The 53248-nt window shown below is 32.0% G+C and overlaps 1 protein-coding gene across 1 annotated transcript; it reads left to right on the forward strand.

The window, feature by feature from the left end:
- The first annotated feature begins 2707 nt into the window (after positions 1 to 2707).
- Positions 2708 to 47599, forward strand: LOC127701525 (apolipophorins-like). Its single transcript, XM_052205424.1, has 37 exons — positions 2708 to 2894; positions 4415 to 4465; positions 7432 to 7592; positions 8533 to 8781; positions 9578 to 9730; positions 10418 to 10616; positions 11111 to 11366; positions 12207 to 12372; positions 12683 to 12859; positions 13823 to 13972; positions 15374 to 15517; positions 15869 to 16300; positions 16873 to 17210; positions 18033 to 18215; positions 19006 to 19267; positions 19588 to 19735; positions 21277 to 21534; positions 21900 to 22163; positions 22829 to 23075; positions 24662 to 24893; positions 25804 to 31305; positions 32690 to 33025; positions 33622 to 33787; positions 34290 to 34474; positions 34765 to 35048; positions 35636 to 35780; positions 36525 to 36657; positions 37051 to 37343; positions 37826 to 38201; positions 38518 to 38729; positions 39844 to 40248; positions 41498 to 41633; positions 42153 to 42347; positions 43653 to 44039; positions 44478 to 44773; positions 45853 to 45924; positions 46736 to 47599. The coding sequence occupies exons 1-37, from the start codon at positions 2843 to 2845 to the stop codon at positions 46775 to 46777; spliced, it is 13287 nt and encodes a 4428-aa protein (XP_052061384.1). The 5' UTR covers positions 2708 to 2842; the 3' UTR covers positions 46778 to 47599.
- Positions 47600 to 53248: the final 5649 nt, after the last annotated feature.

The following is a 53248-nucleotide window of genomic DNA, read 5'->3' on the forward strand; positions in this document are numbered from 1 at the left end:
AATGTTTATTTTGCTCTCTTAAATTTTTGGGAAACTGTTAAATAAAACAAAAACATTTTAAACAAAATTGTAAATTATGGCCAATATCTTTTATTGTTATTTTGAGTGAGATTATATATATAGCAGTATAATTTATTTTCTGTCAATATGTCTTTTGAAACTGAAATAACTCCAACTATGAAAGTGTAACAAACGCTTAATCGGTCACTGACCCGTTTAATTGTTTAATACTTCTGGCCTTCAATATTACGTACATGCACTTCAATATCATATGCACCTAGGACAGATATGCGTGATTTGTAGTTTCTGGGCCTATTTATAAACATCTAGGCATAGAAACATGCAACACTGCATACCGTATACACAACTTGGTCTTTGTTTATCTACCCAGGTCACGGGCTATCCATTTGAACAAAGATCAAGGGGCTTAGTAGATTTTGTATTTATGGAAATTAATTATGTGACGCAAGTATTTTGCTACCGAGGAATAATTTTATGACAAAACCCCGATGAAAAAAAAAGAATGTCCGTTTTTGGTGTAATATTTCCCCTATCGGTAGAAACAAATAATTCATCTGTAAGGTCACGAAATGTTTGCCTCGCTTCGTTCGGTATCAAGCTTTAGTGATATCAATTATTTAACATATACAAATTTCAGATTATAATGTATATGTAAGATTATAATGTGCGATATTGTAGCCTTGAAATTGCATGCGCTTGTTAAATAAGTAGAGTTTCTTTGTTAAAACTATGATTTATACATAATACATGTAGCCAGGGATCCATCCCGGTCCAAACATTGTTCTGTGTCGATGTTACTGAATAGTAAGACAAGACATAAAATGACCGGTCATGCGCTGACTCATGCACAACCTGCATATCCTCTTACCTCTTCTTTAACGATTCAGTGAAACCTTTCCATGTGCGATTAAATGTTCATTACATATTTTGTAATGTGTGGAAATATGAACCATAAGAAATAAATGAGTTAAGCAACCCTAATTCAAAACATCTTCACAAATGCGTTGATTTCAAAGAAAATTTGACTCATTTCTTCAAATAAATGTCATGGTATAAGTAGTAAATGTTCTGTTGATAGGGTATAGATAAAAAAAATATGAAGATGTATGGTTGCCAATAAGACATTTCTCCACCAGGGACCAAATGACAGAAGTTAACAATTATAGGTCACCGTACGGCCTTCAATAATGAGCAAAACTTATACCGGCCGCATAATAAGCGCTTTAGAAGACCCCGAAATAACAAATGTAAAGCAATTCAAACAAGAGAGAACACTAACGGCCTGATTCATGTACAAAACAATAAATGAAAAAAATAATGTGATATACAGCAGCAAACGAAAACCACTGAATTACAGGGTCCTGACCAGGGACATGCACATACAGAATGTGGTTTGGTTTATATTAACATTCCAAATCCGCGACTCCTCCCGGCAGTTATTTTTGAATGGGTTCCTCACTGTACATGATGAAAAAATATGATATAAGGAACATGGTCACAATAGAAACAAATATTAGTATCCAATTTTAAACCTTCCCTTTTCTGAGATTTAAATATGTGCCTCTTAAGATTATTGCAGTTTGTTTGTATATTGTTCAATATAAAGGAAGGTCGGTAGCTCTTAGCATTCATCTAGCCTTTATCTGCCTGTCAGCTTAAAATAATTTTATTAGTTTGACAAAGGGGTAGTAAAGCAAGAAATATACCTGTAACGGTTTCGTTTATAATTTTTGACTAAAAAAAAAACAACAAATAATGAACAATTATTTCGGAACGGAACGAATACCAAACAATCCAAGTACAAATTACTGTGTAATTCCGTGAAAATAAAATTATAAGAAACGTAACGCCCATACTCGATTTGAAACTCCCCATTTTATACTTATGAACTAAATAGCAGTTCAATATAAACCGATACCGAAAAAGGGGAGAATATACCAATTGGGCAGTCGAAAATTATACGTCAAGAAAAACAGTGTCTAATAGATCAGAGAGGCGAAAGATACCAAAGGGACATTCAAACTCATAAGTCGGAAATAAACTGTCAACGCCATGGCAAAAAAAGAAAACGGATAAAAAAAAACAACAGACGAACGAACAGACTAGAAATTGACCACAAAACACTAAACAGAATGACTTACATGTAATTGAGCAAAATGAACCCCGCCTATAACCGGGAGGAACTAACGTGCTTGGAAGGGGTCGTCAGTTTCTAAGTCAACAAAAGGAATTTCACTACTAGACCGAATGATTGCCAATGAGACAACTATCCACAGAGTTCAATTGAAGTGGTGTCAGCAATTATAGGCCATGCACCGTATGGCTCTGGAATGGTGGTGTGCGATCCGTATTACAAAACATTATATTTTGTAGTCTTGTTTGTTTACACGTCTTTCTTGTCTGTCTTGTGGTTATGCTGGTCTTACAGTATGGTCTTTTGATATTCATTTTGTACATATAATGTCTGTCATAGTCAATTTATAGTTTACAGTAGAAGTCTTTTTTTTATCCAGTGTCACGAATTTCGTCAACGAAATCATTTTAAAAATTGTTCATGACAGCGTATTTTTTTTATATCTATTTTCACAAAATGTGTTTATCTATAACCAAGATAGTAGAGGATGATCTTGGAAGCAATTCAACATTTTTTAATTGGCCTTAATTACAATCATCGTGTGTCATACAACATCAATGGATTAACATGTATTTGGACTTAGTACTATGACCCTTTGTATATAAATATGAAACTGCGCAAACAACTTTAGAGTTAGTAAAAATTTATCAGCGCAACTGTCCACATTGTTGGACCTGGACAATAATCATGGAATTACGTTTAGCCGTGATTAGTGTCTTAGTGGCCAGTGCTTTATCAGGTAAGACCATCTGTGTGTTTTTTTCTTTGACATTTATCATATAATGAACGACAAGCTAAATCTCAGTAAAGAGAAAAAAATGTGTGCGTTGCGATTGTTCTGCATCACGAAGTGAATATCTCGATTTTCAATACTATTAATTTACGCAGATGTGGGGTATACTTAGAGTTCTCGAAATAGTTTTTCCACTGGTGGTCCTTGAAGAAAATCTGCTGGTCCTCACTGTTATCTATTGCAAAATACCAAAACTGTGTCGGTCCTTTTCAAAATTTTGGTGGTCAATACCTTCGGACAACACTTTTCGAGATCTCTGATAGTAAACCTCAATCATACGGCAAACTGATGACATACTCGAAGAAGGGCATACCGACTAGTTTGTAAAAATGTCCGACACAAAATTTTTTTTTTCAACAAAACATTTAAATGATGGTGTTATTTGAAAACAAAGAAATCATAGAGACAAATTATCCGTAATAGTAATTTTATGAAAACTGAAAATTTGGCATCTTCAGTATAATCGAAAATGAAAGTTTAAAAACAAAGGCATGTTTGTGTTTTCAAATGTCATCTGATATAAATGTCGTGATATGTCAAATTGTTGCTGTTGTCAACGGAGACGAGCCAACTTGCATTGTTTATAATTATATACGTAGTGCATTATAGTTCATTTTGCATGTATGTAAACAAGTATTTCCATAATATATTGACGAAAGTGAACGAAATCTACATTTATACCGTCTTATAAGTTGCATTTATTGAATGTTGTTATGTCAGATCTGTTTATATAGCTTTAAACGTTGTTCACTGAAATAGATTTTTGGTAAGCTTTATCGGGGTTAAAATGTTGCCCATAATACAAAACTAGTCGCATTTTCAAATAGTAGTATATCTAGGAGAGTTTCAGGGATTAAATCATTTCGTGACTCTGATTTTATTCGAGAAAAAATGTGACAGATATATAATGAAAATATATGAAGGATGAAATGATAACCATAAGTCCAAGAAGCACAAACAATACTATGAAAGAACAATAAACAAACTTAAAGTCAAACAAGACCACAAAACCTGACTGCAAAGATTTCGAACCGGGGCGAATCGTACCAAAACCGGGGGAAAACTTAAACTCTTGAACAACTTCAACTGTATCTAGAAATCATGCATTGTATGAATCTCGCTAGCTATGTTGCTTTGTTATAATGTCTAAAAGCAATCGTTAATTTAGACTGAGACATATTGTATTATATGTCTCTGATTTAGGTGAAACGGCCACGCAATCTTGTTGAATGTTGAATATATAATATCTTTATAATTTTCTAATTGTGGTTAATTAACGCACTATATCATGTGGACTTTGTACCATACATGTACTTTACTTTACGTCGTGTTCTAACTTAACCTAGAAAATAACTTAACTTGAGTCTTGTTTATATCGGAAATGAAAAGTACCATCAAGTACACAATTAGGTATCATATGATTCAATTCAATGGTAATAACCTATTTGATTGTCATCTTGTTTCAGGACCTGTAAAGAATCTCAATTCAAACACACAATGTGCCGCTCAATGTACAAGTAAGTATAGTGGTTAGAATTACCTGGCGAACATAGCTGCAAAATAATCTTTAACTGTATTGCAAGCAAGTTGCCAACCACTCATTTTGAAGAGGAGCGGTCTTGGACTCTGCCCTATGACTGGCAAATAATGTCATTTTCCCCTTTCATATTATAGCTAGGTGTTTTCGATAAAAAAAACATGAAAGAAAAAAATGGGAGATATCACGCTTTCATAAACTGATAGTTCGGTTAAAGATGTCATAATTATATAATATGCAATAAAATTATATAGTAAAACAATATGCAACGGAAGTATGGTTAAATTGCACCAATAAGTGTTCAACTTGAAATTATTAAGTGCACTTATTAACATTGGTAAAATACTGTGTTCTATTTTCATTTAAAGAGATGAATTACGCAAGTCAAATTGTATGGGGACTTTGATATATAAATATGATTAATATCACACAACAAGCTGATAGTTGGTATAAAGTCCTTTCTTTGATGTTTATCCTTCGACGAAAGAACTAACAATTTTGATCAATCATGATGATAACCGAGATTTTATAGTAATCTCAGATTTTAATATGCTTCAGATTTTCGGCTTAAGAATTATCCTATATTTTGTATATATCTTTACATTTTATAACCTTTAAATGCAATACGGCAAATAAACATCTTTTATTGGTTTGATAAAAAAAAAACTAGTAAGAAGGCAACGTATTTTAAATCTTGTCATCAAGTGCCTGTGATCTTTTCCCAAAAACAAGAACATGTTAAAATAAATTTCTGTGGAAATCATAGTGTCCCTGCTAAAATAGTTTTATGGAGTATAACCGTTGATTGGGATGCCACAAGCTAGTCCCATTGTTTTATGTCCCAAAAAGAGAATATAATCGCGCATTGAGGACTATATTGCTTTTTGTGGACGCCGTTAACAATGTACCTGTCCCTTTTCCTCTAAGTCTCCATGAATGGGAGAGGAGCGAATCTTACAACGTCTTCATGGAGCGAATCTGTTTCGCTGACTTTTTGCGTACTACCAGTACCTCTATAATAACAAGTACAGAAGAATAAATACAGAAAGAAGTACTTGTTTAATAGTATGTAAATGAAAAAAGCACATAAAACAACTTCATACACACAGGCACTTGTTTCTGTCAATGGGGGTTTATTATCCACACTATCACTTTCGTACAAGTGTGGATATAGTAAACCCCCCATTGACAGAGACAAATGCATATACATGAAAATAGTACCATATATAAAGTCTCTGGATTATCCAACACTGTTTTCAGCACAAACAACTTTTTACATGTATACATGGTACATGTCTGTCACAATAGTAAAAAACGTATTCTAACATGACGTTCTTCAAACGCTTTGAGTACACACCTGTGGTAAAATATGAATATATTGTTTGGGCTGTTCCAATCGTACTCCGCGTCATATGTTTTTTTATGAATGAGCTACCCGACGTCATAGAACGATGACGTAAGAATATAAGCATTTCACGGGAAAATACACGCTTGTGAAACCGAAAATCATCACAACAAGGAAACATAAATAAACGATGCAAAAATGTGTTACATAAGCCATTTTGTTATACATATAAGACATATAAGTACAATTATCATTTAGATTCATCCAAACCTATCTAAATATGTTATTGTAATTTTCACCCTCTCACACACATCTCTGGTACCCAGACCAGAGTTAAAACTAGAATGGGTACTTTGGGGGCCTCGGTTGGTCAAAGTTGTCTGCTACTTTGACCTGGAGATCAATCTTCTGATATCTCCCTGGTTTGTCTGTTTCTGCCAAGTGGCCCAGTGGTTCTTTCCGAGTACTTCTGCTTCCTCCACCATAATAACAGACTTCCCGGTGTCCTAGCACTCCCTTTGAGTTGGGTGGGGATTGATCGTCCTTGTAAAAATAATTGTCGTATAATATGTTAGTGACACATCTCCATTAATCCCGATAGGGAGTGTACATGGATGCCACTGTACCCTCGCAGCTTTCGAGGGGTTCTTCGGATAACGGAGGCATTTACCAGTACATACATTGTACATACATGTGATGTCAAATTTTATGGGAACAAGTGTAAATACGTCTATATAATCTATAATCTCAGTGTCGGAACCAAGGAGGTGGGTGCTCAGATCAGCAGTCTATATTTAGTTTTCTGGAATTACACACCCCCCTCTAAAAAATCGTGGATGTGCCCTGGAAACCATGATTATATTTTTTAAAACAAGATAAATTAGAGGTGAAACAGCATTATATAAAACTGCTTCCAATGTAAGACTGTGGTGCAGTGACCAAGAACAGATTACTAAACAGAAATAAAAGAGAAATATGAAAACATTTGTATAAATACAGAAAATAATGAAGGAGGGATGCTCTAACTTTTTTTGATGTAGAACAACAACAAAACTTGAGTTACTCTGGCCAGAGACATATATGTATATATGTCTCTGCTCTGGCTAATAATTGAAGGAAAGAAAAAATCCTAATATTCAAGTATTATTTCTGTTGAAAACTTTTCATTTAATCAGTTGAAAATATGAAATCTTTATGGATATTATTCGTGTAATTAACAATACATTTTATTTAAATTTTCATTTGACACAAGAATTTCGTCAGTTCATTTTTGCTTGGCTTGTTTTCAGGCAAGGTGATCCTTTATCCAAGAGTAGACTATTGATATTGCATGAGCTTTTGGTTGTAATTGGTATTTTGTTTAGGGAATAGGGATATATAAGTTCTTCACTTGAACTAGTGCAATACCCCTTAATTTTATTGTACAGTAAAACTTTTAAATTAAAAACAAGAATACTATCTTTAACTAGTTTTAATTTTCCAGTGATAATGCACTAGTAATATAAGGGAAAATTACATACTTGCTTTTGTATATATTTAAAGGGAATTTTGGATCAGAATACAATTGTAATATAATATATTTATTTTTATGTTTTTTTTAGGTAAAAACAAATTTGGTTACCGTGTTGGTACTATATATGAATACTCATATGAAGCAGAAACAAAAACTGGTATACAAGGTTCCACAGAGGAACAGGGTGGCATTAAAATTACTGCTACAGCTGAAATAGAAATTTTATCAAAATGTGAATTTCTTCTTACAGTAAGTGTTGACTTTGATGCAAGAAATCTTCCTTTAATTATACAATAATAATAATGGGCTATTTAAAAATCAAAATGAATTGAATTGAGTAGAAATAAGAAAAGTAGATAATAATATCACTAAAATTAAAAACACTGTGAAAAATATTTCTTAGATAACATGTGCTCATCACTGGAGGAAGGTGGATTTAATGACCTTGGTTTTGAACAAAAAAGTAAAATTCCTTTTCCATTTGAAAAAATTTGGCTTTTTTCATACACAATTTTCATGCTGTTTCCAATTTTCTTCAAAACTATATTCTTGTCTCCATGTATTTTCGAGAAAAAAATAAATATTTTTTTATTCTTTTTTAATATTAAAATTACACAAAATATATGAGTGATAAAGCTGGAAAATAGCTATGTTTATTTTACAGTGTTTATCAGGTTCAAAGATTAAGGTGAAGGCAAGTTATCAGCTGATCAAGTTTATTAATAAAAGTCAACGCAATGATCAGCCATGAAAAATATCAGTAATGAATGTTGAAGGTTGTACGGTGACCTGCAGTTGTTTATATCCTTGTTTGGTTTTTTGATGGGTTGTTGTCTCATTGGCAGTCATACCACATCTGCATATTTTTGTGAAGAACATACAACTGTATTCCATCCATACAGTCTATTGTCTGAGTAGAGATTCCATCCATTTTATAGATAAACAATCTACACAAAGTGATTTCAACAAAGTATTCCAATACGAATTAATGCTTATTCTAGCTGGAACCAAGACACCCTGGCACTGATCCAAAAATTCTAACCACATATTTTGCATTCTTTTAATGTTATAATTCACATTTTTTACATTATTAGTGTCTCCTGGTTAAAGTGCTGACAAATTTTATCTGCACAAACTTAGTTTTTTTCAATGCTCTTATAAGTAACAGGAACATTTAAAAAAAATTCAGGTAAAAAATTCCAACGTTCTTGGATCTGACCCTGACTACCCACGTCAATTCAAACAACATCCTCAAAGAAGTGAATTCCAGACAGAATTAGAAGGTAATTCCTTGCGATTTTCATTCCAAGATGGAATTGTTGAGGAACTGTGTCCAGAGGATGGTGATTCTGATTGGAGTCTTAACTTCAAACGAGGTATACTGTCTGCTTTCCAGAACAGTATGGACTCTCTGGACATGGATACAGAGGTTACAGAGGTAATTAATAATTGATTTCTTTTTTTTCTGTTTATTTGAAATATGCGATATATTCTAAAGAGGTTCCATTCAGCAAACATTTACAGTTCTTTAGCCTTATATATATTGAACCTATATAAATGTTTTTGAATCTTGTTTTGTGTAACCAGTAAAAATACTGTTACTCAATTCATTTCAACACAAAAGAGGTAAAAATTTTGATACACCCAAAAAAAAGGGTGCAAGTGAAATACTTAAAATTGGCAAAGTTGAAGTGATGCTACATGTATATATATTGAAATTTGTTGATAATTTCTTATTTACGACTAAACATTAAGGGGAAGTCATTCTGTTAATGGTGTTAATATTATTATGTGCTATTTGTTCTAGAAAAATTGCTTTAGTGTAAAACATGTAAAAAAGTCAGAAATCCAAAGAACATGTAACTCTAGCAGACATCATGTACATTTGGTGAAATTTGCATAGGATGATATTTGATTGTTTAATATTTCTATTAATTATTTATATACGTGTATAATATATGATGTCAACTACTTTTTCAGTAAAATTGAATTTGCAAATTTTTTATAAACATAAGCTGTTTTCCACAAATACATAAACACTGTGTAAAAATTATGAAAATTTATTAGATGGACAGAGCAAATAGGTAGTTATATTCTTAGGTTGGTTATACATAAATTTGAAACATATAAAGGAAATAGGTGATTAGTCTTGCAGCCAATTAAAGATCTGTATCTGTATGAATTGCGCATATACCAAGTATTATATGGATAAATGCTTTATACTATTTATTCAGACTGATGTATCTGGAAAGTGCCCAACAACATACAGAGTTAAACAAGAAGGTTGGCGAACAGTGAAGGTGAAGAAAACAAAAGATCTTGTTAGCTGCTCAAATAGACATGGTTTCCAGACATCTGCACAGGCCACAATTTACAGTATTCCGTCAGTAAGTCTACACCTTTATAGTTTTAAGTCAATATAATCAAATCTGAACCTTGAATATCGTCTGCTTCGCTATGGCAATCAAGTCAAGGTTAAGTTTTTATCAGTTTGTCAGAACAGTTAATTCTTAGTTATGAATGGAAGGATATTTTAAGTAATTTTCAGATAGCACCCAACAACACAAATAGGCAAAAAACATCTTAAAGGTCTGCAAAAAATAGACTGGTATCTTTACAGTCTTTCTTAGCCCTACATATAGAATAATTGATAGAAAGTGTGTTATAGATTCCTATCGAAATAGGAACTTTTTCTTGGAGAAAATATTTTTGTTTTCTCTTTAATATTCTATTCCAATATATTCCAGTTATATTTTTTTCATTTTTGAAACATTTGTTTCTTAAAAGACATGTTAATAGACCACATTCAATGTTCTTTCAATTAATATATTTTAGGGTTAAAATGTCAAATATTTCACACCTCCCAAATTGTTTTCTTTGAAATGACAAGTAGTAAAATTAAAAAAACTAGTAGTTTGTCACCTACAGATGTAGTTGTCTCCCTTATCTTACAGATGCAGTTATCTCCCTTAATCATTAATAATTTTGACATTTACCTTGTGTTTTCAGTTTGATTTGATTTCATTACTTTTGACATTTGCCTTTCACTGACAGTTTTATTCACTTTATTGTAGAGTGTCCAGTCATTACCATTGCTAAAGAGCTCACAAGAATGTGACCAAGATATCAGTACCGAAGGTCGTATAGAAAGTACAGTCTGTCATGAAATACATTTCTTCCGTCCATTTTCTAAAGGAAATAATGGAGCCATGACTGAAGTTATTCAACACCTAAAATTTGTAACCCAGAAACGTGGAGGACAACTTATTACAGGTATCTGTAACTTATCAGAACAGAGAAAGTTATGCACCTCCTACCGCTGACAGTTACCAAACATTCTCCCATTTTTACATACATATATTGAAAAACATTGTCATTTAAAGATCCTTTACTAATTGCTTAATATGATGCATTTCAAATTAAAATTTGATTAGGATAGTTGCTTTTTTTTTTTAAATTACTGTCCTTTATAACTTAGACTTAGAGAAACCCTTGAGATTTGTGTTTTTTTGTTAATTAAAATACTTACTTGTGAACGTTTGTGATGCATATGATTATGAAATATTTGATAATTTCCTCTATTAAAAGAAATTCTGTCACAGATTCATAAATTTAACGATATCCAATCAAACTCATTTATAAATCTGTGGAAATTGTACACAATGACATTAAACTGCAAAAGTAATAAAAAAGAAATCAAGTGCATATAAATTGCTGCAATATGTCAACAGAGTGTTTTCAACATGATTTGCTCTTTTATCTTTTAGATTCAGTAACTAAACGTGAAAGTATGTTGTACCATCACTACAATACCGAAATTAAAACTTCAAACAAGAAAGACGTAGCCATAAAAAAATTAACAGAACTATGTACATCTACTAAGGATGGCATTACAGCAGAAACACCAAAACTTTTCTCAGAACTTGTATATGCCTTGAAGGAACTGAACAGTAATGATCTCACTGAGGTATATGAACAGTCACAAATAGATTCCTTCTGTATTGACAATAGTGAGAGAGTCAAGTAAGTATTCATCTATCTCAGATATACTGAAAAGCAAGAAATGTTTATAAATGAAAATTTTAAGAAGCACATACTTTATTGAAATATAATCTAATTTTGGATGTAACACGTCTTCTGATTGGCTGAAATTTTTTTGTCTATCAGCTCATAGACATAATTTTGTCATGTGAACATGACCTCATAATTAAATTATAAGGAATGACTGTAATATATTTATCTGTCTATTCAAAATAAAAAATGTGGTGCACACTTTTAAATAACCTGTATGCGGGTTAATCAGTGTGCACAACATTTTTGATGTTATTTTTCATAGACAGAAAAAATATTACAGTCATTCCTTAATTATACAATATGTTGGCCAGAAATTATGTTGATTTTTTTTTACTTCCAGTGAACTGTAGCAATGTGCTTAGTAAACATTAAAAAAAATACTAGGCCTACCTTTAGTAGAATACAGTTTAATTTACGGGATGCTAGAAATTATTTTATTCTAATTAGAAAAATATGAACACATTGATGTGGTTTGTTGATATGTGCTGGAGTTGGTTTATTGAGTATTTTGACATCGAGCATTCTATGAAGTAGATATATTAGAATATCGAGTGTATATGAAAAACTATAACCCAAACCTTATTGTATATCACATGATACACTAATGGAAACATTCTCAATGTTGGCACTAATCTTTTCACTTTTTCTGATGTGCCATTTCTTTAAAGAAGATGCCTGCACAGAAAACCTCATTTCTCCTGTAAAATATATTAGATAATGCATATCTATTGATAAAAGTGGAAGCAGAAGATAATTAAATTTAAAATTTACCAAACAAATATTTTCCAGGAAATTCTACAGTGATGCTGTGCCTATGATTGGAACAACAGCTGCAGTAAAACAAATTGCCAAATTGATCCTAAACAATGATATTACTGGAAGAATGGCCGAGATATGGTTGTCATCTTTGTCTCTTATTCAAAATCCTTCTAAAGAAATGCTAACAGAAATATCTGTAAGTTTAATTTAAAATTGGTTTAACAATACTCAGCAGTTAATATCATGATATATATAAGATGGCATTAATTGTAGTTACTGTTAATAGAAATTTCAAGAAATTCAAGAGGTCTTATTTGCTTTGTTTTTATTTTTTAGCAAAAAATTAGATGGTAAGAGACATTGTAATGTTAATTTGAATTTTAGAATGTTGATTTTCCTTTCAAAAATGATTGTGAGTGCATTGTAACTGAATTTCATTGTAGAAAAGGGAGATAAATGTCTACCAGATTATTTTTTGGCATGGCTTTTATGTTTTGTCTTTTTAGAAATTAATGGATTTACCAGAAGGAACAAGAGTTTATCTACCAGCTTCTGTCATGGTTAATACTTATTGTAAGGAGAACAAGAATTGTGAAAGTATTCCAGAAATTGAAGCAATAATCAACAAACTACAACAAGCTGTTGGAAGTAGCTGTATTGTTACAGAAAACAACTATTTGGAGGTATAGTAGTAAGAAGCAAGCATCCTCAGATGATAAAATGAGTAAGAGTAGAGTGACCTTTTACAGCAAAAATTGTATAAAGAAAAAGTTTTACATTGCTTTTTGTACCATTTGTATTAAAAGCCATGTCATTTATAAGGGTGACATATTGATCTGTTTAGGTTTTGGTCACTTGATCTTTTAGGTATAACTGGTAGTGATAAAATTTGATTTACAATAATATACCTGTGTATTATACTACAAGTAATGTGGATTTTTTCATTTTCACCTGTCCACTATGGACAGCCTAGCCCTGCCCACTCAATTGAAAAAAATGTAATAACAAAAACACCGAACTCGAAAAAGGAAGTCCATAAAAACTGTAAAAACCTCGGATTTTGTAGATGTTATCATTTTTCAAAAAAAATAATGTTTCATTTCTTTTCTGGTAATTGACTTTGCAATTAAACAAATTCACGAGTTGAATCTGTTAACCTTGACCATTGGTTATATTATTCTGTGTCAACGAAGCTCACTCATTGGCAATACATTTAACCTGGTAGCTGTATAAGAGGTCACCTCATTATTTACATGATTAACTATATCTCTACATATATTTAATACAACTGTCAAATGATGAGTTTTTATAAGAAATGAAGTATCCCTAATAAAAAAGCAGATATGAGTTTATGTCATTATTGAAAATATGCTAGTAAAACGATTTTTATGTTGGATCCAGGATTTCAGGCTAGAGGTGGCACCAAAACATATCTCACCTGTATGATACAATAAAAAAAAACATATCTCACCTGAGCTTACCAAGCCATGAAAAGTTTTTGTAATAGAAAAATACATTTTTATACATTTTTGACAACCTTCACTGTAAGCATGCTGGATGGAACTGCTTTTAAATCAATTCTGCTATAAGACTGTACCACTGAATTAAGATCAATTGATGAATTTGAATTTCAAAATCTATTTTAGGTGATAACCAGCTTGAGAGCAATTGGTAACATAGAATATGCTGACAGATTGGTTTCCACAGTAAATGCATGTATTCAGAAGAAAACCAATGAGATGGAAATCCGTGTTGCAGCTGTAGAAGCATATAGAAGAATGTCTTGTGGTGCTGATGTAAGACACAATACTTGTCAATTAATATACCAACACCTCTTTATAATGAATCGCTATGGTGGTCTCATGGTACATATGTATCTTGCTCACCTTCAGAGTGGGAGGTATTTAAGGTTTAATCCCCAGTCAAGTTAAACCATAGATTTGAAAGTTTATAGATTTGCTTTCCCTTCTTTAAGCACTGGGCATTAAGGAGTAAGAATAGAGACTTGTCTACTCTGAGTTCATTAATACGTCTTGTTAGGATGACTTTTATTCGTATGGGCTTAAATTGTGAACTAAAATGTTAAAAATCTAGCTCAATGTGTCAGTTTAGTAAAAAGCAGGGTTCAAACTATATCAGATTAGTGTGTTCACGTCCTGAAATGTATGTCACCATTGGATGTTAATCACAAATCCATCCATCCATACTAAAAAAATATGAAAAATAAAAAGAAGGCTTTACACTGTACTTACTTACTTAGTCCTCTTTGTGCATACTTGCACATGAGGCCATCACCAAAATCCTCCACTGCTGCCTATCTTGTGCCTTTCTTGCTGCCTCTCCCCATGTCATGACTTCTCAGTTGACTGTCTATTTTGCGTCGCCATGTTTCTTTTGGTCTTCCTCTCTTTCTTTTCCCATCTGGTGTCCGATTGGAGGCTATCTTTACTAAATCATTTTTGTTTTTGCGTAAAATGTGGCCAAATCCATTTCCAACGCCTTTCTTTAATTTCTGCTCTTATTTCTCTTTGTAATGTTAACATATATAGGTCTTTATTGCTGATGGTTTTTTGGCCAAAAGAACTTGCAGATTTTATGAAAACGTGTGTTACGGAATGTTGATAGTTTGTTGAAGTAAGATTTTATCACCCTCCAGACTCGGTTCCATATAGCAATGTCTTTATCTTGAAATGATGTTAGTTAGTAGAAGCATGACAACTTAATATTCCTTCGTCTGATAACTTATTTGAAACAAATTTATGATGTTTCTGTTGAAGTAAAACTGAAATCTTTGTTACTTGAAAAGATAAAACTATGCAGCCGTAAAGAGCTACCATAATTTGACCTCTTTATAGAATAATTTTCAATGGAATAGTTTTTATTACTGTAAATTCAGAAATTATTGCAAGGTTTTTATTATTGCGAATAATGCGACAGGGTTAGTATTGCAATAATAAGAACTCTCATTCTGGTATCTGATGCATATATCTGTATGCATCTTTTGCTGAACTCGCAATAATTAATCTTGCATCTATGTCCTTTCTTCAAAAATCGCAATAATAAATGCACACAATAATTTCTGAATTTACAGTATACAATGTATATAATTTTTTATTTTCTTAGATAAACAATTTAATTTTTCTGTAAAGAGGGGATTTGAAAGAATCAGATTTTAGGATTTTGTTATGTTGTTTCAGAGAAATAATTTGATGATACTGTACAGAGATGATTCAGAAGATTCAGAACTAAGGATTACAGCCTACATACAGATGATGAAGTGCCCAACAGACAACATCTTATCCCAGATCAAGGAAACTCTTGCGAATGAAGAAGTTAACCAGGTATTATATACTGTCTAGATTTCTAGTTCATATTTTTATTCAATTTTTATTTTTTATTTTCCTTGGTAAATAATTTTAAAATAAGATTTAGGATTAACGTCAATCAGACAGCTACCTACCAGCCAAATAAGGGCAAAAAAGAGAAACATTGAGATGTCAACATAAAATCATCTTTGGTGAACTAGTGTTTATACCATGTATCAAGTTCTGAATTGCCCACATTCTAATGAATCAAATATCTCATAACAATACAAGTTTTCTTCAATTTGTTTTTTTTAGTTAAAAAAATATATATGAGAAGTAATGAGTTTTGATTGGTTACTTGTCTCACAAAAACATTTCTGTCTATAGGTTGGGAGCTTTGTATGGACACATCTAACCAATCTGATGGAAACCTCATTAGTTCACAAACAAAATATTCAAAGGATTCTGGAGGATGAGGTTCTAAAGAAAGAATTTGACCTTGACAAGAGGAAGTTCTCCAGGAATTATGAATGGTCTTATTTCTCCGAAAGAATGAATGCTGGTGCTGGATTGGAAAGTAACCTTGTATGGTCACAAAAATCTTTTGTCCCTAGATCTGCTATGGTTAACTTAACAGTTGACTTATTTGGACATTCTGTTAACTTGTTTGAGCTTGGAGGACGTGTAGAAGGGCTTGAGAAAATCCTTATAGAAAATTTTGGACCAAAAGGATCCTTTGGGGCTAAACAGGACCTGGCACCAGAACAGAAGTTGAGCAGAGATGTTGATTTCAACAAAGTTGGAAGAATAAGTGAAAAAGTAAGTCGAGAGACAATTTCTAAATGTCAACAACCTTTGAAAGTTTGTTCTGTTTACATATAAAAAAAGTGGAAATGCAACCAAATTTTTATTCTTAAGGCAGGTATCAATTGGGCAATATTTCAGATCTTATAAATTTTTTTATGCATTTTGAACTCTTTGGCCTTCATCTGAATATTAAAGAAAGATATATGTAGTATTTATAATTTCAGAAATACCATAATTTAAATATACTAAATAACATCTATAAATGTATACTATAGAATACACATAAAAAGTGCTGTTAATGTGCATTTTTTTCACATTAAATTTTTATTTCCCAAAATCTGTTGTAAGAATTTTGTTTAAAAATGAATTACGTTATTGCTATGAACATTTCTGTTTTATTGATAAAAATTAAAATATATAACAGATTCATTTTTACACTAAAAATCAGTTAAGTTTCAACATGCAGTGCAATAAAGGGTCAACTTAATGAGGTTTTATACCATGTAGATTAATTTCTAAAACATAATGTGCATCTGGTGAAATAAAGTTTGTACTGTTTAATGTTATTGTGACATTTGTTTTAGCTGGACAAGACAGAAGATGAGCTAAAAGGATCAGTATTTATGAGAATGTTTGGAAACGAGATCAGTTACTACAACACAAAACAATCCTCAGATAACAACATTGAAAGCAAACCATTTAATTTCCTGGATTTGTTCATGAACTTAGCCAATGAACAAGAATTTTCACAGAAAATGTCAAAGATGTTACTAGATAGCTCCATCATAGTACCAACTGTTACTGGACTGCCACTTAACTTGAAGGTTATTGCCACATCAACTATTGATCTCAATGCTAAAGGAAAAATGGATTTTAGAAGTCCATCAAAAAGTATTGTCTTGGAAGGATCCATATCACCAAGGTTTGTTATATCTGTCATATAGATGTGTATTTCTTCTCTCCAGGCACTCCGGCTTTCTCCATCAATAAAAACTGACAGCCAGGAAATAGCACAATAGTGCCGAAAGTGGTGTATAAACACAAATCAGTCAATCAATAGTTGTTTATTTCAACTTGTCAGAAAGGACATGGCTTCTTTGTAGGATAATGCACATTTGGGACTCATTTCACAACCACTCTTACAATGAAAATTAGTAAGTTATACTGATTTGTTATGAACTTTACAATTTTTAATTTGACATAAGATTTTTGGTGAAAAGGGCTACAGCAGTTTAGATTTCACAGTCAAAATTTTTTCAAAGACTTTAAAAGAACATTTAATTCAAGTTAACATCAATGAGATGGCAACCTTACAGCTTAAGTACACCAGATATAGAGTCATCAATGGTGAATAAGTGTCCACAACAGGGCTCCACAATAAGGCTTGTCTTGTATCAGAAAAAAATTTGGTCAGACAACAAGTAAACAAGTGAAATATATATATATATTACTGACCAATGCTATGATAATGCAAATATATTAATAAAAACAACGAAAACTTGAATTATGATTCTTTTATTAAAACATCATTACTTTGTCAAACATTCAGAGAATTTATGAAGCTTAAGCAGCAGATTTTTTTTTTAGTTAAAAGATAATGTCTGAAGTAAAATTTAGACCACTCTTCCATTATGATGCAATATCCCTGGGGCTAGAAATAACAAAAAGAAATGATTTTATTCTTTGTAGATTAGAAAAAAGCAAAAAGCTAAAATCTTTAAAATTCTAATTGTTTTTATTATAGTGGGGCTGTTGAAGTATCATCTACAATGAGTATTGATGCATTTGTTACAAAGAGTGGATTAAAGATGGTATCCAACTTCCATACAAGTACTGCTGTCACAGCCAAGTTTGAATTAGACAAGAACCAAGAGTTGACAATGCTGCTTGATATTCCAAAGGAAAAGTCAGAAATCTTGCAAGTCAAGTATGTTTTATCCACTGTTATGCCTCCGCCCTCTCCGTATGGGGCATGAGGTGTTACCCTTGTCCGTCCGTCTATCTGTACATACGTCCCAAGGTTGGTTTTGGTTCTCTAACTTTAGTTTGCCTCAACCAAATTATGAAACTTATACACAACGCTTATTACCAAAACACAAATCAAGTTCGAATTTAGGTGGCGTCACTTTCACCGTTCTCCAGTCATGCCTCTTTATAACGTTATATGCAAGTGGGGGCATCATCTGTGTCTCAATTTATTTTTTTCAGTTTACCAAATGTACCATAGCTTTAAAATAAATTTCCATGCTAATTTTTATATATTAGAATTTGTATCTTTTAAAAACTGGAAGAAAATACAATGGTTATAATTCAGAAATAGTGTCATATTATAGGAATATTGCTGTTTAGTATGCTCTGTTAGTCCAGTCATATTTACAACAATGAGGTCACAGAGCAGCATAATTTACAAGGATATAAGATGAATTTCTAGATAAGTCCATTTACAGTCCACCTTGCTTGTTGCCTGGGGACAGATCTTATAAAATATAATACTGCCTGGAATACAAACATATCCAGTATCTACAAAGAAACTATGCAATAAAGTACTTTTTTTTCTTCTTTTAAAGTAGAGTAATCTTTTGATCTATGATTCCATACTGAAAGATGTCAAGACCAAGTTCTCAGCAACATCTACTCATTTTTATATTGATTAATATGAAAAAGGAATATTCATAATGAAATAGTTGTTTACATAAGTGTGTGCTTATTGAATACAGGTCACAGTTCTTTATTGTTCATGCTGGAACAGAGAAGGAACAACAGATGATTGCCAAGGACAGATTAACAAAGAGATCGTGTTCTGGAGCAACCATTGCCAGAGTGACTGGTGTAGAATTCTGTATTGATATGTCATTACCAGGAGATGTACAGAAAACTGATGCTCCACACTTCCCATTAACAGGACCAGCAAGATTTGGACTAGATGTATTCAAAAGGGACACACATACCAGTTACAAATTTGAGTTCAAAAATATCATGGTAATTAATTCATTTTAAAAAGCTTATGTTAGTGTTTATCGATCAGCAAAACTACCAGCAAGACAAGATCTACAAATAAGTCAAATTTTAATGAGATTGTTAGTAGACTCTTTATAGGAGTGATTGGCCTTAAATGACAATTTTGTGTTTTGGGCAAAAACTAAAGAAGATGGAGAGAAACTGTAAACAGAATTCTAGTCTACAATGTTGGGGAGTGTCCATTGTTAAAGATGCACATAGACCTAAGTGAGCCACACAGGCTCTTTAGAGCCTCTTATTTTTTGTTGCACAGGTCATTGATAATCTTATAAATATTTCAGAACAAGAAAAAGGCTCAAGTTATGATGTTGTATGATACACCAGGATCACAGGTTATGAGGAAGACAGGTTTCAATTTTGAAATGGATCATGAAAATCAAAAGATGGAAATGAGTATGGTTTCACCTTGGAAAACTGCACAATTTGAAGGTCAATATCAAACTTTTCGGTTAGGTCAGAATAGGCTTAATCTTCTAAAAGTTTTATTTTAAGTTTAATGTTACACATCAGTGCAGGAATATAATAGCTACCCAAACTGGTAAATTACATTGTTAGAATCTATACATTTAAAACCAAAAGTTGTTTGATAGATATCATATTTTTACTAAATATTATTTTATTATATATTAAGATAAAAGAATTTGAAAAATGAAATCTGAACCATTTTTGTTCCTTCATGAAGCTTATTTTCATTTTTCTGAATGATTTAGTACAGTCAAACCTGGGTAAACCAGACCCTGAATAAACCGGTTTCCTGTCCATTCTGCCGAAAATTGAAGTCCCATTTTTTCCACTTCAAAGTCTTTGTAAAAATACCCTCTGTAAATTGGACCCTGTGTATTCCGAATTCCAGTCTAATTATGTAGTCCAAATACTCTTAATTACATTAATTTTTACCGGTCAAAACCGGTTTGTTTAACTAATCTAACATGATAACAATATGTATCGATATGCAGTCAAAGCATAATTGTTGATACAAGATGGTTTTTCAGGATAATCAATTAGCAAGGTGTTAAACCGTGAACTTACCGTAGTGAGCTTTTAGTTTTATTGAAACACTATTAAGTTTTAATTAGAATAAATTAAAAGAAACCCTGAATATATCTCGGATAGAACTTACGTCGTAACGTTGATAAACTATTCAAATTGCGGATTAAGAAATTTACACCATGTTTTCCAAATGCTGGGTTCCCTGTTGTGAACCTCATAATTGATGACCCTGATAATGAAGAAGATCCAGATGATGACATTCCATTGTGGAGTTTATGGGTATCCTACATTGTATGACAATATTTCAATCATGTTGAAATTTTGTTTGATAAAATTCTTGCTTTTTATTCAGCTATACCAATGTAGGAAATGAACGATGGAAGTTAAACGAAAATCTGGTTGAACAATTCAAACAACGCGAGGATTCTGATGCAAATGAATACAATGAATTCAAAGTGAACGTGAAACTGACGAGTCAGAGACTGGTGCTACCGAGGCTGATTTGGCATACGATGATATGTAAAATAAACATTAAAAAATTTTTTTTTTTTAATTTGGGGAACAACCAATATCTGAAATTTCTAGAGCCAATGAATAGAATGACTCAAAACAACGATTGTGCGTAGTTAAATGGTGAAAAGGCAGGAAACACTTGTAATGTTCATGTCACAATATTTTCACACAAATCATGACATAACTTTTAATAAATAGATTATTACAGTATTTGTTTTTATTAGTTTACAATTTACAATTAGACAGAACTTTTACAACTTTCATAATATCTGACGTCACAAGTCAATTACTTCCTGTCAACACGGAAACCTAAATAAACTGACCCACTGTCCAAACCGGCCCTTTTTTTATAGTCCCATAACGGGCTGGTTTATACAGGTTTTACTGTAGTTTCCTTATTCAAAATAATATCACATTGAGAAAATTAATGTTCTAAAAAAGTGAGAAAAAATTAAAACTTTTCACAGGTGATCTTCAAAATAAAGCAAAGAGGAAAAGGGTGCTTGCAACTGTATCAGTTGATTCTAAGAAGTTATATCAAGCAGAAGCATTTGTAGCCATAATTGCATCAAAATCAGCCACAACTTATAAACCAAAGATAGAAATCATTAGACCAGATCTAGATCCTATTGTTCTTGGTGGAGATATAGTCTACAGACCAGGAAAGGTCATGACCTCTAAGCTTGTCCTCACTGGAGCAATGGAAAAACCTGTATCTTTAGACTGTAAGTCATGCTTTCTGTAAAATTGAATGAGGGCTTATAAGCCATTTTTCAGGGGCAGATCCAGAAAGTATATAAAAATGTGTATGTGTGTATTGAAGGGGGGGGGGGGGGGGGAGCATTGATTTTTACATGATTTAAAATGAATTCCAAAACAGGGGGTTTCAACTTCCAAAAAGCCCTGCTGGGTTTTATTTTGTTGTTCAATTTTTTTAAACTACCTTGGTTAAATGTACTAGCAAAATATGGAATAATTAATTATGTTGACTGTCATGAATTCCTCTTATTTATTTGTATACATAGTTGAACTAAATTATTTTTAATATGATCAATTTGTTATTCTGACTGCTGGTATTTTATTTTTGTAGTGAGTGTTAGATTTACAAAAACCCAGTATGGAATGACTGCAACTATCCTACATAGCAAAGATCAGAAATACACTGCAGATATAAACCTCGAGATGAATGAAAAACCAAAAAGAAAGCTTTATAAACCAAAAATCATATTGGCTGTTCCAGGAAAAGAGTTCATCAATTTTTATGGTACCATTGACTTCAATGAAAAGAAGGGAAAAGTTATGCGTTATGATATTATACTTGACAAAGTACTCAAACAGCCTATTAAACTTAAAGGTAGGACATTTATATCAGACACAAATTGTAATTTAGCAAATTTTCTTTTAATGGTTGAGTTCAATTGAAATTGCATAAATGGTATAAAAACTTATTAGATATTGATATTAAAACTGTAAATTCGGAAATTATTGCGATGTTTTTATTATTGTAAAAAATGCGACGGTTGTAATGGCAATAATTTAAACTCGAATTTTTTTATATGAATTACGCAGAATTTTTCTCAGTATTGCAAAAATAATAATCGCATTTTGGTCTTAAATGACAAAATCGCAATAATTTCTGAATTAACAGTATTGCCGATGTGGAAATAGCTTGAAACATGTGACATAGCTAAGTCTTTCATGATAAATATGGATTGAACTCATGAAATATTTTAAATAGCTGTTGTTAGAATTGAATAAAATGACATTTTGCAAGAAAAATGTTTCACATATAATAGTTTCCTGCATACCTGCTATAGATACAACATTATATATTACCTGGTACAATTTTTGTCCACATGTTATGTATTTATAAATTCTACAACTATGTATATATATGGTTTTAAAGTAAATAAAAGAAAATTGTTTTGTAACTCCATTATTTTGAGCTGTTTGGACATAAATTTGAATAAAATAATTGAAATAATTTATCTAAATATTTCACTCTTACTTTGTTCACAGGTGAATCCAGTATTATTGTAAAAGGTAGAAGAAATATTTATAAAGGAAAAGTATACTTTGTTGGCCCTCAGAAAATTACAACCAGAGTGCGTTACCTGTATGATAAAAAACTTAGAGCAACCACAACTTCTGTAAAATTGGACTACAATTTCCAGAAAATGTTCAAAGGATTAAAGGACAGTCTGCAGTTCAACTCTAAACTTTTAAAGAAAACTCAAAAGAGTTTACAGAGAATTGGTTTTGATTCGTAAGTTTATAGCTTTACATTTAATGGTTTGTATTTATGTTTACTCTTTAATGGTCTTAATTTGATATACACGTAATGCATGTAATAATGTACATTTTTCAGACAGGAATTCCATATTGTGTGGAAGTGCATCATTTTAGTCTTGCCTGCGACAAAAGTCCTTTTATTTGTATTTTTCATTTTTTTTAATTCATATATGGTGCTTAACAGTTGTTGTTGTTAACTACTTGAAAAAGGCTCAGTTTTTGTCTTGCCTTGAGATTACCGTGGAGATTATTTGGACCCAACCCACTCAGTCATGGTCTAATGACTTTGAAACTTTGCTTTGTTTACATGTATTAGTTTGTGGTTAGGTCAGTTTATGGGGAATCACTAGTGGTAGGTCAATGATATTTGGTATGCAGTTGTATAAGCATTGGAATATCTCATTTCCATGGAGATTATTCGGCCCTACCCCCTCAGTCATGGTCTATTGACTTTGAAACTTTTGCTTAGTTTACATGTATTAGTTTGTGATTAGGTCAGTTTAAAAGGAACTGTTAGTAGTAGGTCAATGATAATTGGTATGCAGTTGTATAAGCATTAGCACATCTCATTCCCATGGAGAACATTTGGTCCTTACCCCTCAGTCATGGTCTATTGACTTTGAATCTTTTGCTTAGATTATTAGATTACATGTATTAGTTTGTGATTAGGTCAGTTTAAGATGAACCACTAATGTTAAATCAATGATATTTGGTATGCAAATGTATTGGCATTTGCAATTTTCATTTCCATGGAGATTATATAGCCCCATCCCCTCATCATGGTTCATTGACTTTTACATAGTTTACAAGTTAATGTTTGTGTTTAGGTTTGTTTAAAGGGAAAAGTCAATGGTATTTGGTATGCAGTTGTATTAGCATTGGCATATCTCATTTCCATGGAGATTGTTTAGCCCTGTACCTTCAGTCATTGTTCATTCACTTTGAATATTTGCATAACTTACATGTTAAAGTATTGCTATTTTAATTTCACCATTTGCATTATCAAAATAACAAATAGGCGAGACATATCTCTGTGTTAACACTTTATTTTTAAAGGTAGACAAAGTAGAATGTTTATATGTTATAATTTGATGGCTTATGGTCTGAAACTTATGTCTGGCAAAAGTTACATGTCCTTGATTCCATTTTCATGGCTTATTTAAGTCAATGTTAAGTTTTTGTGCAGAGGTCACATTCTCAATTGGTCAAACATATTAAGCAACACAAATAGCTGACCACTTCTTCCCATACATAGTAGTTCACAAAACTAGAATAGTTTAACTGTAACCTTGAAATTAATCCACATTTTAGACGAAATTTTGTTTTAATACTACAATGGGCATTTCATCCAAAAAAGTCAATAATCAGCAATAATCAAAAGTCTGAGATGTATCAATTTCAAATTCTTCATTAAAAAAAAAAATGATTAAGAAACTGATCAAAGTCATTTTTATTGTTTTCAGTTAAAAGATGAATGCAAATCTCATTTTATTCATATGGAAAGGAGATATACATAGGTATTTTTCAAGTTGAAGTTAAATATAATTTTTATTTGTTTAGGAACTTGAAGTCAGCCAGATTTGCTGATTATAACAACCAACTTAAACTGAAAATTGACCATCGTCCAAACTCTAAAGTAGATGCAGATCTTACTGTGGATTATGGGAAAACCTACATGTCCAAAGTTAATAAACACAGACTGTCAATCTTAACTGCAACAAAATACAACATTAATGAGAAGAAAGGAGCTGGAATTATCAACTATAATGTCACCTTTCAACTACCAGCTGAGGTCAATATCATTTTTTTATTTTTTTGGTCAAAAATCTCAGATGAATATAATTCCTTCCGTTGTTTGTGTTAAATTTTTTTAGATCTTAGCATTCTTTATGATTGTTAATGTGAGAAAGGTCTTTAAGAAAGGTAAACTCTGGGTGTTTAATTTTAAAGACCTTGAATAAAGGGGGAGGTATGATTTTGGACCAAATTTGCCCATACATCAATGTATTTTAAGCTATTTCTGATTTGAATATTAAAATTTTGAATCATTGTACTTTTTCAAAACACTGCAGCTTTGGTTAAAAATAACTCTATGGGTTTTACAGTCATAAAATGACACTAAATTCAATAAGATTGCAAAAGTATGCAAAATCTTGACTTGACTTGCACATGCTTACAAATAATGTAAAAAACAACAGTCACTTGAAATTTGCTTAAAAAACAGACAATAATAGAAAATTATAGATTCAAGTATGATTCTAACTACAAACGATAATTAGTGTTTATTTGTTATCAACTGCTTAATAGGTAGACAGTATAAATGGACGTATTTGTTTTTGATATACCTAAAAGTTTGGTCAATTTTTATTCCTTATTTTTCAATTATAAACTGTACATTTAGCTATTAATTTGATTTTTAAAACATATGAATCAGAAATTATTTCCTGCATTTATTATTGTAATTGTTGAACAAAGGACTCAAATGAGATATAATTATTGAGATATCAGAAACTGCTGCATACAAATAATTCTATCAAAATGTAAAATGCTATTTTTGTTTGCAACATCTATTATTTCATTGCAATTTTTGCAATGACAAAAACATCGAAAAAATTTCTGAGCACAGTAAATGTCTAGGTTTTTCTTTGTCAACTGTTGCAGGAAATTTTGTAATGATTTTTTGTTTACATTTTATTTTATAGAAACTGGATTCATACATCAGTGGAACACATAAATACTCCAAAACTGAAGTAAAATCAAACCTTCATCTTCGATATGACAACAAAAAGTCAGCTGATGTTTCCCTTAGTTTGATGGATCAGAGTAAAAAATTATTCAAATATAGTGGTGATGTGGCTCTCAAATTCACTGGACGTCATATCCAGTTGTCAGGGTCAGCAGTTGAAAAGGAGAAAGAATACAATACCAAAATGAGCATACAGCACCAAGAAGGTCATACATCATCATTTAGTGCAGCATACTCTTTTCCTGATAATGAGAAACGTGAAATTGCTTCATCGCTGAACATTGACCAGCAACCTCCAGTAACACTGTCCGGGTCTGCTGTAATGAACATAAGAAAACCTGAAGGCACAGTGAAGGTGAAAGTTGACAAGGACTTTTATGTAGTATCAGGACAGGGTACCTTTGATGGGGACAGCTATGTGACAGCACAAGGAAAGGTAGCATATCCATCTCGTCAAATTACAATTGATACTGAAGGGGGTTTGAAAAAAGATGAATATTCTGGAAAAATTGATGTTAACTGGGATGCAAGGAATAAACGGGACCTTAATAGAGTAGTTGTAGAAGGATCCTTACGTAATAATACTGTTGAGGATTTCACAGTTTCATCAAGAATCATGTATCCAGGTCGCGACTTATCTGCCAGAATTGACCATAACTCAAAGGATAAATTAGACACATCAGTATCAGTAGGGTGGAACAAAGATGATGCTGTATCAGCTGCTGTCAAATTTGATAAAGATATCAGAAAATATCGCCGTCACATTGAGGGATCAGTATCATTAACAACACCATGGAAACAAATGCAGGAATTTAAAATTGGTGGTAACCATGCAGAAAATAATAAAAAAATGGCATACGGGGCAACTCTTACATGGAACAAAGGCAAAACTATTGCATTCCAATATGAATCAAAACTTCCAATTGATAAACTAGATATTGACATGAAACTTAGCTTGAAAACACCACTGCCACGTATCGGTAATCCTACATTAAAACTCCAGAGTACCATATCAGATAATTTGATACAACAACAGGGAAATATAAAAGTCACTTGGGGAACTGATCAGTTCTTTGAATTAGAAACCAATGGTGATTCCAATCATGGAGATATTACAAGAAAACTGAACAGAAATATTGGTGTTTTGACCTCCTTTGATGGTTATAAGGTAATAACTCTAAACTGGACTCATTCTGATAATTTAGAGAAATTCTTGTCTAAGGCAATATATATAATTGATGGTACCAAATATGAGTATGTACTGAACATGAATCATGTTATGGATGGGTGGAGCATAGAGAACAAAGGAACTTTTGACATTATTTCACCATTTGATAGCCTTAAAATAAATTGGTCTCATCTAAATAAAGATAAAGATTTGGAAACAATAATTGATACAAAATGGAGTAAAGGACAAGAATTCCATGCCAAAGCTACAGCAAATATAGAAGAGTTTCCAAACCGAAAATATACTGCAAACTTAGAAATGAGAATTCCTTCAGCTGAATTGAGCCATTTGATTGTTGGACTTGAACATGAGGATAAAATAGGTTATATAAAATCAAAAGGAAAAATAATTGCAAATCGTGAAAACATAGGGACTGTTACTCTGAACTTTGCCAAGCAGCTTGGAAGTACTGATTTTGATTTTAGAATGAGTAGCAAATACATGAGAGATTTTATCATTGATGGTAAAACAAGACATGCTCATCTGCCAATGACAGGATTGTTGAAAATACAGTGGGAACCCTTGAAGCGTATAGTTTTGGATGGTTCAATTCATTATAATAATATTGGTACCCTCGACAGTAAATTGGAAGTAACAACACCTTTCCAACAAGCTCAACGAATTATCTTAACAGCAACACACAAAATGGATCGTCTGGACTGGGTTGCTGAAGCTGAATTGGAGTTTGCACCTATGAGAAAAGTCAGTGCTGCAGTCCGTTACAATACCGGACTTGAAAAACTTGTCAGACTAGAAATTACTACACCATTCCCTCAATTCCAAAAGTTGAGCACAGGTGCTTATTTCAAGTTTATAACACAGCCTAGCCATTGGGAGAACAAAGTTGATTTTGAAATTGTACCTGTTGTTGGTCAAATAATGGCTGTAACAACCTGGCAGTATAATACTAAGACAAGAGGAACATTCAGATTAGATACACCATTCCAGCAAATACCGTTCATGTCTGCTGAGGTGGATAGTGAGATAGTTTTGGGAAGAACAAACTCCAAATTACTTTTAGAATATTTACCAACTCAAAAAATAGAACTTACATCAACATATAAATGGGAGAAGTCAATTACAGACATTGATGACTTTGATGGCTTCATTTCTATAAAAACACCATTTAATGATGATATCATTGCAAAGTATCGTCAGAAAGAATATGTAAAAGATAAATTAGAAGGTTTCCATAGACGTGTCCAACTCAAATACAAACGTACTCAAAACATTGTCATTGAAACAACATTAGGAACAAGACCAAAAATATTTGGAATCATAGAGGTCAAAATGCCAGTCAGAGGATATGAAACAGTCAAACTTTCAGTTGGGCACAAAGGAACCACCTTGAAAGATTTCCATACAACCTTAGATTATGAAACCAATGGAAAGAAAGTAGAACTTGAAGCACTGTTTGATATTGTGGGTGACATCCAAGGTAAATTAATGCTAACTTCTCCATTTGAAACTGTGAAGATTGCTAAAGTTGAGTATAGCCATGTAGGAACTAGTACAAACTTTAAAACTCACGGTGAGACAGTTTTCAATGATAATAAAGTTGATTCAGATGTAGTTTTTACACACAATAATCAACAGACAACTGGCAGCTTTACATTTAGAGGTCCAGTGAATGGAGCAGATGATGTGATACTGTCATTTAACAAAGATGGAACATGGAAGAAGTTTTCTTTCAATGGAGAAGCGGGTTATGAAAGTGGCAGTAAATATGTTGTTGTCTTAAAACATAGCTTGGAAGGTAAGGATGCTGCAACTGATCTTGTTATTCAGAATCCCTTGACTGAGGACATTATTATGAAGGTATCATATGACGATCGAAGAAAAGGATTTACCACAATAATAGAGGGATCTGTTGGTACTGAAAATTCAGTTAAAATGGTAACAACATACAAGCTGAAAAACTTTGACCTTGACCTTGATATATCTTTGAAGACAGTTATTGCTGGTGAAACACAGGAATCAAACTTAGTGATTGAACATAAAGGACAGCTAACAGATTTCACATTTATGGGTAAAGTTAAAACCTCCTATGCCAATATAGATGATAAAATCAAGATTGCATTCAAAGGATCTAATAAGATTGATGATATTGATGCAAAATTCGAAATTCAAGACACCTGGAAACCAATATCAATTGTTACTAGATTGAAATCATTCAGAAGAAAAGATGGTAAAATCATTACAGAGTCACAATATAATGACAATATCCTGAAATCTGAGGTTAGTGCTGCTGATGTTAGAGGTAAATACACAGGCAAAATCACAGTTGTAACAAAAATTAAAGATTACGAATATTTTGAGTTCGAAGTTGATCACGTCAATTATGAGCGTACCGCTAAGAACACAATTACAATGAAACCTTTCACCTACAAACCATTGGTCATAGAATCAGACATTAAGTTCATGGGAATCACAATGTTTGGAGCAGATGTTAAACTAACCAGTGGTTTTAAAGGCCTAGAGAACATTGAAGCTAATCTGGTGCATAAAGGCAACTATGAAGATTTTGAAAGCAGCCTTACAATTAAAAAAGCAAACATGGTTCCTATCAAATTGGAAGCGAGGTTAAATGCTGTAATTTTGTCTAACATTGATGGGTCAATTAAATTTACAAGTGGAATAGAAGGAGCGGAAATGGTTGAAGGGACCTTAAAACACACTGGAAGCATAGATGACTTTGCATGTGAAGTTGTTGTAAAAATACCAAATAGAGTACCTGTTCAGTTCAATGTTCAACTATCCAAGAATATTCCAGGTGAACTGATAGGAAAGGTAACTTTCACTAGTGACATTGTTGGTGCTAAGAATGTTGAATTTTCAATAGAACAGCTGTATAAAAATACCGAATTTAAGCAAAGAATTGTAATAAGTCCTCCTAACATAAAGCCTATAACTAATTATATCAGACTTTACAAAAAAGGAAATGAAATAGAAGCAGAATATCACTTTACTAGTGATTTTGAGACCATTAAAGATGTTGATTTTGAGATGATTAAAGACTTTAAGATTACAATGGCTCATAATGGTGACCCAATGAACTTTGTCAATACTCTGACTTTCTCTCATCCAAAAAGTGGGGAACTGAAACTGATATCTAAATTGAACATCAATGATGACTACACAGACATTACTGGTGATGTTAAGATTGAGAGTACTTTGAAAGGAGCAGAGAGACTTCATCTCACTCTTACACATGCTGGTGCCCCACAGAATTTCCGTAACAAAATCACCATGCGTCCACCATTTAATGATGAAATGGAATTGAGCACATCTGCAACTTTCAAAAATAGAGAAGCATTGGACATAAGCATAGACTTTAGCAGTAAGATACCAAATGCCGAAAATGTAGGATTTTCCACAAGCAACAAGATAATTGATGGAATAAAGGGAGAATCACTTACAGAAATAAAACTTGATAGTCTTAGAAAGATCACCATCGATTTTGATGGTAAATTCCAATTAGATACTGATAATGCTGAACTGGGATGTAAATTTGACATGATAACTCCTTTTGAAAAAGTTAAAACTATCAATGCAGAATATTCAGCATCCATGAAAACTAAACGTAATCTTGATGAAGCAGTTAGTACCGGAAGAAAAGCACTTCTCTTTAGTCATAATGGGGTAAAGTATTTTGACACACAGGGAACATTTGAAACGATTGATGGAAAATCATTCATTTATGATTTTAACATGGAAGAGCCCAGACCAATAGAATTCAACTACAATGTTCAGATTGGAGAACCATATTCTGTCAATGTGTATACAAACTGGGACAAGATGGACATCAACAGCAATATCAAAATTGAAAGTAAATTTGAAAACATGAATGACTTTAAAATCAAGGCAACTCACCCAACTCGTACTGTCAGTCTAGAGGGAGCTTTTAAAGGTGAACTTGAGAAAACTGCCAAACTTATCATTAACTGGGATGAAGATAAAAACCAGGCTGCTGGTATTGAAACAAAATGGCAGGACCAGAGACCAGGTCTGGACATGATTGAGGGTTCAGCCAGAGTAATTACACCTTTTAGGTCAGTTGAGGCTTCTGGGTCTGTCAATAAAGTGCTGGCAACACAGTCTATTGATGGTACAGTTCTATGGGATGCCGATAGTGATAGAACTAAGAAAGTTACAGTTAATACAGAGATGACACCAGACAGTAATGGATACAGTGGAAAAGTACAGCTGTTCTTACCAGTATTTGGAAAGGTATGTCCAAGATTACATTTTATTATGACACTTTTTTTAAAACTTTTGATTAGCTCTAACCTGAATAATTCAGTTGCTCCCTGTAGTAGATCTCTCCTTCTTGTTAGGGCCTGAAGTCTTAACATCAAAAACTCTTCACTAATCCTGGATTTAAATTGGTGCCCTGTGGAAGAGGTGATCAATCAGTAGTCAGCTCCATTTCATTAAGATAGGTTTATCCAGAGCTAATTCTGAATGATTGATTGACAATTTTTCATTGTCTATATATGCATTTAGGCGTTAATGTAGACATTGTAGAAAATAGAATATAACGACTGAATTATTCAGGTTAGATTAGCTCCTGTATAAAATTCTAAGATTTTGAAGATCAGAATCAAATAAGATAAATTAATCATGGATCTTAATTCAAAGGATAATTGTTGTTCAAAGTAAAGATGTGAATACTGTGGATTCAAAATTATTCGACGGATATCAATACTCTTGGATTTCATTGGTACAGGTAAACTACAAAGGAGTAGGTTCAATAAGATCCTAAAATGGCGCCTATTTCTGGCTTAAATTTGAAATTAGGATTTATTGTCCAATACCAAAATGAATCATAGCTAATACAATGACAATATCGAAAATATAATTTTTTTTTGAAAATTTACATAATTGCGCTCTGTTCATGACGTCACAAATAGCACTCATTTTGATTTTCCATGAAAATTCAATGAAAATGGATAAATTTCCATTGATTTTTTGGATAGGAAACATAGAGCGCAGGCGTCGACAAAAAAGATCTTTTAGCATAATTTTTGTTATGGCATTTTACATATCTGACACAAATATTTAGTTTGTCGACGCCTGCGCTCTATGTTTCCTAGGCATTAATTTGGTTGAAATCAGTACAATTTTGTCAAATTTTGCAAAAATCTCTGTCTTTGACCTATTTGGGATGTAAAAATCAACACTTCAGAATAAAACTTTGACAAAAATACTTCTATTTAACTTCCTCACATGTCTTTTCATCAACTTAACACATTTTTATCCTGAAACATTGAACTTAATAATCGGGGCCAAATATGGCCCTTACCGAACCTACTCCTTTAAATGTTCTTGGAAGTACATATTTTCTAAAGGCTTGTAAACAGACAGTAGCAAATCAACGAAAAATTAAATATTCATGAAATATCCAGGAAGATTGGTATCTGCAAAAAATAAATGAATCTACAGTATTACTCTTCAAAAGGACAACAATCTTTGAAAAAAAAAATTACATTGTCACTCTTACCAATTAAATATAATGTTAACATTAATGTTTATAGTGGTAATGTTGTTTATAGTAACCAAAAGTATACATACTTTCCTCAGAAAATTTAAACAAATGTGAATGTTTTTTCAGGAACTTACATTCAGGAGACAACTAACTGAAAATGAAGGAAACATTATACATGATGCTAAAACAGAATTTTCATACAGCAGTGACCCATCAAAAACCATTATTTTTACCAGCAAACTTGAAGATATATCTGAAGGTGGATCAACCAACCACAGTTATACATTTGGTGTTGCGCAAGCATTCACCAAAGTTGACACATCCATTACAACACATCTAGGAAGATCAGATGACAAAGACTCAGTTGGTATGTTGATAAAGTATCAAACTGCTGAACTTCAGAAAAAGAATCTTCTTTTGATGGCTGAGATTGACAAACTGAACAAGAAACTGATCTTACTGGTAAGTATATATACAGTTACAAGGGATCAAAAGGAATGAAAAAAAAGCTTATTACATTATGCATGTAGCTGAAATTATAAAAACAGACATATTTCTCTTTGTAGGTGACTTTATCAGTTTAGATTGACATTTTTAGATCATTTTAAAAATCCTGGATCTGTTACTAACTATGAAAAATCAAGATTTTTTTTTTTTAATTATGTACTATCTATTGTTTTAGTAAATGAAAACTCATAATTCCATGTCAACCCTGATTGAAATGCCTAGAACAAAAATTTACAATAGGAAGTATGATAAAAACACTGAAAGATTTTATTTTACTTTGCCAATACACAGTTAACATTGTGCTATTTCCAAACTCCAACAAAAAGTATATGTTGTTTTAAATAAAATGTGTTTTGTTTGTTTTAAACAAAATGAGTAAGGATTAACATTAATCAGGCAAAACAAAGTGATGTTATTAGAAAGAAAATGATAGAATTATGAAATATAATTTGATAAAAAAGAAAGTTATGAAATAACTTTATAAGAAAAAAGGAAATATGCAGCCATTTTACCTTTTCTTAGTTGCAGTTTAACCTAATTGTCAATTTTAGACTGTTGGTCCAAGGAAAACAATTGGAATTGTTGGACAAATTAAGGGAGACAATACAGTAACTGTCAATATCAGAGGTTTACATGCTCTGGAAGATATTGTAGAAGCTGATATTATCATTGATTCAAACAAAAAGGCCATGGAGTTGCAGATGAAATATGATAGAGGTAAACAAAAACTATATGTGAAGGACCTTTTCGGGAAATATGTTGATTGATAGTTCGAAACATCAAGAAAACAAGGTGTTTATTGAAAAGAAGGAGATGAAGGGTACAAGTAAATGATACAGTAACCTTACAAAACAAATAAGGAAAATACTTCTCTTTTGAGACCATACAGTGACCTATGGTTGTTTATATCCAATGTCATTTGGTCTCTGGTGGATAATTTTCTCATAGGCAATCATACCACATCTCCTGTTTTTAGATTGTTAAAAATAGGATAAATTTTTCAAGTTTCATTTAAATCTATTTTTATTGTGTAACACTTCTCATTTATTTCAGTTTGCCAAAAAAATTGTACCGAGTTAAATATAAAGTTTCTTTCAAGTGTCCATGTTCTTATCATTTAAGCTTGTAAACTACAAAGTTCAGTAAAATACAACAGCCATTTTTTTTTTTTTTTTTTTACCTAAGATAACTGTATTTCACAGAAACTGTTATTTTACAGCAAACCCCAACAACATGCTCCATGTTGCTGCCAAGTATCCAAGTAAAACCAACTTTGAGGCCCAGATTTACAGAACTGGTGATAAACCACAGATAACAGATAGTGTCATCAAAGTTAATTTGAGAACAACAAGAATTCTTCACTCTAAACTTACATGGAGACCAAGTCTTTTCAAAGACCTGATGGTGAGTTTTTTTTTAAAAAAAAATATTGAAACAGATGTAAAGTTGTAAAGTATGGTTTCTATATATATACTGAAATACCACTAAAATAAACTTTTTGAATGTGTTTTACCAAATATTTTTAAATGCCTCTTCTGTGTAATATTTAAGTATCTCTTATCTTTACAATTGTCTTATTTAAAAAAATCACTTAATATTTTGTCCTGATTACAGCTACTTTTTAAATTGCATTGTCTATGAAAAAAAGACAAATCCAATTCCCGATTACATGTAATTTATTTTTTCTTTAAAAGCAATTTGGTGTTGATACAATTGAACATTATGGAAAATCAGCCAATACAGAGTTTATTGCAACTGCCAATGATATGGAAAAGGAGGTTTCTGCCAAATTTGATGCAATCTCTGCTGAACTGGAAAAAGAACTTACACCATATATCAACAGCATGACAAGATCACTACGTGTTGTCCAGAAACAACTGAAAAAGGCCAAAGATCAAATGGACAAGATGTACAAAGCCAATGATATGTATGTTAAGGATGTTACTGATGGTATTAGACAGAAAACATCATCTATGATGTAAGTATGCTAGATATTGACCACTGTTGTTTTTACTTTATTTAAACTCATGCAAATGTATCTTCAAAAGACATATGTAATCATTATTAGTATTTATTACTTTAGTCAATGTAAAGAAAATTTTTCTTCATTCTGTAAGGCACTAGCATCTGAACTCCAAATTTTTACATCAATAGTCAAGGTCTCAGTTTAACCTCAGCACGTATTTATGTGTCTGCTGTAAGTCAGCAACCCATGTTTTATGTCATATCTTTATGTTTTTGTGATTTGGGAAACTTGGTGTTGATGGCAGGTCATTGATAGTTTCTTTTAAGTTTATTCAAATCTTTTTTTAGATTTTTATACATTATACACATTTTTTTGGATGAATTAGCATGACTGGAGTCATGATGTTTTGTTGTCTGGGAACAATAAACAAATTGAACACAGAACTCAGTTTTGGTAAGAGCTATTTATAATTTACAATTGAATAATAGCATGAAATAATTACTAGAATGTCAAATTCTACTTTTTTAGTAATCCAGATTCACTATTCAGATTTTAGGTGAAACAATTATGGTTAAAGCAATTCATAAAAAATTTTGCAGGGAACTTTATAGAAAGACAGTGACAGAAATGAAGGATGCAGTGAATAATTTGAGAAAGAAATTGGAAGAATTTAAAGATTTGAAGACTTATCCATTTGATGCTAAATATAAAGAATTTGTTAACAATGTAGCTTCCGGAATGCAGGTAAATGTATATTAATAATGGATATCTGATGTGTAAGAGTATTGAGTAATATGTTTCCACAAAAGAACATTTTGACTCATTTTTACATAGTTGATAATGATATTGTAGTAACTTAATAATTTGTGTTTTAAAGATAGTTTATAGTTGATAATGATATTGTAGTAACTTAATAATTTGTGTTTTAAAGATAGTTTAATAAGATAGTTGTTTATGTTAATGTGAATAAAAGGAGATGTAGGTTAATGTCAGTGAGATAGCAATCTTAAGAACAAAAGATAGCAGATGACCTTGTAGAGGTCAGTACAGTCTTAGCTAAAAGATAAGGTTACACAACATATCAAGCTCAACTAGCCTGGATTCTGAATAAGTTTTGAATAAATTAAACAGGGCTTTAAAACATCTTGATTTAACACCTTTTTTTTCAAAATTAAAAAAAGCATGCAACCTTTTGATAGATGTATTCAATGTTTTCTGAAGATCACAAAAGTAATCAAAAACCAAAATTTCTGATGGTTTTTCAATGTAGGGTGTTTGTATTGCAACCTTAAGGTTAGTTCTGTACATACCTTTTATTTATTTCCTGCAACTCGGAGAGTGCAGAAGAAATTTCTGTAATTTTTGTCTTATTTGATAATTGCAGAATTTTGGTGCTGAAAGTAGGTCTTATATTTCATTGTCTGTTGTTGAACCTGTCATTATACCTAAAATCTATCTTATATTCATCTCCACAATCCTTTTGTTTAGTCATTCAAGCAAGAAATGGTTGACTTCTTAAAGACAGAAATGGATACTGTGACACAGAAAATGAAATCAACTGTAGAAACATTCAGAAAAGACGTAAAGACACTGACTGATAAAATCACAAAGGAAGTGGCTGGTATGATTTGAAAGATTACTTAAGAAAAGTGAAAGAATGAAATAAAAAAACTAAACTAATAAAAGAGCATCAATGACAAACTGTGTGAACTACTGCAGTATTTGATGATAGTTACTCTTAAGTTCTTGCTTTTTTATTTCCTTGGTTAAATGCAATAAAGATGACAAAGAACTTTGGTTTCTATATCTAACGTATCAGACAACAGCTTTGTAAAAAGGAATATTACTAAGGAACATTTCTCACATTAGTTTCCTTTATATTTTATCATTAGATTAATTATAAAATGCCTGTCTCACTCAAGCCTCATCAGAGACTGGAAGCCTTGTAAATGAGTGTCTGAGATTTATTGGTCTTGTACTCTTTTAGTTTTAAACTCTTAATATTTTCCTCTAGGTGTTCTTGACAATGTCTTGGAGAAAGCTGAAATTAAAGAATTGATGTCATATGTTGACGATATCTTGAAGAACCTGCCAGACTCTACTAACCTACCTGAGATAGACTGGCAGTACTACATCAACAAGATCAATAAGGCAATCAAATACAAACTGTCCAAGTTAGACCTTTCCAAAGCTTATAATGAAGTAGTAGAGACAACAAAGAATGCTGTGATGAACCAACTTGAACCAATCATGCAAGACGAAAAAGTCAAGGAAATGAAAGAATTGGCTGATCAGTTGCAGAAAAAGGTAGAGACTTATTTTTACATTTTAGCTTGCTAAAGACTGTTTTAATGTACTTCTTTGTTTATAAATCAATTCCCTTGCTGCATAAAGTTCTCTTTTAATTTTTTTTCTGTGAATTTATGCTTGAACAGCTATTGCTATGTGTTCAGAGTAAGAAGAACTTTTAAAGTAATGCTTCATTCAAAGTTGTGCAGTAAAAGAATATTGCTATTTTTGCAGTATCAACAACTTAGAACAACATCATTACCCTTAAAAACTGTTTTCGTAGTAGAATGAAGATCATAAGGTAATTAAACTGCTGAAATACATCAATGTGAATAGGATGTCATCATTTTATGATATTACTGATATTTGCATTTGTACACTGAATAGAGCATTTTTTGGATGCAATTATCTAGTTCATGTTTTTTTTTTCGTTTTGAAGGATATCTGTCTCTGCATATGCACAACATCTCCTTTTAGTCATATCTATAAATTAATTTCAGATAACATGGGCCTACAAACAATGGAACATTGAGAGAACTATAAAGGGTTACCTGATTGAACTGTACAATGAATTCCAGACATACATCAAAGAGGATATTGCTAATCTCAAATTCCTTCACTGGGATAAGAACAGAATCATTGCATTTGATCCTGAGAATGGAAATGTTGAATTTGAAATATATCTGCCAACTCCAGCTGACACTTTAGAAAGTCTACCTAGGTTCAACTTTCACAAATATGTTGGTAGATTTGATAGGGCCATTAAGAAGATAGACAACTTAGATTTGCCAAAAATGTTTGACTTTAGTTTCTGGGACTTCTACTACAAATATAAACCTTCATGGAATCCAAGAGACTGGGTGCCTCCTTTTGACAGTAAGATTAATAGTTTTTACTATGTTTAATAAAAAAATGTTTAGGTTAAATTTAAAAAAGTGGTTTGCCTGTTGAATCATATAGCATCAGTTGTATAAAATACTGATAACTAAAACAAATGAAAGTTTACTTGGATGTACAGTTAAATTTAGATAAAATTAGTATAGTAGTTGAATATGATTTTTTTAGAACATGCAATTTTCACTGAATTGATTTGTCTAAATTTCTTGTTTATTTTTTTTGTTGCTATGAAATACATCCATCTAGAACAATTTAAACTGTCTTAGTCTAAATTATGGATCATTTTATATTTTAGCCTTTGCCTTGGTAGCAGGAGACCAACATTTCATTACTTTTGACCAGAGACAGATTGACTTTGGTGGACGCTGTAGTTACATTCTGGCCAAAGACATGGTAGACAACCAGTTCACAGTGATAATGAACTATAATGGTAAAAGAAGACCAGGAATGAAGTCTTTATTAGTATTGGCTGAAGGAAAGTCTGTAGAAATTGCTCCAGATTTCTCTGTAAGTCAGCATAACTTGTAAATTGAAAACAGTTGTAAGATATTCATTTTTATATTATCACTTTATGAAATTGAGGAATATTATGGTAATTTAGTATTTTGATGGTATTGACCATTATCGAGTAAAATTAACTATTCAGTTTTTAAAAAAAAATCCCTTGTGTTTGTAATACTTTCATGATGTTATGAATATTTGATAAAACAATTAAATAGACCATCCTCTAACAATAAGAACTGGGAACAGCTTGTCATTATCATTTGTTTGCACTCTGCTGTGTATAGATGGTTTTTCATTGATATTATTATACCCCTGCTATAAAAAAGTGGGGTATACTGTTTTACCTCTGTCTGTCCGTCTGTCCATCCGTCCATATGTCCGTCCATCGGTCCTTCCATTGTCCATCCGTCAGTCCATCCATCCGTCCCATGAATATTTTTCGTCCCATCTTTCTCAGGAACTACAACATAAGGATTTCTGAAATTTGGTTTCAGGGTTTATATAAGTCAGCTATACCGTATGATACGTTTTCAGATTCATCACTCAACAACTTCCTGTTTACCGAACACTTACATATTTTTACGCTATTAAAATTATCCAGTTGTGGCGGGGGTATCATCAGTGAGCAGTAGCTTGCAGCTTCACTTGTTTGAGCTATTTTCCTTTGCTGCCATTCTTAAGGGGATATGTACAATTTCCTTCATAAATCAACGGAAATCCTCTTTTAATAGTTATCCCTCAAATATTGTTTCTTGACAGATCTCATTTGTTCATTTCCTCTCTACTATCTAGTAGGGATGGTTTATCAGACTGGCTTGAACCAAATGTTTCAATTTGGTTTGGCAAATGAGAAAACCAGTCAGTTTGCACTCCAATATGGCAGCCAAAGGTAATAACTCAAAGTAGATCAATGGAAGACTTTTATTGTATAAGGTTTTTCTTAAAATTTGAGTGTAACTGAAAAAAGATAAATTCTCAAATAAATAATTATTCCAAAGATTACCGGTATACCTTTAATACATATGATTAGAATGTGTTAAATACTCATTTGCAATGTAAAAATGGACACAATAATCATGCATTCATTGTTGTCATTTTTTCAAACCTTTCTTTGCAGGTTAAACTTGACAACAGACCAACAGAACTACCCATAAAATATCAAAAATTGAGTGTAATAAGAGATGGAAATCTTATACAAGTTAACACTGGACGAGGACTAGTCATCAGTGGGAACCTTGCCAACCAGCACATTGCTTTTGTGCTAAGTGGATGGTATTTTGGAAAAGTGGGTGGAATGCTAGGTAGCTATGACAACGAACAATATGATGACATGATTGACAGAGATGGACAGGTTTCAAATGATGTTAATGTTATGGCTCAAACATGGGAAGTTGGAAACAGATGTAGGAATCCAGCCAATATTATATCAGAAGTCAGAATTGAAGAAGGACAAAAGGGTTTTATGAAATGCTCAAAGTTGTTTGTAAATTCTGATTCCACTCTCAGACCTTGTTTCAGAGTTGTAAGTATACCTTTTAAAATGGTGTTTATGAATCACAAAAAATGCTTAGTTTGTATTCTGATATGACACTCTTCTTTTGCTTTATACGCAAGGCCATGTCCTTATTCTAAAAAAAACATTTGATGCAGGTTCATGATGTCAGAATTAAAATGGCAGAGTCAATTGTATTTTGAATGGTGCTGGAGATCCGCATGGACATATCTATGAGAGTTGCATGCTATGAAATTCAATAAAAACCTTCAATAATAAGACTATATGTATTTGTGTTTTTTAAATTGTGTACAACAAGTTTTTGCCTCATCAAATAAGATAGACTGCCTTTTTAATGTGTCATATAGGTCTGCTTTGAAAGAAAGTAGTTCTGAGTTTTTCTATTAAAATCATAATAATTATATAATGTCTATCTTTATAATAGAAAAACAAAGGATATGAGGTATCCATCCATGACACAAAATCAGTTCATGCACAGCAAAAAAACACACAAATTAACAGTGCTTTATGCTCTTTTTAAATATGGGTAGGCTTTATATTTGTCAATGCTTTTCACCTTTGTGAATGGATGGTAGTTAACAATCGACTAATATATATACATGTATAATATATATATAGAATAATGGCATTTTTGTTTTTGATACCGACTATAACAACAAGAATATCAAGCGAGCCTTCTTAGTCTAGCTGATATTCGAACTGATGAAGTCAGTATCAAAAATTGAAATGCTTTTATTATGATGGACCTAAACATGTGATGTTGCTGCAATATATTGCTTTCGGACAGGGCCAATACGGAAAAAAGCTTTGAGTCTCGAGTCCAATACAGCTTACCTCGAATCTATAACAGGGCCAGTACAGAAACAGCCAATTAATAAGACTATACTAATATATGACGTCATTACCTTTATTTGCCTAATATTTTCGAGTATAAGGTCCTGTCCATAATCTTAAAAAAATATCAGGCAATAGGATCAAAGGTAAAATACACAAATTGCCAATAAAATATCTACCTATGTTAGAATGAGCATAAAGTAATGCACTGAAGAATTTATTGTCAAACAAAATTGTTAGTTTTTCAGTAATTTTAACAAATGTACTTGTTACAAAAATGTTATAATGCCACATATAAAGATGTCCTTAAAACAGAGATATTTTTATTTAATTTTTACATTTGAACAAAAGTGAAGATACATGTAACATGTCATCTTTATTAGTTTACCAGTTTAAAGAATGAATACAATGATTGTACTTTCAGGTTGAACCAGCTTACTTTATGAAAGTATGCATGGCAGAGATGCAGACATCAAAGGGAGATGGTTGTAATGCAGTGTCTGCTTATGTCAAACTGTGTCGTCAGAATGATGTAATGTTGTGGGAGCCTAAAACTTGCAGTAAGATACTTTTTATAACTGAAAGGAAAAACAATGATTACAGATATCTTTTAAACATTAAACATATTTTCCTGAGCCTAATTGTCTGTCATAAGGATTAATTGTCAATCAAAAAGCGAATGGGAAGTGATATTATAAAAACATGCATATATGTATTGCGTACAAATGAATATTTACTTGCTAACATTATGGTGAAGATAATCAGGTTTTGATTTTGAAAACTCAGATTCTTATATGACATGCTGCTTTCATGTTGCAAACAACAGCAGTATATCTATATTTAGCACAGACTCACAGATGTTCGTATTTATGGCTGTTACAGTTTACCTCCCATATAAATCCATATGTATTGTAACCTATATGCAAAAACTATGTCTACATTTACTAATGCATGAATATAATGGCACAGGCCCCGTAAAAATTTCCAACAAATTTATGGCTTGCATGAAATTTTTTTATTATCAAATTAAATGCATTTTTTATTCTTTAAACAAAGAATTATGACTTTCTATCCAATAGTAACTTGTGAAACACCAAACAAGGAGATGTATGAAAGTGGAGAATCAATTAAACTTTCCCCATCCAGTGATGACTACCATGTACAGAAGTCAGCAGATGTTGTCATGGTTGTAGAACAAGTCAACTGCAATTCTAACCCTGCCAGCCATCTTGGTGACTTAGTTGACAAGCTTGAACAAGCTTTCGCAAAGAATGGTAAGTATTGTATAATCTCTCTCTATATTTGAAATGGGTGTAAGTTTCTTTAATTACATGACTGACTTTCTTCTGTTAAAACAAGTATTTGTCTTTGTTGCCGATTTTTAAGTTTCTCTTAAAAATGTAGTTTATATTTTTCCTCTTTGTAGCATTATGTTATAGTGCTTGAGATATTGCATAGGAAAATAATAAATATCCATAACTATTTTGTAAAGATTGACAAACATTTTTCTTAAAAACGTTTCTCAAAGGGGAAACAGAACATTATTATACCTCATTAAATACAAAGAGTTCATATTTCAATTCAGATAATCTAGACATGATAGAGGACTCAAGTCTTTCTTCTGCAGAGTAAAAACTATTTTGTATTTTTATTCTTAATCAACATCTTAATATTCTTTAATAAAATTATATACACAATTTGGTATATCTTGATTAAGATGTTATTTTCAATTTCCAAATTTTTGAAAATTATATATTTCTTGGGCATGCCACACACCTTTAGAAAGACTAATTTGCAATTAGAAAATTGTGTCCTATCAAGCTTAGACATGAATTTTTTTTATAGACTATGAAAACTGCACAGGGATCTTGAATGGAAAAGGTTGACTTTCTTTTTAAGAAACATGCATTTATTTGTTCAGAGTATGTTCAATGGTGTTAATATGTCCTTTGATTGAGTTAAGCTATTTCAGTTGATATTTTATAGTGTGTCTTTCTATGTTGTGATGTTACACTATTGTTTCAGAAAAAGGGTGAAGGTTTGGTACCATTAAAACGTTTAAACCCACTGCATTTGTTTGCACCTGTCCTAAGTCAGGAATCTGATGTTCAGTAGTTGTCGTTTGTTGATGTGGTTCATAAGTGTTTCTCGTTTCTCGTTTTTTATATAGATTAGACCGTTGGTTTTCCCGTTTGAATGGTTTTACACTAGTAATTTTTTGGGGCCCTTTATAGCTTACTGTTCCGTGTGAGCCAAGGCTCCGTGTTGAAGACCGTACTGTGACCTATAATGGTTTACTTTTATAAATTTTGACTTAGATGGAGAGTTGTCTCATCGGCACTCATACCACATCTTCTTATATCTATATAGTCATTCTTATGCTTAACTTGTTCACATATTCTATTTTAAACTAAAATAAATAAAACTTTTTTCTGCAAAGGCATTTTTCAATACAATCTATATTAACAGTGTAACAATCTATGAAAGTGACTTTTATGTTAGGCAGAAAAACTAGAAAAATAACTTGTTTATTCAGTACATATACATATGATATTCATGTATTTTATTATTTCAAATAGGAATTAAGGACAATAGATATGGTTTGATTGGCTTCGGTGGTACACCAAGATCTGCTTTTGGTCGCAAGTCTGCTTCATCAACTCATACTTTCGAAGGTAGCATTTTCAGCGAATCAAATAATTTTGCCAAAGGAAAAGAGACACTGAAATTCAGCTATCATTTCACTGACCCAATGGAAGCCATTATGACTGCAGCTGACATGCCATTCAGAACAGGAGTTTCCAAGACCATTGTCCTTCTCCACTGTGGGGAATGTTCTGATTCTAAGAATGTCAATTACAACTATCTGAAAAATGTCCTGTTAAATAGAGGAATAACTCTACATATAATCAGAGATGAGGACATTAGACTACAAGGAAACAGCAGTCCAAAAAATGTTATAATGGGTAAGTCAATTTATTATAGATCAAAAGTATTAAAAGGATTTCTGTCAGCATATTTTACATTGAAGTTTTTTGTTGTTTTACAATTGTTGCATAAAATTGAACTTTGAAAAGAATACCAATAATTAAAACCCATTTATTATAACAATTTAACATCATGGGTTCACTGTATCCTCAGTACTGTTGAGGTTCCTGGTTGGAATCCTGAAATCAGTACTGTTTTTGTATTAGTAAAATAAACTGTTATGGCATAACAACATGGATTGCAGTATTTATCACTTACATCAACAATAGCAAGTCTTTCTTTTGGAATTTGAAAATTTTAAGTGGATAAATATTGTAAGTTGAACAATATGATTATTATTTTTAAAAATCAGCTCAAATAATCAGATATTTTAGCCAGATTATTTTTAAGTTTTTGTATATGAATGATTATTTAAGGTTTTGATAGTACAAAGAAATATATGATGAAGCCAATGAAAGATACCACATCTAATGATATCCAGAAACCAGAAGATTCTTGTGTTTCATTGTCCATGAAGACAGATGGTTCAGTGTTTCACTCTGAAGGATTAACTAGCTCTAAGATTCGTGACAGGAAGTGGTTTCTGAACACTGTTAGTAAACGTATAAGTGAGACAGCAGTACCAGATGATTGCCAAGTCTGTCAATGTGTGGCTGATCATACTGGAATGGCCAAATCTGTCTGTAGAACATGCTATACAAGTGTTTCAGACGTAAGTACAGTTCATACTGGAATTTCCAAAATTATATTGGCATGCATACCTGCCAACCTCTGAAACCTTCAAAGAGGGAGATCTCCCCCTCAGCTATGACAGCTGAGGGGGAGATTTTGCGCGAACGACATTTTCAAGTGAAATATATGACCTGTTTATTTATTCATCTACAAAACACATATAAGAGTTAATAGATATACTTTATTTCTTCAAATATGGTTATCCTGTACAAGGTGTGTTGTTTGTTTCTTTCCTTTTTCTTCATCTTTGACATAGGCATCCCATCAGGACAGCTTATCAATAAGATCTCTGTTTCGAGTGATCAACCTTATTGTCACTGTGAGTTCAGTTCATACTGGAATGGTAAAGCTTCTGTTGGCATGTCATTTACTTGTTTCAGATGTAAGAACAGAGTTTATATTGCAATGGCCAAGTCTGTATCGGCATGTTATTCAAGGGTTTCAGACGAAAGAACAGTTCATATTGGAATGGCCATGTTTCGATTTGTATGTTATTTAAGTTCATCAGACGCAAGTCATTTAAAAAGAAAGGCTAAGACATTATTGGCATGTTATTTAAGTGTTTCAGATGTGAGTATAGTTCATACTGGAATGGTCAAGCTTCTGTTCCCATGTTATATACAGATGTAAGTTAAGAGGGGGGGGGGGGGGGGGGTCACACTTTTTTACCTCTGTCTGTTCGTCTGTCTGTATGTCATTCCATCGCATTTTTCTAAGGTAATACAAATTAGTGCTTCTCCTGAAATATGTTATCAGTCTTCATATAATAATGCTATATGTAATGCAGTTTCAGATTCGTCCAACCCTCACTTCCTGTTTATCAAATACTTATATATTCTAGCCCATAATAACCATGTATGAAATTTGTGAACTAGCATGTTAAAAATTCAGCTCAGCGTGTTGGCCTAGAACAAAGCAGGGTTAATATTCATAACACATTAACATGTTTTCATACTGAATATGGATTTATTTGCCACTTAACATTAAACAGCCATCAATCATCATCATCATGATCTAAAAAATAAATCATTGGTCCAATAGAATTTTTCTATATTGCAGTATTTACCAAAATGGTGGAGCACATGGAAACATCCCTCAAAGATTCAAAACCAGTTTGATAAAAACTTTAAGGTAGATATAACTCTTGAATTTACCTACAGTTTACATGTACTTAAAAACCAATGTCATATATCAATTATTCTGCCAAAGGTTAGTAGTTTCTCTTCTGGCACTTCAGCTTCCTCCACCAATAAAAGCTGTTTGCCATGAAATAGCAAAGAGTCAGGAAAGTGGCTTTAACAACAATCAAACAATCATCTTTTATACGTTGGACTATTCCAGAATTAATTGTATAAGGGGTGGAAGGCACCTAATATTAATAACATTGGGTCAGTGGGGTTCAAAACTACTTTTCACAAGCTAATGAACCAAATTAAAATCTAAATTGTTAGGATGGAATTTTGGGGTAAAGGGCTTTCCAAACCCCTATACATTTGATTTTGGAATAGCCCTTATACCAATTAATTTCAAAAATTTTGATTGAAACAAAAAAGTTAAAATTTCATATTTTTTTTATTTCATGGACACATAGCTTATATCTGGCAAGTAGGATATGTTTGACTGATTGATTGATTACCAAAGAGGTAATACAATATCATAAGTCAAATTAAAACAGAAAACCCCATGGCCAAAAAATAATATTCAAATCCAAATCAGATCTATCATGTTTTGTTAAAATGCTACAGAAGCAAGACTTTTTATTACAGTCATTTAAAAGTATTTTTATTCCCCGATTTACCAACTGCTGAAGTTGTTTTATTGAAGTAAATTATGCTGTATTATACTATTTTATTTAATACTTAGAAAAATGTCTTTCCTTTTCATTTATAAGCTAGTGTAAATCATCGAAATCTGTAAAGTTTCATGATTTTGTCCATTGTAGGAATATTTTGGAGATGACACATGGAAAATCCTGAGCAACTGAAGCTTTTACCTGCCAGAAACAGTATGAAAATTAAAAAAAAACTATTTGTGAATATATGTGTTTTGCTATGTAAATTAATCAATCTGAATTTTGGATTATTTTTGTATCAGTATTATAAACATTTGTAGGAAACATTTAAAAAAAATAAAAAATTTTGAACATGATGTCACTATAATTATTCTTTAAAGATTCTTAAACCTTGTATATTGTAGACAAAAGAATAAATGTGTGTTTTAAAAAAAAAATATGTGTATTTGATGTAAACAGAACTATATGAAAAATAATTTATATATAGTATTTTTTTCATTGATGAATAGACTAGAATTAATTTCTGACATTCCAAAAATAAATATTTTCCATTTCAAATTTTAAGACTTGAGCAGTTTTATATTTATATTAGGATACGTTTTACTACAGGAACATCAACTAAGATAGGGATATCAAGATTAAAAATCATTGAATGTTAAATAGACTGTCCATACATGTTTCAAACAGTCCCTAAGAAATTTTCCTGAGAATATTTGAAGAAATAATTTTTCTTTACCTGTCTGCCTTTATTAGGCAAGTATAAAACATGAAATTGCTCAATCAATATATATACTCATTTTAATCATCTAAATACTCACTTCATGTGATATGTTATTTTACAAATTATTACTTGTACTTAGAAAAAAATGTATTCTCCTTTAAATAATTTTTGTTTTATTTTGCTGTTTAGAATTGGTATAATGAGCCATTGATTTGTGTGTCTTCGTTTTAATCTTGTATATAGTTAAGATTTATTTATTATGCATTTCAGTTAATAAAATTTGTGAAAAGTGATTTTGGTTGATTTGTTGATTTTTTTAAAATCAAACCTACGGTAAGCATGCCAATTTATTGAGTTTAGTTGCATATTCTCATCACTTGGTTTCAGTCGTCCGTCATCGTTGTCCATCGTCATCGTCATTTGTCTTTATTAACTTTTATAAAATTCTTCTCCTCTGAAACTACAATGCCAAATATAACCAAACTCATCATTAATCATCATTTGGGTATGTAGTTTAAAAAATGTGTCTGATGACCCCACCTGCCAACCGATATGGCTAAAAATAGAACATAGGGGAAACATGCAAGTTTTGTCTATTATCTTGAAAACCGCTAAAGATAGAGAAAATCTGACAGAGCAGTAATGTTTCAAATGAAGAGATCTACCTAATATTTTTAGCTCACCTGGCCAAATGGGCCAAGTGAGCTTTTCTCATCACTTGGTGTCTGTCGTTGTCCGTCTGCATCTGTTACCTTTTACAAAAATCTTCTCCTCTGCAACTGTTGGACCAAATTTAACCAAAGTTGGCCACAACCATCATTGGGGTATCTAGTTTAAAAAATGTGTCCGATGACCATAATCCCCCCAGAACAACATGGCCGACATGGCTAAAAATAGAACATAGGGGTAAAATGCAATGTTAGGCTATTATCTTGAAAACTGTTCAAGATAGAGAAAATCTGACTAAGGCAAAAATGTTCAGAATAATGAGATCTACCTAATGTATTCAACATCAAAACTGTCAGATATGTCTTATGGGAGTAATTGCCCTTAATCATTGATTTTTCTCAATTTTTTTTGCATTTTTGCCTATTATCTTGAAAATACATTGAAACTTTGGAAAGGAAAAATGATCAGCAAGACAAGATTTACAACTTAATCAACAAGGCCAAAATAGTTAGTCGATACTTATTGAAGTTATTGCCCTTTAATGTCTATTTTTCCCATTTTTTTGCATTTTTGCCTATTATCTTGATAACTATAATAGATAAAAGGAATTGCAAATAGCAAACATGACCAGCAAGTCAACATCTACAAATAAGTCAGTATGACCAAAGTCTTTGGTCCACTCCTTATTGAAGTTGTTGCTCTTTAGTGACGATTTTCCCAATGTTTTGTTTCTGCCTATTATCTACAAGATCAACAATTAAGACAAGATTGCTGAAATTGACACTCAACTCCTTATTGGAGTTTTTTACCTTTAATGACGATTTTTATCAATATTGTTCGTTTGTGCCTTATATCTCAAAAAATCTGACGACTCCTCATTAGAGTTTTTGCCCTTCAATGACAATTTTTACCCACTTTTTGCCTTATATCTTAAAAATTATAATAGATAGATAGAAAGAAACTTAAATAAACAAAAATGATCAGCAAGACAAGATCTACAATGAAGTCAAACTGATGAAATCATCTGATGCTTCCTTATTGGAATTATTGCCCATTAATGATGATTTTTTTTTTACTATTTTTGGGGTTTCACCTTAAATCTTAAAAATTATAATAGATAGATAGAAACTTACATAAATGATCAGCAAGACAAGATAGACACATAAGTCAAATAGCAGAAATTGTCAGTAGATTCACTATTGAGTATTTGCTCTTTAATGATGATTTTTACACATTTTTAGTGTTTTTGTCTATTATTTTGAAAACTATTGAAGATGGATAGACACTTGAAATAGCAAAAATTATCAGCAAGACAAGATCTTCAAATAAGTCAGCAAGGCTGAAATCTTCAGTCAACTCCTTTTTTGGAGTTTTTGCTCTTTAATGATGATATTTACCAGTTTTTTTAATTTTTGCCTATTATCTTGAAAACTACAAAAGATAGACACTTTAAAAAGCAAAAAGAAGACAAGATCTACAAATAAGGCAACATGGCCGAAATTGTTTAATGACTCCTTCTGGAGAAATTGCCTTTTAAAGACGATTTTTGTCCCTATTTTTAGAGATTCCCCTTGAAATGATTTTTTTTTAGTTTACCTTTTTTTGTGCTTTGGGCAAAAACTAAAGAAGATCGAGAGAAACTATACCAACCGTGTGAGACCCTCATGGGTAATTAAGGTTGATAAACACCCCCTAGTTGTAGAAATTGTAAACAGAAAAATTTATCAGCAATACAATATCAACAAAAAACATAATTTTGTCATGAATTCTATTCTAGTCCACAATGTTGGAGAGTGTCCATTGTTGAAGATGCACATTGACCTAAGTGAGTGACACAGGCTCTTTAGAGCCTCTAGTTAATGTTTTTGTCTGTTTCCTTGAAAACTATTACTGTCAGATAGATAGACACTTATCAGCAAGACAAGATCTACAAACAAATCAAAAATGGTAGATGATCAACAGTCAACTCTTCATTAGAGTTATTTCTCTTTAATGACAATTTTTACTCATTGTTAGTGTTTTTGCCTATTATCTTGAAAACTAAACTATAATGGATAGATAGAAACTTTAAATAACAAAAAAATGATCAGCAAGACAATATCTTCAAACAAGTCAAATTGAGGATATGGTCAGTTGTCTCCTTATTATACAGTTCTTGCTCTTGAATGACTATTTTTACCATTTTTTTTTCATTTTTGCCTGTTATCTTGAAAACAATAATAGATAGACACTTTAAATGGCTAAAGGGATCAGCAAGACAAAATCTACAAATAAGTAAAACTTTGCTGAAATTGAGATTAGAGTCTTTATAGGAGTGGTTGCCCTTTTTTCTTTAATCTTTTTTGTGTTTGGGGTAAAAACTAAAGAAGACCGAGAGAAACTGTAAACAGAAAAATGATCAGCAATACAAGATCAATAAAAGAACAGAGTTCCAATGTCCCCTGTGTTGCACATATTTTATCTATCCAAGGTACAAGGGCAATAACAAAATAAAAGACTTTTTTTTTGGTAGTGCTAACAAGGCCATTTTCCATAAATTTAATATTTCCAAGGGGCATAACGCATTTAAAAAAAGTCGATCGGCCACCATTATAGAACTTGTCAGAGATATTGCTGATATTAACCTATAGTATAGGTTTAAAAAAAAATCTGGAAGAATTGTACCCGTGAGAGCGCTAACAAGGCCATTTTCCATAAATTTAATATTTCCAAGGGGCATAACTCTTTTAAAAAAGTCAATCGGCCACCATTATAGAACTTGTCAGAGATATTGCTGATATTAACCTATAGCATAAGTTTTATAAAAATCTGGCTAGAATTGTACCTGTGAGAGCGCTAACCAGGCTATTTTCCATAAATTTAATATTTCCAAGGGGCATAACTCTTTTAAAAAAAGTTGATCGGCCACCAATATAGAACATGTCCGAGATATTGCTGATATTAACCTATAGTATAATTTTTATAAAAATATGGCAAGAATTGTGCCCGTGAGAGCGCTTACGAGGCCATTTTCCATAAATTTAACATTTCCAAGGGGCATAACTCTTTAAAAATAGTCGATCGGCCATCATTATAGAACTTGTCCGAGATATTAACCCATAGTATAAGTTTTATAAAAATCGGGCAAGAATTGTACCCGTGAGAGCGCTAACGAGGCCATTTTCCATAAATTTAATATTTCCAAGGAGCATAACTCTTTTAAAAAAAAGTCGATCGACCATCATTATAAAACGTGTCCGAGATATTGCTGATATTAACCTATAGTATAAGTTTTATAAAAATCTGGCAAGAATTGTACCTGTGAGAGCGCTAACAAGACCGGACGGACGGACTGGCGCCCGGTATTTCCATGTCCCCCGCAACGCATTACGCGGGGGACAACAAAAAAGAGATTGTTGCCTCTTCTCTTACTAACTGCTATAGTTTCTGTTAAAACAGAAAAAAAGGGAAAACAGTCATTCAAGAGCAGTAACTTCTATTAGGAGCAGACTCATACATATAGGTGTAGATCTTGTTTGGCTGATAGTTTTTGCTGATCAAAGTATCTCTCTATCTATTATAGTTTTCAATATCATAGACAACAATTAACACAAAAAGTGTAAACATAGTCATTGGAAGGTTATTTTATTTGTAATCATATCAAATCTCCTTATTTTATATTCAAGGGACTCCTACGATTTCGGCCATTTAACTTATTTGTAGATTATATTTTGCTAATAATTTTTGCTTTTTACAATTTCACTCTTTCTACTATATGGTTTCCAAAAATATCTGACAAAAAAGGTAAACAAAATCGTCACCCAAGGGCAACTTCTCTTGTTTATTGTATTGTACATAAATCAGGCCGTTGCATTTCTCTCATCTAAAATATTTCATACACTAAATGTATGATAGGTGTCTTTTCTATCAATTACACAAATTTTCTGCATCATTGGTCTTAAATAGTTGCCTATTCCTACTCAAAAAATAAAGAACACCGAACCATGTCATATTATTCTCCTCAACAGAAAATAATCGGGACAATTTCGTTCTGCGTATTTGCACTACTTTTGCAATGAAAATGTAATGCTCTTCGCGAGGTACGTATAACGTATTAGTGAAAATTCAGCAATATGTTTTTTTTTATTTCCTTTCTGATACAATGTAAAAAAAAATCCACCAGCACAGAATCAGGACCCACTAGCAGCGATCAGGACCAAATCACCAGCGCAAAACATTCTCTCGCAGGACAACCTTACCCACCGTGAGATTGATCTTCGAGGGAGTTAACTATTGTGATTTGCAAAGGAGTGCATTGACGGGAGGGCTTCAAATTATGTATGCAAAATTCCATGAAGTTGGATATTTTCCTGTTTTAACATAAGATTAAATAATTTAAAATATGCTTTAGTATTTACTGGACTACTAAATTTGATAACCCCATTCAACACGCTATCTGGACCACTTACTTTCCCATTTTAAGTTAAAGTTTTTTTATTATACATTTAATTTCAGAGCAAGAAATGGGGCTGTAAGTGTCCGGGTTAAAGGAAATTGTATCTTCTATATCTTGAATTTTGTTCAGTTTAGTTTGAAAATCATTATTTGTTTTTGGAAACTTTCCTTGATTTTGAAAATGTTTTATTGTGCTTTCACTGTCCTTTAGCATTCTTTAAAAATCTTCCTCTCCATCTTTATTTTTGTTTTCTTGCGAATTTAGTATTTTCCAGTATTCTTGTGGATTTTTGTATTAAATCTGAAAGTTTGTCAAAGGTTTTCTTTTTATATTTTCTTTTTGTAGTTGTTTCGTTAACTTTCTAAAAAATATGAGTAAACAAAAATATGCATGTTTCAGTGAACAGTTAAAAGGATTTTGTCTTTATTCTTTCCCAACTGTATTTATCGACTTTTTATATTCATATACTTCATGAAGACGAACGGAGAGCAGACACAAATCATACGTTAAACTACATTAGATAGTTAATAACTGTTAAAGGCAAAAAAGATAAGCAATACAAGATCTAAAAAATATGCCATTTTGACCAAAACCATTGGAAGTTTCCTTAAAGAGTTAATGCCCTTAAATTACGATTTTTGGCTAATTTGAATGTGTTTTGCCTCTTATCTCGAAAACTATAGATAGGTAGAAACTTTAAACAGCAAAATCAATCAGAAATATAAGATCTACACAAATGTAATGTGAACGAAACATTAGATTATAGCCTTTAAATGACGATTTTTGTTTACTAATTTTGTGTCCGTTGTATACTTTTTTTGAAAGACCTTCTCCTTTG

This window comes from Mytilus californianus, unplaced genomic scaffold (assembly GCF_021869535.1).
Source record: "Mytilus californianus isolate M0D057914Y unplaced genomic scaffold, xbMytCali1.0.p SCAF_1, whole genome shotgun sequence".
Taxonomy (NCBI): Eukaryota; Metazoa; Mollusca; class Bivalvia; order Mytilida; family Mytilidae; genus Mytilus; species Mytilus californianus.

Coding starts and splice junctions, on each gene's coding strand:
- LOC127701525 (XM_052205424.1), top strand. CDS start 2,843: ATGGAATTACGTTTAGCCGTGATTAGTGTCTTAGTGGCCAGTGCTTTA. Junction 16,301..16,872: donor TTGGAAGAATAAGTGAAAAA/GTAAGTCGAGAG, acceptor CATTTGTTTTAG/CTGGACAAGACAGAAGATGA. Junction 33,788..34,289: donor GCAGATGAAATATGATAGAG/GTAAACAAAAAC, acceptor GTTATTTTACAG/CAAACCCCAACAACATGCTC.